Source organism: Anomaloglossus baeobatrachus, unplaced genomic scaffold, assembly GCF_048569485.1.
Source record: "Anomaloglossus baeobatrachus isolate aAnoBae1 unplaced genomic scaffold, aAnoBae1.hap1 Scaffold_406, whole genome shotgun sequence".
NCBI lineage: Eukaryota > Metazoa > Chordata > Amphibia > Anura > Aromobatidae > Anomaloglossus > Anomaloglossus baeobatrachus.
This window is the reverse complement of record NW_027443396.1, coordinates 125,284-197,372: the sequence shown is the minus strand read 5'-3', so window position 1 is coordinate 197,372 and position 72,089 is coordinate 125,284. Positions and strand designations below refer to the sequence as shown.

General features: G+C 47.6%; 3 protein-coding genes across 3 annotated transcripts in view; all 3 read right to left on the bottom strand.

Moving 5' to 3' along the window:
- Positions 1–1,790: 1,790 nt before the first annotated feature.
- On the bottom strand, positions 1,791–8,358 carry LOC142277062 (uncharacterized). The gene is made up of 2 exons (XM_075332618.1): positions 8,322–8,358; positions 1,791–3,945 (listed from the first exon to the last, which is right to left on the bottom strand). Exons 1-2 carry the CDS (start codon positions 8,356–8,358, stop codon positions 2,081–2,083), a joined length of 1,902 nt encoding a protein of 633 aa, XP_075188733.1. The 3' UTR covers positions 1,791–2,080.
- A 28,646-nt stretch (positions 8,359–37,004) lies between these two features.
- Positions 37,005–47,881, bottom strand: LOC142277059 (uncharacterized). The gene is made up of 5 exons (XM_075332615.1): positions 47,725–47,881; positions 47,520–47,643; positions 47,339–47,436; positions 47,052–47,142; positions 37,005–38,657 (listed from the first exon to the last, which is right to left on the bottom strand). The coding sequence occupies exons 1-5, from the start codon at positions 47,746–47,748 to the stop codon at positions 37,441–37,443; spliced, it is 1,554 nt and encodes a 517-aa protein (XP_075188730.1). The 5' UTR covers positions 47,749–47,881; the 3' UTR covers positions 37,005–37,440.
- A 22,207-nt stretch (positions 47,882–70,088) lies between these two features.
- The window catches only part of LOC142277061 (uncharacterized), a 15,169-nt gene continuing 13,168 nt past the window's right edge, over positions 70,089–72,089 (bottom strand). The window contains exon 8 of the mRNA XM_075332617.1: positions 70,089–71,338. Within this exon, the coding sequence (XP_075188732.1) occupies positions 70,218–71,338 (1,121 nt within the window). The 3' untranslated portion in view covers positions 70,089–70,217. The remainder of the gene's footprint in view (positions 71,339–72,089) is intronic.

Genomic DNA, 72,089 nt, shown 5'->3' with positions numbered 1-72,089 from the left:
TATCCCAGTAACAGTGTCAGCAGCAGATCCCCCCCCCCCCATAACAGTGCGTGATGACCACATTTTTTGTGTCAATCTTTTTCCCTATATTCCTCCTTCAAAACCTAGGTGTGTCTTATGGTCCAAAAAATACAATAAGTTTAAAAATAAATAAAATGGTTCTTTTCCCCACAAATCCTTACTTGAGCAATTGTGAAGGAAGGTTGAACTAGATGGACCTAGGTCTTTTTTCAACCTTAGTAACTATGTAATATCGGGTACACGATTACTAAGCCGCCCGATTACTGCTATGACTGGGCGATCATGTGTGTCTATTAGACATTGAATATTCACTGCTCCCCACAACATAATCCCGCCCACCTCTAGGCAATGAAGCCAGCCCCAACCAAGAAGTAGGCGGTATTATTAGCATGGGGAGCAGCGAATATTCATTCTCTTTAATATCGGGTACACATGATTACTAAGCCGCCCGCTTACTGCTATGACTGGAGGATCACGTGTGTCTACTATTAGACATTGAATATTCACTGCTCTCCAAACCCATAATCCCGGCTGTGGGGAGCAGTGAAAATTCTGGCAGTTTACTGAAAGAAAATGTCCGTAGACCTTGAGTGCTAAGACGTTGTAGACAATCCGTTCCAAGCAAAGACTGAAGTTTATTCCGAGATAGCAACAGAGCAGATAAGACAGGTTATGCGGCAGGATGACACACGCAGGTGTCTGGCAGAACAGCAGAATTAGCAACAGATGAAGAGGAAGTGTCCCCCGAAAGGCATGTGGGGGCTCTTATACATGTTAGACAAAGGAAAGCTCATACTGCAGAGAAAGGCGTATACGTTGGAGAACAAAGAATATAATGATACATCATGACATTATTTACGAGCATTGCGGTAAACACTATTGGATTCCTATGGGCCTCCATGATACTTTTCACTAGTTCAGCCATGTCGTCATTGCTGACATTTCTGATCCCTGAAGGCGCCTCTACTTCACATAGTTCTTCACACACTGACAACTCTATTGACAACTTAATTTCTTTATCAATTCAATACACCTGCTATTCATGACTACACATCACCATCTATCAACTGACGCAATTGTATTCTTCTATTTGATTTAACCTTTTTGGACCTTTTCTTATACTTGTTAATTACACTGATGTCATCTCTATCTTCTCTCTGGGGGAAGAACTCTAGCCAGTGCATCTCATTAGCTGCAAAGTTAGTTTGCTCAAGTCTTCCCAAGATGGCTGTTAGATACATGGCTGCTCAGCACATAATGGCTGACTACTCTCTAACACTTACGTCTGCGTGTAACTGGGGGCACATGGCAGTAATGTCATGCGCTTCTCCGCTTACATGGTGAAGTCACTTGCCAGCATCAGAAGAGAACACCGTGCACCGGAAGAGCAGAGGGATGGGGAGTATAATCATTTCTTTTCTTATGTGTGTAGTGTGATCGGGAAATATATACCAGCATGGGCCCAAGATGAGGGCTATATATACAAGAATGGGGACATATATACTAGGACAAGAATCATATATACCAGGATGGGGATCATATATACCAGGATGGGATAAAGATGGGCAACATATATACCAGGATGGATAAACAGTATACACAAGGATGGGAGACATATCAACAGTACCTGAAAGGGGCCCAGGATGGGTGACATCAGTAAAGAATTGGGGGATTTTATCCCAGTAACAGTGTCAGCAGCAGATTCCCCCCCCCCCCCCCCATAACAGTGCATGATGACCACATTTTTTGTGTCAATCCTTTTCCCTATATTTCTCCTTCAAAACCTAGGTGTGTCTTATGGTCCAAAAAATACAATAACTTTAAAAAGAAATAAAATGGTGTTTTTCCTTACAAATTCTTACTTGAGCAATTGTATCTAACCTTTCTTATAAAACCCTTTGAATTATAATACATCATGATGGCTTCTCCTCTGTGACTCATAGGACAACAGGATCTGATTACTCTTAAAAACATTTGGCAAATTCTGAAAGCAAGAATGGCTGGTCCGCTCTGTTGGTTTTCTGATGGTCGGCCAGACTTGATTTACCAGTTAAATATTTCAATTATTCACAACATGAAAAAGGTTCCCTTCCCTGTGCGGCTTCTTCACATGTTTAACAAGACCTGATTTACTAGTAAAACATGAAAATGGCTTCTCCCCTGTGTGAGACCTTTGATGCAAAAAAAGATCTGATTTCTTAATAAAACAATTCCCACATTCTGAACATGAAAATGGCTTCCCCCCTGTGTGAATTTTATGATGTCTAACAAGATGTGATTTACTAGTAAAACATTGCCCACATTCTGAACATGAAAATGGCTTCTCCCCTGTGTGAGATCTTTGATGCATAACAAGATCTGATTTTGAAATAAAACATTTCCCACATTCTGAACATGAAAATGGCTTCTCCCCTGTGTGAAGTTTCTGATGTCTAACAAGGCATGATTTCTGAAAAAAACATTTTCCACATTCTGAACATGAAAATGGCTTCTCCCCTGTGTGAGACCTTTGATGCACAACAAGATCTGATTTTGAAATAAAACATTTCCCACATTCTGAACATGAAAATGGCTTCTCCCCTGTGTGAAGTTTCTGATGTCTAACAAGGCATGATTTCTTAATAAAACAATTCCCACATTCTGAACATGAAAATGGCTTCTCCCCTGTGTGAATTTTATGATGTCTAACAAGATGTGATTTACTAGTAAAACATTGCCCACATTCTGAACATGAAAGTGGCTTATCTCCTGTGTGAGATCGTTGATGCTCAACAAGTTTTGATTTCCGAATAAAACATTTTCCACACTCTGAACATGAAAATGGTTTCTCCCCTGTGTGAAGTTTCTGATGTCTAACAAGGCATGATTTCTGAAAAAAACATTTTCCACATTCTGAACATGAAAATGGCTTCTCCCCTGTGTGAATTTTCTGATGTCTGACAAGGCATGATTTCTGAATAAAACATTTCCCACACTCTGAACATGAAAATGGCTTCTCCCCTGTGTGAGATCTTTGATGCACAACAAGATCTGATTTCTTAATAAAACAATTCCCACATTCTGAACATGAAAATGGCTTCTCCCCTGTGTGAATTTTATGATGTATAACAAGATGTGACATCTGACTAAAACATTTCCCACACTCTGAACATGAAAATGGTTTCTCCCCTGTGTGAATTTTCTGATGTCTGACAAGGCATGATTTCTGAATAAAACATTTCCCACACTCTGAACATGAAAATGGCTTCTCCCCTGTGTGAGATCTTTGATGCACAACAAGATCTGATTTCTTAATAAAACAATTCCCACATTCTGAACATGAAAATGGCTTCTCCCCTGTGTGAATTTTATGATGTATAACAAGATGTGACATCTGACTAAAACATTTCCCACACTCTGAGCATGAAAATGGGTTCTCCCTAGAGTTAATTTTTTGATCGTTAGCAAGGTTTATTCTTGGAATAAAACATTTTTCACATTCTGGGCTTAAAAATGGCTTCTCCCCTGTGTGAGATCTTTGGTGTTTAAAAAGATATGATTTATGAATAAAACATTTCCCACATTCTTGACATGAAAATGGCTTCTTTCCAGTGTGATATTTTTGATGGTCAACAAGATGTGATTTCCTGGCAAAACATTTCCTACATTTTAAACATGAAAATGTCTTCTCCCTTGTAGGAACTGTTTCATCCGTTTCATATTCCACATCCCTTCTGTAACTTTTATTCTGCTTACAATTCTGTGATAAATGGGAATTTTGGGCTTGTTTGAAAAACTCAGATGATAGAGCTTTCCGAGGAAGGACTGGATTTATATCTGGGACAACAGCATGCTCTTCATATGTAACATGTTGGATACTTTCATCATCTGTTATAAATTCTGAAGATATTAGATTTCCATCTGAACTCCCAATACAGTCATCTGCTAAAAATAAACACAAAGTTATTAATTTTTAATGATATTATCTTGAAAGTACATTTATTCTTTTAAACCATAACATCAGAAATAAAATTAGGGAAAAAATTATTCTGAATCTGTTGTCCAATATCAAGATCTAAAGGCCCCTTTACACGCTACGATTTATCTGACGATATGTTCGGGGTCATGGTTTTCATGACGCACTTCTGTCGTCGTTGACGACGTCGTTGCATGTGACACCTACGTGCGACTCCGAACGATCTTAAAAATAGCCAAAATCGTTGACATGACGTTCAGTTTCAAAATATTGTTCGTCGTTTGGAATGCAGCAGACATATTGCTACGTTTGACACCCTGCCAACGGCGAACAACATCCACATGACTGCCTTGGTCAAACAATATCTCGCTGAACGATGTAGCGTCGTATGTGAGATGGGTACATGTGACCGCTACAAAATGACCTATGAGCGATCTCGGCAAATCGTAGCAATGATCTGGGCGTGTCACATCGCTAACGAGATCGCTAGCGATATCGTGTGTAACGCAGCCTGAAGAGTTACATCTTTGCTAATTCGGCTGTCCCATTCCTAGCACCAGTTCTCTGGAATGTACTACAGTAAATAATCTGATTGATTGTCACAATGTGACTGCAGGATAATGAGGGATAGGGGGCTCCTATACTGTCCCTCACACTAGGGGAGCCTAAGCTATTCCTAACCTCTGGATTACCCCTGAAGATGGAGATGCCGGAGTCTCGTGCATTACTAGTCTCCTGACTAGGTCTAATCTGTGATCCCCTAGGGAAGGAAGGGGCAGGATTATGATGGAAATACAGATAAAGACAGATGGGACACATTGCAAACTCACAAAAATAAACAGTGAGAGGCTAAGGAGAAAAGAAAGAGCAGGATGGCAGCAACAAAAATGACAACAAGGGTTAAAACTGTGACGCCCTGGCAAAGCCAGGTTGTCACAGAAAGAGTTAATCCTTCTTGGCAGCCTGATCCCACACCAGTGCAGCAGGACAAATCACCTCCCCCAGTGTAAGAGCAAAACAGAGCAGGGGGAGGGTCTGGAGCAGAGTGTGTGGAGAGAGAGACAGGAGAGGAGCCCGGAGTTGTAGCTCCTGGGCTGATACTGATGCGTGCTCCAAAAGGGCCGGGACAGGCTGGTAGTGAGGAAGCGACTCTGTGACCGGGGCAGGGTAGTGGCCCGCCGGTGTGGAAGGAGATCCTGGATTACTGCAGGGGAGCGGACTCCCCGTTCCCGGCTGAGGAGGAAAGAGAAAGAGAGTGGAGAGAGAGGCACCTGGCTGCAGGGAAAGAACAGGGGCTGCTGCACCGTGTGTGGGACACTAACACCCTCCGTACCGAAGGCTGCGGACTCCGGCAGTTTCTGGTTAATTCCTGACTCTGTGGGAATTTCCTTGCAAAGCGAACTGTGAGTAACAACATCCCCCGGTCCAACCGGACGCACAGCTCTCAGACCGTCTCCATTTCCACCCTGCACCACCTCACCGGGGTCCCGGGACACCAACACCCTACCCGTGGAGGGAAATCACCACCTTGCTGCCCACCACCATCCCCGGGATCCATTAACCGGCAGCGGCGGTGCTCCGTTACCTCACCGCACACCACGGGTGGCGTCACGGACAATCTCCCTTACCCAATCCCCTTCTTACTGTGGAGCCTGGGATCACAGACCGGGTCACGCCACCGTGATACCCACAGAAGTGACCCTGTGGCCCGGATCTGAGTACCCCTTGTCCCCGGGCGACACAACACCACAACAGCTCACAGTAATAATGCACAAAAAACACCCATAAACATGGATCACAACACCTCACCAGATCAGTATTATAGATGCCATTAATGAAATAGTCCAGCCAGCATATACAGAACAGGGGCAAACAATACTTTCTCCTCTACAGCATGTGATCACAGACATTTAACAAGCAGCCCAGCAGAGAATAACTCTTCGGGTATGTGCCCACTAGGCGTTTTTTTCACGCTGCGTTTTTATGTGCGTTTTTGTCTAAAAAAACGCACCCGCGGCTAAAAAAACGCGGCAAAAACGCATGCGTTTTTGCCGCGATTTGGTGCGTTTTTTGCTGCGTTTTTGCTCACTGCGTTTTTAATCAGTGCACAATGCCATTAAAGATTGTTGATGAAAAAAAAAAAAAAAAAAGGTCTGATGTCATTTCCTTTTTCAAAATGTTCATTGTATGCAGGAGAGCAGACAGCTGCAGAACTAGTGTATGCAGGAGAGCAGACAGCAGCTGCAGAACTACAAGTCTCAGCATCCTCCATTCACTAGTGTATGCAGGAGAGCAGACAGCAGCTGCAGAACTACAAGGCTCAGCATCCTCCATCCAGGACTGTATGCAGTTTTTTGCCCAAAAAGAAAAACAAAATGACATGGGCTTCGCCATATTTTTGTATGCTAGCCGGGTACAGCAGGCAGGTGCGGGCTGCCCCCAAACCCCAGCTGCCTATTTGTACCCGGCTGGGAACCAAAAATATAGAGAAGCCCTTTTTTTTTAATTATTTCATGAAATAATTAAAAAAAAAAATGACGTGGGCTTCGCCATATTTTTGTATGCTAGCCGGGTACAGCAGGCAGGTACGGGCTGCCCCCAACCCCCAGCTGCCTATTTGTACCCGGCTGGGAACCAAAAATATAGAGAAGCCCTTTTTTTTTAATTATTTCATGAAATAATTAAAAAAAAAATGACGTGGGCTTCGCCATATTTTTGTATGCTAGCCGGGTACAGCAGGCAGGTACGGGCTGCTCCCAACCCCCAGCTGCCTATTTGTACCCGGCTGGGAACCAAAAATATAGAGAAGCCTTTTTTTTTTAATTATTTCATGAAATAATTAAAAAAAAAAAATGACGTGGGCTTCGCCTAATTTTTGAGTCCAGCCGGGTACAACTAGGCAGCTGGGGATTGGAATCCACAGTGCAGGGTGCCCAAGCTTTCTGGGCACCCCCACTGTGAATTGCAGTCCGCAGCCACCCCAGAAAATGGCGCTTTCATAGAAGCGCCATCTTCTGGCGCTGTATCCAACTCTTCCAGCTGCCCTGGTGACGGGTGGCTAGCTAGGTAATAATGGAGTTAGGGCTAGCTGTATATTATCAGCTGGCCCTAAGCCCGAAATTCATGGTGTCACGCCAATATTAGACATGGCCACCATGAATTTCTAGTAATGATAAAAAAAAAAACACAACTACAGAAAAATATTTTTATTAGAAATAAAACACAACACAATTAGTGACTCCATCTTTATTGAAATAAACCCCCCTCCGCAGTAATCCTGGGTCAGGGTCCCGCGCCGTCCAATCAGGATCCAATATCATCTGATCGGTTTGCTGGAAGGCAAAGCGATCAGATGATGTGTCAGGATCAAGTGCCTGAATCACATCACACATCAGCTGATTGTATAAAAGCCGGTTATACAATCAGCTGATGCATCGGTGCAAAAAAAAAAAATAAATAAATACTCACTTATGTGCTGTGCTGATTACCGGCAGCTCCTGGAGCGATCGATTGGACAGGAGTCTGATCCCGTCCGATCGCTGCAGAAGCTGCCGGTAATCAGCTGATGAAGTCTCCTGACGGCAGGATCAGCTGATAGCCGGCCGGGCGCCCGCGTCACCGCGATCAGCTGATGCGTCAGGTGACTGCATCAGGTGATCCACCGCCAGGTCCTGCAAGCAAGGTCCTGCCCCGGGGAGACTGCACACAGCCAGAGCGGCGGTACCGGGAGGAGCTGGGAGTGGGCATGGCACCGGGACCCTGCAGACAGGTGAGTATATATGACATTTTTTTTTTTTTCTACTGTTCACTTTTGTTTTCGCCGCTGCCTCCACCTCCCGCCCAGACATGGCGCCGGACGGGTTGTGGACGCAGCAGTGACGGTACCGGGAGGATTCCTGCTTCTGTGTTTACCAACAGAAGGAATCCTCTTCCTGTACACGTCACTGTAGTACCCACCCCTTGCGTTTATAGCTGCGTTTTTAGTCATAGAAACGCGGCTATATGCGTTTTTCATTGCGTTTTTAACATCTCATTGAATTCAATGGATGAAAAACGCAGTGAAAAACGCAGAAATAATTGACATGCTGCGTTTTTGTGGTCACCACAAAAACGCAGCTAGAAAAAAACGCTGTGTGCGGACAGCACTTATGAAAACCCATTGACATTGCTGGGGAAGCAATGTCCCTGCGTTTTCAGCACAAAAACGCGGTAAAAAACGCCGCTAAAAACGCGGCAAAAACGCCTAGTGCGCACAAGGCCTTACTAGCCTGCCCAAGCCTGTAGTTTGATGCCTGCGTCTCCCTGCGCTGCTCACAGGCTGCAGAGAAATTAAAATGCAAAGTACCAGAGTCTATCATTTCAACAGATCCGGACGCTGCCATGACAGTTGGCAAAACCTGCAAACATCTCCTTGAAACATTGATCCACAACATAGACAATTTCAAAGAGGTTTTTTTGAAGACGAAAATAAAATAAAGACAGATTCTGAAAATTCAACTGGGTTGTCTGGGACTGTAACGCTGATGGCCTATCCTTAGGCTTTGTAACCAAAGCAGGTAGCAGGGTCTTGCAGCCTGTACAGATAAACATTAGGGTTCAAATTCATCAAGACCGGTGATGTACACTGAAAAATGACATCAGGGACTGGAGTGAGATTTCTGGCATAGGGATGCAGTGGGTGAGCAGACCCCTCTGCAAAAGGGAGCATAGTTAACCCGGAAATGTTATTAATAAAAATGTTTTATTTGTATGTGCATGTGTATAGTGTTAGGGTACCCCTAGTGGCCGGGTGGGACGGCTGTCACCACAGTGGAGAGGAGGAGCCGGCAGAGACAAGGGGAGGAGAGAGCAAGGGTGTGAGGAAAAGATTAGATCAAGGGAGCAGTCGTCTCGGGGACAGGAGCGGAGCAGCAGAGCCGGGGCAGAGTGTGGAGCTGAGTGGGCAGAAAGCAAGAAAGAAAGAAGGGAGCTGGAAATCAGGGAAGCCGGTGAGAAAAGGAGCGAGCGGAACCTCATAGTGTGAAGCAGTCCGGTGTGGGTCCGGACTGTGGGTAGCCAGCAGTGGGAGCCGGGCGAAGTGGAGTAGTCAGGCACATCACCACTGGAGGGGACGCAAGGACAGGCTTCCCCCAGCTAAGAAAGCGTCTCAGCACCTTTATGGCTTTGTTCGGGACTTTGTGAGAAGTAGCATCCGGGGCAGCAGTGTGTGCACGTCGGGCAGAGTGTGTGAGCAGAACAGCAGGGGACACCGGAGAGAAGGAGGTGGACGTAACCTCAGAGCCTATTCTGCCGGTGTGGGTCCGGTGTATGCTTGGCTGAATAGTGGGTGCCCGAAGGAAGTAGAGTACGGAGGGCATATCCCCACCCGAGGTGACGTTTGGTCAGGGTGTCCCCAGCTCCACAGGAATTGTCATCTGCCAGATTTATTGCTGACCGGATTGCTTTGTCTGGACTTTTAACTGTGAAGAATAAAAGAATGTTTGTTCATCGCATTGTACCCTGCCTGAAGAGTGTTTGTGCGCCGGACAACATCTGCACCACGACCACACTCTGCCCCACCAAGTTAGCTCCTGTCCCCATAGTGACGGTGGAACCAGGGGTAAGCCTGATACCGAGGGCCACGACTACAAGGCCGGAGGCACCCCTGGCACCCCGTTACAGGGAACATCGCAGTTTGTTATGAATTAGAGAAGCGATGGCATCACACCCTTCTTCTGGCCAAGCTCTGCCCATTTTGGCAAAGCTGGTTAAAATTGTCGTGAACACACACAGACACACCAGCCTGTCTCCTCTTCAGCTTTAGACTCCTCCAATTGAGACGTTTGGTCACATGACGTGATGTCAAAATGGTCCTTAAGCAGTCCTATAATTGGTATATAAACACTGGGGCCCCTGGGAGAATTGCCCAGTTTGCTCTCCCTTTCCCCTAATGCCAGTCCTGCATGCCAGCCTGTCTTCTGTTCAGTTCTTTTAGACTCCTGCAATTAAGAGACCTTTGGTTACATCATGTCACATGACTTTGAAGCCATCAAAGGTCCTAAAACAATCAACCTCACACTACAACTGATGGGGTCTTTAAGAGAGTGGGGTCTTGAGAATTTGCGCAGTTTGACTCCTCCCAACGCTGGCCCTGACTGTAACTAGGGCTTAATTATGGAGTAGGGCTTATATTTCAAGCATTCTTCAAAAATCCCATTTATGAACCCTCTGCAGGTCTTTGAGTTGCCATCATAACAACATAGAGAAGGCACTAGGAACAAACAGAAGGAAAGACAATACATTTGAAAAAGAAAACAGAGCAGAAAGCCGAAAAATGTAAACACAAAATTAGTGCAGAAAGTACATGAGTAGATATCTCTTACTGGATAGAGCTGGAGGAAACACATCCTGAGGAACATCGGGATCTTCTTCTTTACAGTCCTGTGGGAGAAGAGGACGAGGACATCTCTCTGGTGTTGTCCTCTTACTGGATAGAGCTGGAGGAGACACATACAGGGACTGAATTCATTCCTTACATACAGATAATTATAGGCCGTGTGTATTTAGTGCTGTCTATTACCTGGTGATGTGAGGGGCTGGGGAACCTCCATCATGACGTCCTTGTACAGATCTTTGTGTCCTTCTAAATACTCCCACTCCTCTATGGAGAAATAGACGGTGACGTCCTGACACCTTATAGGAACCTGACACATACAATGATACCGTCACCCCCGATCCCTTCATAGCGTTACTGTATAATGTCCCAGCATTCCCAGCAGTGTCACCTCTCCAGTCAGCAGCTCAATCATCTTGTAGGTGAGTTCTAGGATCTTCTGGTCATTGATGTCCTCATGTATCGGGGGGTGAGGTGGAGGCCCCGTGATTGGGCTCAGGGGTCTTCCCCATCCCTCAGACACAGGGGCCTGACAGCGCTCACTAGAGGTCTTCTTCACTACTGTGTAATCCTGGTTATGGAGAGACACAGTAATAAATCTCACTCCAGACATTTCCAGAGTCCTCACCTCTCCAGTTCTGTCCATCTGTTATTCCCATAGATAAGAATGATGTAATGTGACGTCATCAGAATCTCTCACCTCTCCAGTAAGCCGGAAAAGGATCTCTAGGGTGAGGTGTAATATCCTCTCCGCCATCTTGTCCCTGTCCATATCCATCCTGGACAGGAAATTTTCTGAAAACAGATTAAAACCACTGAAAGAATCCGATATTATAAGGACCAAAATGATAAGGACATGAGCCGATATGTAAAATTAATGGAGATAATAATGGAGGGAAGATGTCATTTGGGAAGGAAAAAAAAAAAATCAACATGAAATGAAATAGCAAAACCGACCCACAAAAGAATTGCACCTAAAATTGTGTCAATGAAAACGTCGGCTCATCAAGCAAAAAACAAGTCCCCACTCAACTTCGATGTCGGAAAATGGAGACACAATCCGATTTTTTCATGTTTTTTTTTTTTTTTTACAAAAGTCTGATTTTTATTCACTACTAGAGATGAGTGAACCTGGAGTTCGGTTTTTGGTACAAACTCAGACTTTTCCAAGATAGTAAAGTTCAGGTTTGGATTTTGGGGAAATAAAACTGAAAAGACCCGCCCTCCCCTGTTAGTGATGTGTTTATGGCTGCATGTGGGCGGAGACCCGAACTGCCAATCAGTGACTTCAAATAAACTTCAGGTCAAGTCCAAGACCAGAACCGATCTTTACAAGTGTTCAGCTGGACCAGCAGAAGCCGAACGTCCACGGGTCCGCTCATCTCTAGGCACCACTGAGATAATAAGAAATGTGGACGTCTGATATTGCCGCAATCACACTGACCTGGAGAATCACGCTGACTGCTCACTTCCAGCACATCGTCAATGGCGTAAAAACAATAAAAAAAATGCAATTTTTTTTTCTTTTTAAATAAATAAATCTTTAAAAAAAATGACGTAGCGCTCCGCGGTATTTTTGATTCTCAGCGCAGATAAAGCAGACAGCTATGGGTTGCCACCCCCATCTGCCTGGCGTTACCTTGGTTGGCAATCAAAATACAGGGAAGCCCATTAATGTTTTCTATTTAAAAAATAGTTAAAAAAAAAATGACGTTGGGTCCCCCCATTTTTGATAGCCAGCTAGGGTAAAGCAGACGGCTGTAGCCTGAAAACCACAGCTGGCAGCTTTACCGTGGTTGGGGATCCAATGTGGAGCTCCCCACAGGCTCTTTTTTTATAATTATTTTATAAATATTAATAATTACACAAAAAAAGTAGGGTCCCCCCCAAATTGGATCACCAGCCAAGGTAAAGCGGACAGCTGTGGTCTGGTATTCTCAGGGTGGGAAGGTCCATAGTTATTGGGCCTTCACAGCCTAACAATAGCAGGCCGCAGGCACCCCAGACGTGGCGCATCCACTAGATGCGCCAATCCTGGCGCTTCACCCCTGCTCATCCCGTGCCCTGGTGCAGTGGCAAACGGGGTAATAAATCGAGTTGATACTAGCTGTAAGGTCACCTGAGATCAAGCCCAGCAGTTTGTGATGTCATGGCATCTATTAGATACCCAACATCATAAACTGTCAGTACTAACAAAAAAAAAAATCGACAAAAGAAATTTATTTGAAAAAAACAGTCCCCAAAACATTCCCTCTTTCACCAATTTATAGTAAGAAAAAAATAAAGGGGTCCCACGACGACTCTGGACCGTCTAGAATATGGGGGTAGACACTCAGGGAACGTATCCCCCATTTTCTAGGAGTGCAGACCCTTCATGTGAGGAGTGTGGGTGCAATGAATCTGCACTCACTCTCCCCGGGTCCACAGCAGCAGAGTCCATGTCGTAATGGTTGCTACCAAAGCTGCAATGCCCTGCTCATGAGGTAAGGGCATGCCTAATCAGGAGAACTATTCTACATTTCCAAATATTGGTATTTGCTGATATTATTGCTATTCCACCTACTATATATTGGGGATAGGATCTTGGAGATGGAATACCCCTTTAAGTCCAGTTATCCAGCTGAATGAATACTTAACAACAGAGCTCGCTATTTAGATGTGTTTTCTTGTGGCATATAATGGACTCTCATGTTTGGTAGTCGTTCAGCAGGGAAACTATAAAAGCAAATCCCTCCATTTGGAAATGTAGTATATAGCTCTCCTGATCAATTATGTTCCTTACCTCATGAGCAGGGCATTTCAGTAATAATAATAATTTATTCATTTATATAGCATTATTAATTCCATAGCGCTGTATGTCTTTGGAGTGTGGAAGGAAACTGGAGTACCCAGAGGAAACCCACGCAAACACGGGGAGAACATACAAACTCCTTGCAGATGGTGTCCTTGGTGAGAATTGAACCCAGGACCTCAGCGCTGCAAGACTGCAGTGCTAACCACTGAGCCACCGTGCCACCCATTTAGCTTACAGATGCATAACCACCACTCACTGTGTCTGAACACAGGAAGCTGAGCTGACAGCCGCTCTGTGCATGCGGCAGCGTCTATTGTGAAGGAGTGGGCCGCAGGGGATCAACGCTGCACAGGTACCGTGGGACACCGGGGAACACCGGTGGGGTTATAGGGGGTGACCTGGCAGGGCCTGGGGAGGAGTTTTCTGTCGCAGGTGTCATGGCACATGCGACAGAAATCAGAGGAGTAGGGTGAATGCGGCCGGCGCGCTGCTGTGCGCGCGGCCATCTTGGATTTCTGGGAGGGCATCAGGGGGGGCACTTTGGCGACACCGGGGGACCGGGTAGGAGATTTATCATGTTTGTTCATGCCAGATGGGAGATAAATAATTTTTTACCGGCGCTGTCATTTACTGTAACGTGATCATCCGTGTACGGGGTATACCTGTGATCACGTGAGCGGGGACCGGAAAAACCGTCCTGAATCAGGATCTCCAGGGTCTCAGCTACCCCCTGAAACCCCGGAGATTTTCTGACGCTGGGGGGGCGTTATTCACTTATTTCTGCCTGCTGTTTATAAACGGCAGATCAGAATAAGGCTACATTAACCAATGACCAATTAATGACCAATCCCTTTTTGCGGTCTGCAAAAAACAGTCTGTTTTTTTCACGGGTGCATCCGTGTGGCATCCGTTTCCGCTCCGTAGACGGTCCGTATGTCATCTGTTTGTCATCCGTGTGCCTTTCGTTTTTTTTGTGTACTGCAAAAAAACTGAAGGAGGGTAAATGCATAAATTTACCCAGGATCCATAGCTTCAACCTACATGAGGCGGTCACATGTTCACTCCAGTGCCATTTTCTACTGCTTTTCACAGCGTAGAGCGCTCTGGTGATTTTCTTGTGCTTGTGCACTTCATATCAGTCTTTTCTGTCATTATAATGGCAGAAAGACACATAATGTCCCACTCTCCTGCATTTTGTAATTTTGCACCCTTTGGTGCCTTTCATGTGGCACTAAGGGGTGCTTAGCTTTGTATTTAGCCAAAAAAAATGAAAAAAAAAATGACGTAGGGTTCCCCCTATTTTTGTAGCCAGCTAGGGTAAAGCAGACGGCTGCAGCCTGCAGACCACAGCTGGCAACCTCACCTTGGCTGGTAATCCAAAACTGAGGGCACCCCACGCTGTTATTTTAAATTAAATAAATAATTAAAAAAAAAAAAACACGTAGGGGTCCCCCCAAAATTGGATCATCAGCCAAGGTAAAGCAGACAGCTGGGGTCTGATATTCTCAGACTAGGGAGGTCCATGGTTATTGGACTCTCCCCAGCCTAAAAATAGCAGGCCGCAGCCGCCCCAGAAGTGGCGCATCCATTAGATGCGCAAATCCTGGTGCTTCGGCCCAGCTCATCCCGCGCCCTGGTGCGGTGGCAAACGGGGTAATATATGGGGTTAATACCAGATGTGTAATGTTACCTGGCATCAAGCCCTGGGGTTGGTGAGGTCAGGCGTCTATCAGATACCCGACATCACCAACCCAGTCAGTAATAAAAAAAAATAGACGACAAACACATTTTTATTTGAAAAAACACTCCCCAAAACATTCCCTCTTTAACCAATTTATTAGAAAGAAAAACAAATCCAGGTCTGGTGTAATCCAAGGGGTTGCCATGACGATCAACACTGTCCCAGTCAACGAAGAGCAGAATGTTCCCCATTGGCTGGGAGAGCAATGCAGTGACCTGAGCTAACATCAATGGGTCAGCCCAGGTCACTGCAGGGCATGACAAGTGCTGCTGTCAGCGAGGTACATTACCTGCGCTGATCTCCTGCACTGCCGACAGCACCTGTCACTGAGTTCAATGACTGCCGCCTTCACAGCCAAGTATCGCGAGAGGCCCGTGACGTCACCGCTAGTCAGTCTCGGGTCGGAAGCGAGAGAAGGTGATGTGACAAGCGGCGGCCATGGAGGACAGTGACAGCGCTGAGGTCGGGACTTCATCACCGCAGGTAAGCCGAGCGGGACCATGTGTGCAGATTGCAGTGTGCAGAGTGTGTGTGTGTGAGTGTGTGTGTACACGTACATGCCGCGTGCAGGAGGGGGCGGAGTGAGCTGAGCGGGGAAGTGTGGGCTTCCTGCACGTAACTAGGATAAACATCGGGTTACTAACCAAAGCGCTTTGCTTGGATACCCGATGTTTATCTTGGTTACCAGCTTCTGGCAGGCTGCCAGCGATGGCTCCTGCACACTGTAGCTGTAAAAAGCCCTGCTTTTTGCTCCTAGAACCGTTCTCGAACGTATCTAGAACTATCGAACTTTAGCAAAAAGCTCGAGTTCTAGTTCGATCTAGAACAGCCCCCAAAATCACTCGAACCGCGAACTGGAGAACCTCGAACCGCGCTCAACTCTACTAGAGACCCAAGGGCCAGCGCCTGCGGGCACAATGGGCTCCTCCGGCACCCATACACCGGGGAGCGGACTACCGCTGGGAAGCCACAGTAGTCAAACAAGAACACTAAGGTGCAGGGAGAGACACAGCAGCTGGCTGTGGGACCCGTCCATCCAGCCGTTTGGTTTACCGGAGACTTTGTGCCTCATTTGCTGAGTGAGTACACCTGTGCCATCCGGCACTGCGCCGCGCTGTCCCTGCAACCCTGCACCTCACCGACCCTGCCTGCCCATCACCTCACCGGGCCCCAGGAACACCAACCCCTACCCACGGAGGGGGAAAACAACATCCCAGCTGCTCCCTACCATCGCTCCCGGGATCCCCGTCACCAGCAGCGGTGGTGCCCATCTTCATCACAACCCGTGGGTGGCGTCACGGACTAAAATCCCTAAACCAAATCACCTCCCCTTTTACTCACGGGCGAGGAGCGCTGCTCGAGTCCCTGGATCCGGCCCACCGCTCGAGCCACCGAGCAACCGCAGCAGCGCCGGACCCGAGCGTTAGCGAGCGCGTCCCCCTCCGCCCGCGACAACTTGGCGTCACGAACAGGATTGAGCCATCTACTTACCAGAAGAAGTGCGCCTTGTGGTCTTCGTCGGCGGCGTCCGGCCGAAAATTTTGAAGCGCCGCCATCTTTGGCGCGAAAATCTCCCGCTCGAGCATCTTCCCCGAGCAGGGAAGGCGCGAAAGCAAAGCCTCGCCCCCAACAAAAGGAAGTGCTGAAGAGTACCAAGGGGGGGCGGGTGAAAGTCTGCCTAATGTAGCCGAGGCTATAAAAGCGGGGATGCCAGGACTCTGCAGACATTTGGTTCCTGGAAGCCTGCCAGCAAACATGTCCGTCCCGTCCGGTGATGCCGACATCCCCGAGCCCACGCTAGGAACAGCGGCGAGGGTGGAGGTATGGACCGCACAGATGTGCTGCCGCCTTCAAACCTAGGTCCGGTACTTGATGGAGCGCTGGGTGGCTGAGATGGAGGAAGTGGCGGCAGCCGTGCGGAAACGCGAGGTGGAGGCAGTGTTGGAGGAGCGGGTAAGCGACCCACACCCCTGTGTCCGAGAAGGACTGGCCGCTGCAGCTGAGGGGCCCGGCCTGCGTCCGCTCACCCTCCTGCCTCCCCCGTTATCCGTATCGGCTGTTGTTGCCCCTCCGCTCAGTCCGCTACCTCTGACACCGGTAGTGGAAGCTAACCCGTCCACCCTAGAGGACTGGCCTGGGGGCGTAGTCCGGGAACGGCCTGTGTCCCTCCCGCTGCCCTGGAAGATTCCGCGGGAGGCGCCCGTCCGCGACAAGGAGCCACCGGTCCCGGAAGTGGCCGCACCTGAAGCCGTCCCGGCTCCGGCAGTCCGCCCGGCTGTGGAAGAACCGGCCGCAGCAGGCCCGAAGGCCCAACCGGTGAGGCCAGCAGTCCCTGAGTCCCGCGCCTCGGCTGAGGCTGCGCCGGGTTGTCACTGCACAACGGCAGTTCAGGCCATGATGTCACCGCAGGACCCCCACAAGAGAGTACCGGTCGTGGCCGGTGTGGGTGCGGTCCAGCGGGGTCCGACCCGAGCGCAGGGGTCTGCCAATGCCCCTTACTGGGACAGGGAACCAAACAAGTTGGGCCGGGAGATTGCCGCCAGGGAGCAGCAGAGGGACGAAGTGATGGGGAGGGTGATCAAAGAAAAGGATGCACTCCGTCATGCCACCTTTCGGGTGCGGGGCCCGGTGTACGAGGGCCAAGTCCAGCAATTTGACCAGCGGAGGGGGTCGGCTTCATCTACGAGCCGGGCCTGGAGGCCGAAGTATTTGTGGTCCGCCGCGATGTCAACTCCCCACGGGTCACCCAGGTCGCGATCTGTTGCCGGGCGACCTGGTAACGTACACCCGACACTGCGGGGAGAGGGGCTGGTTCGCCCTGGATGTAAAGCAGAGGGAGAGCCGCGGAGAGCAGATGTGGCCCCAGCCCCCTCCTCCACCGAGCCATCCGGATCTTGAACCAGAAGAGGTCCTGGATGAGTGCGACCTCAAGTAGTGGCAGCGGCTCACCGTTGCATATAGTTGTCCCCGTTGGAACCCTCAGCAGTTCGAATGAATCAGCGAAAAATCAACCGAGCTTTCACCAGATTATCAACGTAATTATCCCGGCCGTTGCCGGCAATTTGTCCCCAGAGGGACATTATGTGCTTAAAGTTGCATGAGGAACTACTCATGGACAAAAAGAAGAGAGTTCCGGCACACTGTGCGGTTTCCCAGAATAAGGAAGATACAAAATTCAAGTAGTTTTAATCTGTTTTTTCTTTATTGGAAAAAATGTTGTGCTGTACATGAGTAGAAAATCCGCCAGGACGTTTCGGCCCTAGGCCTTCATCAGGTCGGACAATCTGACCATGTCGAGCAAAGATCCGTAATTAAGAGGAAAAAAAGAAGAAGAAGAATCACCAGTCGTCATAAACAAATATGCTCCAGCATGAAATCTAGTCCTGCTGGGAGGTATAGACCTTGGAAAAGTCCTGTGGGGTGATTCAGTAGACTAGAGTGTCCTGCATGGATGTAATCAGGCTAAAGGCCTATTGGTTACTAAGTCTCTGGGTCCGTTACTTCCGGATTGGATAATTAATGTACAAACCACATAATAAGTGCTGCTATTGCCTATGGCAATGGATATATCAGTAAGGAACTGCTAGTCCGCAAGAATGCCAGTTAGGTTAGGGTGCTTATACTGGTGGCAGTAGTATATCTGCAATATAACTTTGTGGATGTATTGAGGCTAAAAGCCTGATTGTTGCTATGGATCCAGATCCGTAAACCACAGGTTAGATTTACACTGACACGGCCACCTTAAAATGTACTGCTGTTACCAATAGCAATAATAAGTCTATAGTGAAACTTCCAGTAAAGGGACACTAGGTAAAGTCAATTGTTTATACTGGTAGCAGTAGCAGATCAGTTGCTGCAGGAGGCTGGATCAAATCCTGTTAGGGATAATGTGTCAAGGAGATAAGGATAACTCCGGTGGGGCTGGCCTCCATGTGCGATGGTGATTGTGCCTATACGGATTTACGGATCTGGATCCATAGCAACAATCAGGCTTTTAGCCTCAATACATCCACAAAGTTATATTGCAGATATACTACTGCCACCAGTATAAGCACCCTAACCTAACTGGCATTCTTGCGGACTAGCAGTTCCTTACTGATATATCCATTGCCATAGGCAATAGCAGCACTTATTATGTGGTTTGTACATTAATTATCCAATCCGGAAGTAACGGACCCAGAGACTTAGTAACCAACAGGCCTTTAGCCTGATTACATCCATGTAGGACACTCTAGTCTACTGAATCACCCCACAGGACTTTTCCAAGGTCTATACCTCCCAGCAGGACTAGATTTCATCCTGGAGCATATTTGTTTATGACGACTGGTGATTCTTCTTCTTTTTTTCCTCTTAATTACGGATCTTTGCTCGACATGGTCAGATTGTCCGACCTGATGAAGGCCTAGGGCCGAAACGTCCTGGCGGATTTTCTACTCATGTACAGCACAACATTTTTTCCAATAAAGAAAAAACAGATTAAAACTACTTGAATTTTGTATCTTCCTTATTCTGGGAAACAGCACAGTGTGCCGGAACTCTCTTCTTTTTGAACATTATATTTGTTTTTTCCAGAGCACCTGCCTAAGGTGATGCTAGGTCTTATCTCTATTTGGACTACTCATGGACAAGGCCGAGAACTTGCAGGCCACCCACGAACTTGTGGGCTTGTAAATAAGTTGAGGGTTGTTTTCCGTCGGTGCCGCCTCCGGGGAGGCAGATTGGAGGAAGGGCCCGCAGCGGAGCAGGCTGGTGCCCGGCCACCACCAGGACCGGTGGCCATCCTCCGGGGGTCAGGGGTTCCCCCAAGGACGTGGGGTCCCCTGAAGTGACATCCGAGTGCGAGTCACCGTACCCGTTCCCGCTCGGGCAGCCTAAACCTGGACTGGGGTCAAGGGGTGCTGCCCGCTTCTTAGGGGAAGCATCAGGGCTAGGTTGCTTGGGTGGGAGAGCGGAAGACATCCGTCTGTCCATCAGTAATAAAAATGTTTATATGTGTAACGTTAAAAGTGACCTAACAAACCAGCTTATGTTGAAAATGTTTTATTGTTTTGATATGTTATTTAACCCCTTTTCTACAGTTTTGAACAAAAATAAACCGGTGATTTATGGGCAGCCCGCGGACGGTCTGCGTTTTACCAAGGGGGAATGTGGCGCCCTGGACTAGCCAGGTCGTCACAGGTAACACACACAAACACCCCCACCCCTAGGACAGTAACATTAGTCACACATAAAGCCCTTGTTGCCTCCCTCCAAGGTCTGATGTCCCCACCAGGTGGGGGCGGAGCCAAGGCGGTTGGCTCCACCCACCGAGGAGTTCACAGGCCTGGAGGCAGGAAAGGCAGTAGATGAGTTTTGGAGGTCAAAGAGTGAGGAGTAAACACTGCGAGTGTCTGGGTTTGTGGCCCAGGCACTGACAGCAAGGTTGGCAGACGGTGGTGGCCATCTGCAGGAGTGGTGGAGCAATGCGGAACCGTAGGACCGGGGTCGGGCGTTGGCCCGCCGGTACCAACCGGGGAGCGAAGTGAAACCAGCACACACAGGCAGGGCCATCGGACCCCGACCAGGCTTGGAGCCGCCGACAACAGTCAAATCCGAATGTGACTGGAACCCCAGGGGTTTCCCAACAGCAAAAGTCCCGATTGAAGGCAACAGTCCACACTGTGAGGGTATACAGCCACCGCCAACGGCTAGAGACCCAAGGGCCAGCGCCTGTGGGCACAACGGGCTCCTCCGGCACCCATACACCGGGGAGCGGACTACCGCTGGGAAGCCACAGTAGTCAAACAAGAACACTAAGAAGCAGGGAGAGACAGCTGTGACGACATGGACTCTCATGGGTTAAAGTTTCTTAAAATTCAGCCAGACAGCATGATAGATTGTTTATAGACAGGGGAGAAGTCCCTCATTGTTTTTACAAGACTCTTGTTGACTCAATGTAATTGTGTTGGCCACTGAAAGCCAGACGTATTGTTCTCCAGACTTTTCCAGTAACCATTGTATTGTAGTTGTGTATTGCTAATGTGATTACCTTAGTAGCCATTGACGAGTCTGTGACTTGCAGACTTCATGTAGATATCTTCAGTCTTTCTATGCAAACCATTTAAATGAACATTATCCATGCAGCTTGAGATTCATCCAATGGGAGAGGCGATCTTGTCCAACCAATCGATGAGGACGCAGTGTATCCAAGTGGAAGGCTGTGGCTATAAAAAGGGACTTCTTTAAGCCACCAGGTTGTTGATGGATGCTGATGGATCCAGTCTAAGCTCTTTGGAGCTGACTGAAGGATCAGGATATCTTATGGCTTCAATCTAGGGACTCCGGTTCCGGTTGGAGACCATATCCACAGCCTAGGGATTTCGACTCCGGCTGCCAGGATTGTATCATCATACAGGACTACCTAAGGAGGACACTCAGGTTGGGACAGTTCAGTCACCTGGAACAGACTTTGCAGACCTCAGCCAGCTTCCTAAATCTGGCGCTATTCCTTTCTCGGTGCGTGCCTGCCAAAAGCGGGGTGCTGCTGGATTGGAGTAAGCGGCCCTGGAACTTCTGAGGCAAGGACATTCTAAATCCCTGGTGAGCCAGCGGAAGGGTGAGACTCTGTTGCCTGTTACATTTGTGTGTTTTGCTGGTTATGTGTTATGTGCCGTTAATTGTTTGGGGATCCAATAAAGTCTAATTATTGTGGTTCCCTCATCCTGTGTTGTCTGAGTAGTGTTGCGCCCATGGTTAAGGAGGCCGGCGTTCAGTTGGGATGAGCCCTGAGCCACGCTGTCTTTCTAAAGGCAGCGGGTTTTAGTGGACGAGAGCACCCACTGAGCCCCGTGTCTCCACAATTGGTGGCAGCAGTGGGATACTACTCAGCCTGGTTTACCCAGGGGAGCTGCAGCGGACTGGTGTTCGTGGACACCGTCCAGGGCTCAACAACCAGGGAGGCACATAAGCATACCCAGCAGGCCATAGGGCAGGCATTCAGGTTTCGGACGCTGCCATGTCCAACCCCACCAGCTCAGCCATGGGACAAGGACCAGAGAGGAGATACGACCGAAGCAGTAAATGGATGCTACAGGATCTGTGCCAGATGCGAAAGATTGAATACGGGAACACTGACACTCGGTCAGACTTGATCCGGAAATTAGTCTGTTGGGATGCCCAGAATGATGCAGAGGATGATGAGGACACTGCCATTGTGGTATCAGAGGAGGTAAACCCTGTATCTCATCCTAGATCCAGTGACAGTCTGGAAACAAACCAAACCCAAGCTGACCGAGTCAAGGAATTGTTTACTGCATTGGTGCCTGAAGCTTCAAGGGAAGAGAGGGCTGGTGTTCTGCAATTTGTGTTTGGATTTCCAATTTCCTTACCCTCAGCACCTACCTCCAGGATAGACCACCACCAAGGGAGTCATCTTCGCTACAGGGATGTACCAGTGTTTAATGATTCCAGCACTGAGATAGATGAACACTTGCAAAACTTTGAGATGCTAATGCGTATGCACCAGGTGCCCACAGATGAGTGGTCCAAATACCTGTGGACAAGCTTGCCGGTCCGGGCCCAGGAGGCTGTCCGATCACTTGGGCCTCAGGACTGCTTGGACTACGGAATTATTAAGGACACTTTGTTGGCCCTTTTTACCATAACACCCGAGAGACATCGCACTAAGTTCCGGACTATGTCTCGCCAGGGTGTCTCGTACGTCGAATTTGGCAGTCAACTCCGACGACAATGTAATCGCTGGCTCGATGGTCGGGCTGCACACTCCACTGCTGCCCTCCGGGATGTGATAGTCCTTGAACAGCTGCTGGAGCAGATGGACCCGGAAATCCGAGAATGGGTAGCTGACAGGAAGCCCGACACCCCAGAGCAAGCAGCGCGATTGGCTGACGAATTTACAGCCAACCGACCACCGATCTGAGGAGGTCCCTCAACCATGGATCCAAGCAACCCCCAGACTCACGTGCTGGACTAACTCATTACCCCACAGAAGCCCCAACAAGACAAAGGTTTACCAACAGGGTGGGTGACTTGTCTAACCCACGGCGCTGTTATACGTGTGGGCGCCTTGGACACATGGCCAAAGAGTGTCTACAAAACCGGGGCCCTATGCCTGGAGCCCGTCTACCAGTCAACATATGCCGAGATGAACCAACGAGACCTGAGGAATGCTACTCCCGAGAAACACCAATAACTGAGGAAGTGGTTTATCCAGTCCACACCAAACGGCAGGCCGGACACCGTACACCAGCCAACCTCCATCCCCACATCCAGACGGTCAAGGTCGGTGATATACAGGCTTAGGGACTTCGAGACTCGGGATCTTCCATCACCCTGGTCAGCCCAGATATTGTTCCCACAGAACATCATTTACCTAGCCGCCAAGTGACCATCACCCTTGCTGGGGGCCAGCGCTCAAACATCCCTCTGGCACGAGTGCAGTTGGACTGGGGAACTGACCAAGGAGAGGTTGAAGTGGGGCTCATGGACGGCCTCCCCACCCCTGTAATTTTTGGAAATGACCTAGGACAAGGACTATCCAGCCAGTTTGTCACCGCCATCACCCGCAGCCAAGCCAAACACCATCCGGGTGCAGGTCTTTCTTCCAGTCCATCAGAGGAGAACCCTCCTCCTCAATCTTCAGCCTCCTCATCAGAGCCAACAAATGTGAGTACATCAGACCCAACTGTGGCCATTGATTGGGGGGAGATAGATCGTAAGGAGTTCAGGGAAGCTCAACTGTCAGACCCCACCCTAGAGCTTATACGTAGTGCGGCCGCCCAACCTGGGGGAGGAAATCAGGGGGAGGTATATAGATGGGAAAAAGGCCTCTTATATCGGGAGAAGCCCGCATCCTGCCCAGAAAAACCCTGGACCCGTGTACATCAGCTTGTGGTACCCCAGCAATACCGACCCCAACTATCGCGTTTAGCTCATGATGTTCCTGCGGCTGGGCACATGGGGACCAAAAAGACTCGGGCCCGCCTGCTGCATAGTTTTTTCTGGCCAAGGGTCACTCAAGAAGTGCAAAAATACAGAGCCTCTTGCCCAGTGTGTCAGCGTATGGGGGGAGCCCCATGCCGTGCCCCACTTCAACCCATGCCCTTGATAGGAGAACCGTTCCAGAGAGTTGCCATTGATATAGTAGGCCCCTTAGCTATCCCCAGTCGCAGTGGAAAAAGATTCATCCTCACCCTGGTAGACTTTTCCACCCGTTACCCAGAAGCCGTTGCCTTAACCTCCATAGATGCAGAGCACGTGGCTCAAGCCCTACTGGACATCTTTAGCCGGGTAGGGTTTCCACAGGAAGTATTGACTGACCAGGGGGCACAGTTCCAAAGTGAACTGATTCACACCCTGTGGGAAAAACATGGAGTCCGCCCCATGTGCACAACCCCCTACCATCCTGAAACAAATGGATTGTGTGAGCGCTTCAACAAAACGCTCAAACAGCTCATTAGCCGATATGTGGAGTCCGAGGGGGGGGACTGGGAGAAAAACTTGCAGCAGCTCCTTTTTGCTTACCGGGAGGTGCCGCAGGACTCCACTGGGTTCTCTCCCTTTGAATTGCTGTACGGCCGAAAAGTACGAGGGCCCCTAGAGCTGGTACGAGAGAGTTGGGAGGGCACGTTCCCCACAGAAGAGGTTCCCATACTGGACTATGTTCAAAAGTTTAGGGAAAGGATGAGGCACCTCATGGCGTTAGCCCACGGGAATTTAGAAGTGGCTCAGGAAAGGCAAAAACGATGTTACAACTGCACTGCCCGGCCCCGAGAATTTGCCTGTGGACAGAAGGTCCTAGTACTAGTACCGGTGCGGAAAAACAAGCTGCAAGCCATGTAGGCGGGTCTATTCACCATTACCAAGAAATGTGGCAATACTGACTACACCGTGGCCCTGGATCGAGCAGGTGTTCGTGAGCGTACCTACCACATCACCAGGCTAAAAGCTTATGAGGAACGAGAAGTCACCAATTTAGCAGTTTGCTGTCCAGAGTTAGATGATCCAGAGTTGGACCAGATCCCAGACCTATTAGTGGACTCCAAAAGGGAAATGGGGGTAAAAGATGTATCACTAGGGGAGCAGCTTTGTCCATCACAGAAGCGACAGATATCAGACATACTCGGAACATATGAAACCCTGTTCACAAGTCAGCCTGGTAGAACCCCCTGGTCCAGCATCATGTCAATACAGGGGCAGCCACCCCACTAAGACAACCCGCCTACCAGGTAACACCTCCTGTGTTGGCAATGATGAAGGCCGAGGTAGATGACATGTAAAATATGGGAGTCATAGTCCCCTCCCATAGCCCATGGGCTGCCAGTGTGGTGTTGGTGCCAAAAAAGGACAAGAGTACTCGTTTCTGTGTGGACTATAGACGGCTCAATGAGGTCACGATTACAGATGCTTACCCCATGCCCCGGGTGGATTAACTACTAGATAGGTTAGGGGGGGCTCGGTTTATATCTACCCTCGATTTGAGCAAGGGATACTGGCAGATCCCACTCACAAAAGACGCTCAAGAGAAATCGGCCTTCATAACCCCTTTTCATAGTATCATAGTATCATAGTTTTTAAGGTTGAAGGGAGACTCTAAGTCCATCTAGTTCAACCCGTAGCCTAACATGTTGATCCAGAGGAAGGCAAAAAAACCCCAATGTGGCAAACAAGTTCCAATGGGGAAAAAATTTCCTTCCTGACTCCACATCCGGCAATCAGACTAGTTCCCTGGATCAATACCCTGTCATAAAATCTAATATACATAACTGGTAATATTACATTTTTCAAGAAAGTCGTCCAGGCTCTGCTTAAATGTTAGTAGTGAATCACTCATTACAACACCATGCGGCAGAGAGTTCCATAGTCTCACTGCTCGTACAGTAAAGAATCCTCGTCTGTGATTATGATTAAACCTTCTTTCCTCAAGACGTAGCGGATGCCCCCGTGTTCCAGTCGCAGGCCTAGGTGTAAAAAGATCTTTGGAAAGGTCTCTGTACTGTCCCCTCATATATTTATACATTGTGATTAGATCCCCCCTAAGCCTTCGTTTTTCCAAACTAAATAACCCCAAGTTTAATAACCTGTCTTGGTATTGCAGCCCACCCATTCCTCTAATAATCTTGGTCGCTCTTCTCTGCACCCTCTCCAGTTCAGCTATGTCCTTCTTATATATCGGTGGCCAGAATTCTACACAGTATTCTAAGTGCGGTCGCACTAGTGACTTGTACAGAGGTAGAACTATATTTTTTTCATGAACACTTATACCTCTTTTAATACATCCCATTATTTTATTAGCCCTGGCAGCAGTTGCCTGACACTGTCCACTAAAGTGAAGTTTACCATCCACCCATACACCCAAGTCTTTTTCTGTGTCTGTTTTACCCAGTGTTCTACAATTAAGTACATAATCATAAATGTTATTTCCTCTACCCAAGTGCATGACCTTACATTTAGCTACATTAAACTTCAATTGCCACTTCTCAGCCCAATCCTCCAATTTACATAAATCTCCCTGTAATATAAAATTATCCTCCTCTGTATTGATTACCCTGCAGAGTTTAGTATCATCTGCAAATATTGAAATTCTACTCTGCATGCCCCCAACAAGGTCATTTATAAATATGTTGAAAAGAAGCGGGCCCAATACTGACCCCTGTGGTACCCCACTATGAACTGAGACCCAGTCCGAGTACGTACCATTAATAACCACCCTTTGTTTCCTATCACTGAGCCAGTTTTTAACCCAGTTACACATATTTTCCCCTATCCCCATTATTCTCATTTTATGTACCAACCTTTTGTGTGGCACTGTATCAAAAGCTTTTGAAAAGTCCATATACACAACATCCACTGCATTTCCCTGGTCCAGGCTTGAACTTACCTCTTCATAGAAGCTGATCAAATTAGTTTGACAGGATCGATCCCTCATAAACCCATGTTGATACTCTGTCATAAGGTTATTTTTCTTGAGATACTCCAGTATAGCATCTCTCAAGAAACCCTCAAGGATTTTACCAACCGTAGAGGTTAAACATACCGGCCTATAATTTCCCGGCTCAGTTTTTGTCCCCTTTTTGAATATTGGCACCACATTTGCTATGCGCCAGTCCTGCGGTACCGACCCTGTTATTAAGGAATCTGAGAAGATTAAAAATAATGGTCTATCACAGAACTCAATTCCTGTAGTACTCTGGGGTGTATGCCATCCGGGCCCGGAGATTTGTCAACCTTAGTGATTTCGAGGCGGCGGCGTACTTCCTGCTGGGTTAAGCAGGTAATATTCAAGGGTGAATTTATGGTATCACTGGTCATGTCATCTGCCATGGCATTTTCTTGTATAAAAACCGTAGAAAAAAAGTCATTCAGCAGGTTGGCTTTACCCTCATCCCCTTCCACCATTTCACCTTTTGGCCTCTTTGAGTTTACCAGCATGCCTTTTGGGATGAAAAATGCCCCAGCCACCTTCCAGAGGATGGTAGACCATTTACTAGAGGGATGTCAGGGGTATGCCCAGGCCTATTTGGATGACATCGCTATCTTCAGCGACACTTGGGAAGAGCATCTTCAGCATGTGTCCCAGGTGCTGCAGAAGGTAGCCAAAGCCCAGCTCACCATCCGACCTGACAAATGCCAAATGGGGATGGCCGAAGTGCTATACCTGGGACATCGGATGGGAAGTGGGTGCATTCGTCCCGAACCTGCAAAAGTAGAAGCCATTATCCAGTGGGCACGCCCGGTCAATCAAAAACAGGTCCGTGTGTTTCTAGGAACCGCAAACTACTATCGAAAGTTTATCCCCAATTACAGTACCATAGCAAAACCACTCACTGACCTGACAACCAAAAGATATGCCCGTAACCTTATCTGGACCCCAGAATGTGAAACTGCGTTCCTCCAATTGAAAGACCGGCTAGCCCAAAGCCCAGTCTTGACTGCTCCTGACTTCCGTCGCAGATTCATTGTCCAAACAGACGCATCGGACACAGGACTAGGAGCTGTACTTAGCCAAGTGGGGGACAACGGTGGGGAACATCCGATAGCGTACCTCTCCCGGAAGCTGTTGGACCGAGAGAGGGCTTACGCCACTATAGAAAAAGAATGCCTGGCCATAGTCTGGGCCCTAAAAAAATTGCAGCCCTACCTCTATGGCAATGAGTTCACAGTCCTCACTGACCACAATCCATTGAGTTGGCTAAATCGCACTGCCGGGGACAACGGACGCTTGCTCAGGTGGAGTCTGGCATTACAATCTTACAATTTTTCCATCTCCCATAAACAGGGCAAGAACCATGGAAATGCGGATGGGCTTTCCCGACAAGAGGAGAAGGATGATCGGAAGCCTATCATGTCTGGCTAATATTAAGAAGGGGGAGGAATGTGACGACATGGACTCTCATGGATTAAAGTTTCTTAAAATTCAGCCAGACAGCATGATAGATTGTTTATAGACAGGGGAGAAGTCCCTCATTGTTTTTAAAAAGACTCTTGTTGACTCAATGTAATTGTGTTGGCCACTGAAAGCCAGACGTATTGTTCTCCACACTTTTCCAGTAACCATTGTATTGTAGTTGTGTATTGCTAATGTGATTACCTTAGTAGCCATTGTCGAGTCTGTGACTTGCAGACTTCATGTAGATATCTTCAGTCTTTCTATGCAGACCATTTAACTGAACATTGTCCATGCAGCTTGAGATTCATCCAATGGGAGAGGCGATCTTGTCCAACCAATCGATGAGGACGCAGTGTATCCAAGTGGAAGGCTGTGGCTATAAAAAGGGACTTCTTTAAGCCACCAGGTTGTTGATGGATGCTGATGGATCCAGTCTAAGCTCTTTGGAGCTGACTAGAGGATCAGGATATCTTATGGCTTCAATCTAGGGACTCCGGTTCCGGTTGGAGACCATATCCACAGCCTAGGGATTTCGACTCCGGCTGCCAGGATTGTATCATCATACAGGACTACCTAAGGAGGACACTCAGGTTGGGACAGTTCAGTCACCTGGAACAGACTTTGCAGACCTCAGCCAGCTTCCTAAATCTGGCGCTATTCCTTTCTCGGTCAGTGCCCGCCAAAAGCGGGGTGCTGCTGGATTGGAATAAGCGGCCCTGGAACCTCTGAGGCAAGGACATTCTAAATCCCTGGTGAGCCAGTGGAAGGGTGAGACTCTGTTGCCTGTTACATTTGTGTGTTTTGCTGGTTATGTGTTATGTGCCGTTAATTGTTTGGGGATCCAATAAAGTCTAATTATTGTGGTTCCCTCATCCTGTGTTGTCTGAGTAGTGTTACGCCCACGGTTAAGGAGGCCGCTGTTCAGTTGGGATGAGCTGAGCCCTGAGCCACGCTGTCTTTCTAAAGGCGGCGTGTTTTAGTGGACGAGAGCACCCACTGAGCCCCGTGTCTCCACAACAGCCACCATCACCTGTCCAGGGAGAGACACAGCAGCCGGCTGTGGGACCCGTCCATCCAGCCGTTTGGTTTACCGGAGACTTTGTGCCTCATTTGCTGAGTGAGTACACCTGTGCCATCCAGCACTGCGCCGCGCTGTACCTGCAACCCTGCACCTCACCGACCCTGCCTGCCCATCACCTCACCGGGCCCCGGGAACACCAACCCCTACCCACGGAGGGGGAAAACAACATCCCAGCTGTTCCCTACCATCGCTCCCGGGATCCCCGTCACCAGCAGCGGTGGTGCCCATCTTCACCACAACCCGTGGGTGGCGTCACGGACTAAAATCCCTAAACCAGGAGTATTTACAGGGGATAAGTGTTAGTGACGCCACCCATGGTTCGCGGTAAGGGGAGTACCGCCGCTGCCGATGGGAGTACCCGGGGAGATGGAGTGGGGCACAAGATGACGTTCCCTCCACGGGTAGGGGAGGCCCCGGGACTCTGGATGGTGGAGGTGCTGGGGAGCGCAGCGCTGGTTGGAACCAGAACAGGACCACGTACTCACTTCCTCTCTGGGGTGAGCCCATCCGGGAGTCCGCTCCCTTTGGTGTTGCGGGTGGTCAGTACCTTGCATCCATGCACTAGTGTTAGATCTTCTGTGTGAACACTCGGCCTGAAGCTTTCAGGGTCCCGCTCCTCACGATTAGGTAAGGAAGCTATGCTCTCGATGGCTGACACTTGGGATTTCAGTGGGCTGCATGGGTTGGAAAGCCCTATCCCCCTCGTTGTATTGATGCCTTCGATCTCTGAAGTCTTGGGGACAGTTCATAGAGATACTATCATCCGCAGGTTAATTATCAGGTTGCTTGAAGCTACTCCCTGATCTAGGGTACCCCGCCGTGCTCTGTACCGGTTCAGTTACTAGGTACTCCGGTGCCAACTGTTCTCCAAAACTAAGTCTGGCTCCTTTCGCTAGTACTCTGCGACCGGGTCTCTGACTCCTCCGGTCCCAGACCACCGTCTACGACCTAGCTCCCAGGGAGCTCCAACTCCCCTCCCTTCTCACTCTCTGAGGAGTACCACTGCTCTCCAGGGAGCTCCTACTCGCAGCACCTCACTCTCAGGGAGCTACCACTCAACTGACTCTCCCCTCCCACTAGTCTGCCTGACCCCTAGGCGGGTGGCCTTATTCCAGCTAGACTACCCACTGGTGTGCCTGACAGGGTGTGGTGTGAGGTATGGTTAGGATTTGAATGCTGATGGAGCAACACCAACAGTCAGGATCCCGGAACCATGGGGGGTTTAGTCCAGCACCAGAAGATAAAAGAGAGTACAGTACCCTTTAACACCCTGACTAGTACAGGGGCGTCACACAGGCATCTGAGACACCCCTATTCACTAATCTGTAAGTGAAAGTAAATACACACCCCAAAAATCCTTTAGCTGAAATAAGACAAAAAAGCACCCTCTTTTACCACTTTATTAACTCCTTAAAACACCCCTCCAGGTTCGACGTAATCCACACCAGGTCCCATGAGTCTTCCAGCACTGCTACATCTGAATCTCACAGAGCCATAGAACATGACTGCTCGCTGTGAGGTTCAGGCTGCGACTAAAGTGAGCCATGCAATCAACGGTGACATCACTCATGTGATGTGCGGTCACAGCTGGAGTGCTCAATCTGACCGGAAATAACCTGAGTGATATCACCGCTGATCACGCGGCTCACTCCAGTTGCTGCATGCAGCTCACAGCGGGCAGTCTTGTTTTATGGCGCTCGTTGTGAACGTCAGATGTAGCAGTGTTGGAAGCAATGTAGGACCTCGTGTGGATTACGTCGAACCCGGAGTGGTGTTCAGTGGTTAATAAAGTGTTAAGAGGGTGCTTTTTTTTCTCTTTCATTTTAGCTAAAGGATTTTTGGGGAGTTTGTGTTTATTTACTTTCACTTACAGATTACTGATGGGGTGTCTCATAGTTGCCTGCCTTCACTAATCTAGCAGTTTATGTTAGCTATGGGCTGATATTAACTCCGTATTACCCCGATTGACACTGCACCAGGGTAATTGGGATGATTTGGCAGTCTGATATTTTTAGGCTGGGGGCAGCCTAATAACCATAGGCCTCCCCAGTCTGAGAATACCAGCCCCCAGCTGTGGAAAATAGAGGGGATTGCATGCAGTTATTATTTATTTTACTGTACGATATAGACCCATCCACCGACGTCTGTGATGAGTTGCAGTCAGACAGCTGTCATTCAGGGTGGGGGCGAATCTGACTGCAACCAATCACAGCGACCAGTGGGCAACGGAAGCAGTGAATATGTATGAGTGGCCTGGGAGAAGAATGAGAGGCTGCAGGAGCAGTGTGACAGCCATGCTGGTGATCGGGGAGTATGAAGGACTTGCTCCTACCCCTTTGCGCCAGATTCTAAAGTCTATGGGGACCAGCATCTGGCCAGATACTGGGGATCAATCCCCCCCATTGACCCTGAGTCAGGGGGGATTGATCTGCCAGTCCTCCGAAACGTAGGGACAACATGCAGAAAGAATTGACATGCTGCATTTTTTTTCTGCAACCAAAACTGCAAGGAAAAAAAGAAGCAACGTGCACACAGCCTTTCTGAATTCTCATAGACTTTGCTGGGGAAGGCAATGCATGCAGTTTTGGGCAACAAACCACCCAAAAATGGAGCAAAAATGCAGTGTGTGCACAGGGTCTAAAGATGGAATTGCTACTAGTCAACTTGCAAGTCCTGTCACAGTGGCAGGTGCGGAATGTGTGGCTATTGAACGACCGCCCTATTCAATTGCATTTCATTGTGAAAATGAAAAAAAAAAAATTTTTACCACAAAAACGTTCTTACACGCTGCAATATCGTTAATGAATTATGGTCGGGGTCACGGTGTTTGTGACGCACATCCGGCAACATTAACGATATCGCAGTGTGTGACAAGTACGAGCGACCTTAAATAGCGACCTTAAATGATCGCAAATGCGGTCAAAATAGTTTGCCGCGGAGAGGTCGTCCTGAAACAAAAAATCATTTTCAGGATCTTAGCAATGTTGTTAGTCGTTCCTGCGGCAGCACACATCGCTATGTGTGACACCGCAGGAACGAGGAACATCTTCTTACCTGCGTCCACCGGCAATGAGGAAGGAAGGAGGTGTTCCGGACGCTTATCTCCGCCCCTCCTCTGCTATTGGACGGCTGCCGTGTGACGTCGCTGTGACGCCGCACAAACCGCCCCCTTAGAAAGGAGGCGGATCGCCAGCCAGAGTGACGTCGCAGGGAAGGTAAGTCCGTGATGGGGTTAAGCGAGGTTGTGCGCCACGGGCAGCGATTTGCCCGTGTCGCACAACTGGCGGGGGCGGGTACGATCGCTTGCGATCTCGCTAGTGAGATCACAGCGTGTAAAGCCCGCTTTAGTCTCTATTTTTTGATTTTCATAAGGACAACAGGATAAAATGGACCTCAAAATAAGTTGGGCAATTTCTCCTGAGTATTTTGATACCCCATATGTGGGAGGAAACCACTGTTTAGATGTACGGTAGGGCTCAGAAGGCAAAAAAAAAATTTCAAACACAAAATTGTCTGGAATAGTTAGCAGAAGCCATGTTGCATTTTAAGAGCCTCTGACGTGCCTAAACAATGGAAACCCCCCACATGTGACGCCACCCCCCCCCCCAAGGAACCTAGGGATATTGTGTACGGTGTGTGGAGCATGTGAAAAAAAATAAAAAGAACTAAACTCTGAGTGTATGTGTGTTTCTGTGAATCTATTTTCTTTGAGTAGAAAAAAAAAAACTAGAAAGAAAAAGAGAAAATAGAAAGGAGATTCAAATTTGGTAACATAAAAAAGAAACATACTAAACCGACGTCAATCAAAAGCAAAAAAAAAAGTTCTGCCCAAAATGGGAGTACGGATGCTGATCTATTACGTGCATCATGGATCGGTGTTCGGCAGCTGCAGGACACACAAACGGATGGGGTGCAAAAAACCACGTGGGATGACAGACAAAAAAAATTATATTCACAGAACCAGGAAGATCAGTAAACAGAGGAATTCTGCAGCAGGCAGCTAGATGGACGACTTAAGCTAGGACCCAGGAAGGACCCAGCGACGGAGGCTCCCACTGCACGGTGAGTTCAGACAGATGAAGACCTTGGATGACCCGGCAGGAGTAAGCAGACAGCGGCGGCAGCAGGCAAGCGGATATACAGTTAGGTCCAGAAATATTTGGACAGTGACACAAGTTTTGTTATTTTAGCTGTTTACAAAAACATGTTCAGAAATACAATTATATTTATAATATGGGCTGAAAGTGCACACTCCCAGCTGCAATATGAGAGTTTTCACATCCAAATCGGAGAAAGGGTTTAGGAATCATAGCTCTGTAATGCATAGCCTCCTCTTTTTCAAGGGACCAAAAGTAATTGGACAAGGGACTCTAAGGGCTGCAATTAACTCTGAAGGCGTCTCCCTCGTTAACCTGTAATCAATGAAGTAGTTAAAAGGTCTGGGGTTGATTACAGGTGTGTGGTTTTGCATTTGGAAGCTGTTGCTGTGACCAGACAACATGCGGTCTAAGGAACTCTCAATTGAGGTGAAGCAGAACATCCTGAGGCTGAAAAAAAAGAAAAAATCCATCAGAGAGATAGCAGACATGCTTGGAGTAGCAAAATCAACAGTCGGGTACATTCTGAGAAAAAATTAATTGACTGGTGAGCTTGGGAACTCAAAAACGCCTGGGCGTCCACGGATGACAACAGTGGTGGATGATCGCCGCATACTTTCTTTGGTGAAGAAGAACCCGTTCACAACATCAACTGAAGTCCAGAACACTCTCAGTGAAGTAGGTGTATCTGTCTCTAAGTCAACAGTAAAGAGAAGACTCCATGAAAGTAAATACAAAGGGTTCACATCTAGATGCAAACCTTTCATCAATTCCAAAAATAGACAGGCCAGAGTTAAATTTGCTGAAAAACACCTCATGAAGCCAGCTCAGTTCTGTAAAAGTATTCTATGGACAGATGAGACCAAGATCAACCTGTACCAGAATGATGGGAAGAAAAAAGTTTGGAGAAGAAAGGGAACGGCACATGATCCAAGGCACACCACATCCCCTGTAAAACATGGTGGAGGCAACGTGATGGCATGGGCATGCATGGCTTTCAATGGCACTGGGTCACTTGTGTTTATTGATGACATAACAGCAGACAAGAGTAGCCGGATGAATTCTGAAGTGTACCGGGATATACTTTCAGCCCAGATTCAGCCAAATGCCGCAAAGTTGATCGGACGGCGCTTCATAGTACAGATGGACAATGACCCCAAGCATACAGCCAAAGCTACCCAGGAGTTCATGAGTGCAAAAAAGTGGAACATTCTGCAATGGCCAAGTCAATCACCAGATCTTAACGCAATTGAGCATGCATTTCACTTACTCAAATCCAGACTTAAGACGGAAAGACCCACAAACAAGCAAGACCTGAAGGCTGTGGCTGTAAAGGCCTGGCAAAGCATTAAGAAGGAGGAAACCCAGCGTTTGGTGATGTCCATGGGTTCCAGACTTAAGGCAGTGATTGCCTCCAAAGGATTCGCAACAAAATATTGAAAATAAAAATATTTTGTTTGGGTTTGGTTTATTTGTCCAATTACTTTTGACCTCCTAAAATGTGGAGTGTTTGTAAAGAAATGTGTACAATTCCTACAATTTCTATCAGATATTTTTGTTCAAACCTTCAAATTAAACGTTACAATCTGCACTTGAATTCTGTTGTAGAGGTTTCATTTCAAATCCAATGTGGTGGCATGCAGAGCCCAACTCGCCAAAATTGTGTCACTGTCCAAATATTTCTGGACCTAACTGTAAGATGGGGACAGGAGAAGCCGAGGTGGGGGGGGGGAAGGGGCAGGGGACAGTAGAAGCCATGGGAATGGGGGACGGGGAGGTCGGAAAGCCGGAGAGATAGGAGAAGAGCGGTACTTACAGGCAGCGCAGCAGAGATCGGGCAGAGGTGTGGAACTACAAGTCCCAGCAGGGCATGGCGCAGACTGGCTGGGGAGGGCTCTCCAGGCAAAAAACAAGCCTTGGGAGAGACATCACCACCAGGGTCAGCCGGCCCCACTGTACGCTGATTGTAGCAATTGCGCGTCATAGCACAATCGCTCCAATCAGTGCTGTGGGGAGGAGGAGGGCGTCGTGTTTGCTGGCCTTCAGCCACTGATCGTTGCACCTGAAACACCGATCATAGCTGGATTCCACTATTTTAGGCATTTAGTTTATGTGAAACAATGCGATTTCTGTGATTGGAGGTTCAGATTTGAACAGCCAATCACAACAATTGTGGATGGCGGGGTGGCGATGCCACCCCACTCCGGGGTTAAGGAATGGTCCCCAGCTGTAAGAAACAGCAGGGGGCATCATTTGAAAGCCTTTGCTATGGCCACAGCAATCAGATGAATTTTAGACAGTAAAGTTACGTCCCTGATAGTTAAATCCCGTAAAAATAGAATCTAATTTTACTGTTCGCGTTCGTGAAGAGGTTAATTATGATCTAAAATAAAAACACTTTGGAGATAAAGGCCTCACTTTTTATCTTCTTATTATACGTAAAAGGAAAAGGGACATTGGGTCATTACTGACGATCAATGGACAAGGATCCTTGAAGGTGTGAGATCTGTATCCCGAGTGGACATTGTAGACTGCCAGAACTATAAATCATCCATAGGGGATACAGGACCCTATGTTCCTCCACAGAGGACAAAGGTGGGAAGTGCTGAGCGGAAGCTGCGGATCTTATACACAGGCTGCGGAGTATAAATACTTATTTGGAGTAAAGTTATTACAATTGTAAAATCCTAATCAGCAGGTTTGGTTGGAGACACCAAGGTTTTATATAAGGGAATATAGAAGAACTGACACTGGACACACGCGGGAAAACTGCGGTAGGACGATTATGGTTTCTTACACATAAATTGATAACATTTAGATGGATTCAGACGACTCCGACAAAACGTGATTAACAAAGTCATTACTACAGGACAGTATGAGAAGGGAGTTAGTCTAAAGGAAACGCCAGAGCCAAAAATGAGAGACTCTGGGCCCTGGGGCTGGAGACTTCGGGCTTCCAGCGTGTCAGTACAAGATGGGGTCTTTGTCCCTGGAGCTTCTCTACTCGGTATAATAAGACTCACTGATCTTATTCATATAAAAAGCATCTGAGTAACATAGAAACTGCCGAAATATGAGGAGCTTGTCTCATCTATAAGTCATTGTATAAAGAGCTATGGAGACAGCGCTATTCTTCTGTATAACATATGTGATGTTGCTGTAGGCCTAATATTTCTGTACATGACGTCTCTGAATAGATAAACCTACACTAGCATTTCGGATTGGGGAAATATGGAAAGGGGCATTTTATTTTTTATTATTATTAATATTATTATTATTAAAGCAAATGGAGAAAAAAAATAAATCAAAAACATTAGTTTAGATAATCAGACTTTATTGAAAAAATGGTTTGGGTGTCAGGTTATTTGGACAATTTAGTAAGAATTTACAATCAAACTCCCCTTAGAACCTATAATCTGTTTATTGGGGAATAGAGAAGGGAGTCAGGTCCCAATGATGGGAAAAAAACTACTAAACTTAACGAAAAGACATTTTATAAAACTCAATCACATCAGATGTTCCCACAAAGAAGGAATGGATGGTAGATGGAGATAGTAATTTGTAATATGAACATGTTTATTATTGTAGTATAGAGAAGTTACAGACATTGTTCAGACATGGAGATTGTGCGCTGAAAGTAACTAATGAATGTATAAATATATAACAATGTGAAATGTTCTGTGCACATGGAATATTGCTTTTTATTAGACATTTAGAAAACAGACGTCTATTACTAACTGTATATATTATAATTCTAATGTAACTTCTAATGTGCTTTGCCTTTCTTCTTTCCTTACTTGCCTTTACTTTGACTGTCTCTTTTGTGTTTATTTGTTTAGTTTGTTAAATCTATATTTTCTCCCCCCTGTGAATTTTTCTTACTGGTCAACAATTTATAAATTAAGTGAAACATTTCTCACCTTCTAGGTATGATAATGCCTTCTTTCTTTGTGAGTTTTAAAAGATGCTATTTGTGTGTAAAATATTTCCGTTATTCTAAACATGTCAAGAATTTCTCCCCTGTGTGAATTCTTTGGTGTTTAGTAAGATTTGATTGAGCTGCAAAAGATTTCCCACATTCTGAACATGAAAAAGGCTTTTCCCCTGTGTGAGTTCTCTGATGTGTAACAAGATGTGATGCTTGGTTAAAACATTTCCCACATTCTGAACATGAATATGGCTTCTGCCCTGTGTGAGATCTCTGATGTGTAACAAAATAGGACTGATGTGCAAAACATTTCCCACATTCTGAACATGAAAAAGGCTTTTCCCCTGTGTGAGTTCTCTGATGTGTAACAAGATTTGATTTTTGGTTAAAACATTTCCCACATTCTGAACATGAAAAAGGCTTTTCCCCTGTGTGAGTTCTCTGATGTATAACAAAATTTGATTTTCGGGTAAAACATTTACCACATTCTGAACATGAAAACGTCTTCTCCCCTGTGTGAGTTTTCTGATGTCTAACAAGATGTGATTTTTGGTTAAAACATTTCCCACATTCTGAACATGAATATGGCTTCTGCCCTGTGTGAGTTCTCTGATGTATAACAAAATTTGATTTGCGGTTAAAACATTTCCCACATTCTGAACATGAAAACGTCTTCTCCCCTGTGTGAGTTTTCTGATGTGTAACAAAATGGGACTGATCTACAAAACATTTCCCACATTCTGTACATGAAAAAGGCTTCTCCTCTGTGTGAGTTCTCTGATGTGTAATAAGATGTGATTTTTGGTTAAAACATTTCCTACATTCTGAAGATGAAAATGGTTTCTCCCCTGTGTGAATTCTCTGATGTATAACAAGACTTGACTTACGTGTAAAATATTGCCCGCATTCTGAACACGAGAAAGGCTTCTCCCCCATGTGAGTTCTCTGGTAACTAACAGACTTTGAAAAAAATCTTTTCTCCCCTGTGTTAATATTTTTGGGGATTTTTCGATACTTTGAAGTTGAAAATTGCTTCTTTCCTGTAATAACACTTCCATTTTTAATGCATTTTTTGTGACAATTATTTTCCTTAATAGTCTGTGATGAATCAGAGGATATGACTTGTTTAATAGACTCAGATGATACATTTTTGCTGTGAAGGGATGATGGTATATCTGCAATAGTGGCTTTCACTTCAGTTATATCTTGCGTGATCTCAAGGTTATCTGATTTTAAAATTGAAGATGTCAGTTGTGCCTCTAATCTCCTGGTACAGTCATCTGCCAAGAATAAAAATTATTTTTAATAATATTTTTAAATTTAAGGATATAATTTATAATTAGCTTGTAACGCCTTTACTGGCGCCCCCGCACAGTCCTGCACCCTTTCCCCAGCGGGAACTCCAGAACACTTACCCTTCTAGACACCCAACGGTGTCTTCAGTGTATACGGTCCCTGCTGCCATCTCCCAGGGCCTGGAAGTGTGCTTAGGGCACTCACACCTATTCTTAAAAGGTCAGTGTGCCCTAACCAGGAAGTGCCTCTCAACCTATGGCTGAGAGGCACTAGGTAGTTAAGGCATCCTTCCCCCTGAAATGGGAGGTGCATGGGCAACATGTTGCTAGTTGTTAGATCCATTTCCTGAGTGTTATGCTGTGTGTGCGAACACATGTCTGTATCCTAGTATCCACTGTGCCCGGCGGACCTGCTGCATCTATCTATACCAGCTGCACCTACCATACCTACTACATCTATTTATACCAGCTGTGCCAGCTGGACCTGCATTATCCTATCCCCAACCCCCTGGGGTCAGCTGTTGCAATAACGGGACTCCCTGGAGTAGCACCAGGCAGGTATCTTCTAGCACAAGCCTATCCTCACCATGAGAGACTCTACAGAAGACAAGGTAGTTGCTTAGTTACGCCCCTCATGGATGAGCCAGTGCTGTGACCCAGTGGGTCCACTCCCGCAAACACTAGCAAGTGTGGCGCCCCTGTGATTAGGCGCTACAGGGGAATACAGCACCTTAACATCAAGGTGCAGTGCCCTTTGGTCACAGGTGAAAGAGAGAGGAAATGCAGAGTCTTATATTAGATTGAGTAACATTGACTCAGCAGCCCCTACCTTCATATTCCTGGGACTGTTTATAGAGTAGGTCCATAGGGGGGTGGAGCCTAGCTGAGCGTGAGACACGACATGATTGACAGGATGACTGAGTGACAGTTAGTCAGTTAACAACAGTCAGTCAGTAAAGAGTGACAAAAAAAGACGAGAGTAAATTGATGACTGAAAGAAGGGCTAGAAATAACATAGACCCGACGTCCTGAGCGCGGGTACCCCAAAAGAAAAGAAAGACACAGGAAAAGGGGTAACCCAGACGGAAAGAGGACGCTTTAGGTCTGGCGAGAGCCAGCTGAAGAGTTCAGGTCGACACAGGTATAACGGAACCGAGGAGGTTTGTCAGGTTTATCCCCAAACCATTGACCATTAATCTGGGATCTTAAATAAGAGGAGTCCCGGTACCCATCAAGAGTCTAACTACTAACCCCAAGCTGAGTTCACGACGCTTTTGCGGGATAGATAAAGAAACCGTGCAGCATCAGACTCCTGGGAAAACCAGTGACTAGACTAACGAGTGGGTTAAAGAGGGAGTCACAGAGCCCTCAGAGCCGGGACCAAGAAAGAGACAAGGAAAGGTTACCTCAGAGAGAGACTCTGTCATTAAATCTCCTCCGAAACTTGTGACCATTGGCCTTCTGGTAACCGAACTGTTTCTGCTGTGAACTGTGCAAAACAAAAAAGCTGCTAGTAAAAAGGACTTGTTTGAACTGATGCGAATTCGGTGTGTCATCTCTCCGCCGTTCGACAGGACCCCGCGACATCAGAGAAGAAGGCAGCCATCACCACTCGGTCGCTTCCCTCCTGGTCAGCGACCCTCCGCCCTGAGGTAAAATAGCTCCACCTGTGGGGAGCTGAGAAATCTTAAGCTGCCGTCACCATCGCCTCAGAGGTCGGACGCGGGCAGCGCTGGTATATCCCGCTTACCAGACACTACAGGTGGCGTCACGTATATCCCCAAAATCATCCCTGTACTCCATACTACAGCTGCAGAGTGAGCGCCCAGGGCACGAAGCCGGGACCGACCACCTGTGATAACCCCAACGAGAGTAAAGTATCCATAGTCCCGGCGCCAGAGTAACCCCCTATCGAAAACCCTGATGGTCGACTGAAAAGTATAAAATAGCTAAACAAATTTCAACTTCTATAAATTGTTATTATTTACTAAAACAAAAAACATTTACAATCTAAGGCTGAGGCCACACAGGGATTACGGCGAGTGCTCGCATGACACTCGGCTCATGCTCGCAGGAGTGTCATGTGACTGTGCTCCAATCAGACCACAGCTGCAGAGGAGAGGGAGGGATTTATCTCCCTATCTCCTCCGTTGCTGGCTAATGCGAGAATCGCACTGCTCTCGTGTTACACTGGTGTAACGCGAGACCAATGCGATGTTTCTCTCACCTCATAGACTTGAATGGGTGCGAGTTAAACGAGATCACATTCCACCCTCAGCATGCTGCGACTATTTTCTTGGTCCGATTAGTGAGGAGAAAACAATCACTCATGGGAGCTGCCACATAGAGTAATATTGGTTCAAGTGGAATGCAATATTTTATCGCATTCCACACGCTCCGTATTACTCGCCATGTGTGCTGACCCTAACAGTAGACCTCAGAGCAGGAACCAGTAGACCATGATGTTCAACCCTCTTTGTTCATTTTGCCTCTCGTATATTGGAATAATAAGCCATTAAATAATATTTTGTAGGGCAAAATTATTGCAAACTGCTTCTCCATCAGTGCAAAAATGGAAGTTTCCACAATTGTTGTAGCTGAAAGACTCTTGATTATAAACAGATATGGCTTCTGTAGAGTCACAATAGTCATTTACACTAAAGCAGAATAGGGTAAATGCTATTTACTGACTATATGTTGTGGTATCACTATTGTTTAAAGAGCATCAAATGCAATGTTTCATCACTTCTAATTCTTTTGCATTCTTGGTGAATTTCAGGGTTATTTTTGTTTTTTGTTTTTAATAAATGGAAAACAAATCAACCCAACATTACAGCTAAGATAAAGTAGAGTATGCCACAGAAAATAAATCTCAGAAACACTGGGATCAGATTCAGCATTACAAAGGTGTTATCATGTAAAGTGACAGATGTCAGATTGGAGAAATGGGGCCTGGATAGGAGCAGAAAACTGGCTGCAGTGGAAAGAAATTAAATAAGAGCGGCTTTGGTACTAACTACTATAGAGGAAACTGTGACTATAGACAATAACACATCTACTAAAATGACCGCCCTCCACCGCGACAGCCTTCACCGTCAGTGATTTAGTAACTAGAGGTGACATCTGGAGTAATTACAGTATGTGGCTCGGGGGCTCTCGGCAATCCAAACTATTGTAGGGGCCAATATCTTCTGTCAGATCAGTTTCTTCAAAAAATATTAGACATTTACTTTCTGCCTCTCGGACTCCACAATGGACGGCTCCAGTACAAGTTCTTATATAATGGACATTTGTAGAATTCAGAGAACATATTTTTCAGGCTCTTGAAAGTAAAAATATCAGAACTTTATGTGTTAATAACTTTCCTTTTTTCCTTTTCTTTCTAATTACATTGTGGAAATCCTGTGGGTGGGCTGCCCGGCCTCCATGTACCCACTGTGGGATAATTCTAACCTCTCTCATATGTTACAGCTATCCTGTGCCCAACTTTGGCTATAAACGCCCCTATCAGCACATTCATCAGAAGGGAGAGAAGGAAGATCCATCAATAAGATGCCGAGATTCTAGGAAGATGGATTCATTGCTCTCAGTGGGAGAAACAATAAGAATCTTGTAGTTATGATACTTATTAATGGAGAACAAAAATAAAATAAATGATTTTACAAAGCAAGCTTTCCAGACTACTGAGGTCTCTTCATCAACTAAAAAATTATTATTTTGTTTCTCCCACTGAGAGCAATCAATCTTTATTCACCTGGAGAACACGGCACCAAACTAAGAATCTAGGAGGTCACCAGCATCACTACCCTCCGCTTTCTCTTAGGGGTCCACCATACAGATTAGATTCTTCTTCCCATGATTTTCTAAGTTGTCTGCGAGCGAGGTGCTGAATTCAAGTGAAGTGCTGAATTTAAGATAAGTGCATAGTTTCAACACAATTACATAGTTTGACACAAGAACATAGTTTGAATTTATCCTTATACGTTTCCCATTGGGTTTCTTTCGTTTTTTTCTCTTTGTTTTTCTACTTTACTGTTGATCCCCATTTGATAGGTGCTCCATGGACAATGCTACCAGGTGTGTATCTTGTCAGATGTATGCATGCCTTGAGCAGCCGTTCGAGGGTGAATATGTCTGCACTCGATGCAAGCATGTTGCGTGTTTGGAAGCCAAGGTAACTGATCTAAATAAGCAGCTTGCAACACTAAGGGGCATTGCAAACCTGGAGAGGAGTTTAGAGCTCACTGAGCTTTCTCTGGCTGGGGCCAGTGATATGGAGGAGGGTGGAGGTGCAGAAGATCAGGACCCAGAGGTAGGTAGCTGGGTAACAGTTAGAAGAAGAGGTAGGGGGAAAAGTGTCAGGGAGCCTAGTCCTGACCTGGCACAACCTGGTAAATATGCCTGTTTGGCTGATATTAGGAATGAAGGGCCTGGACTAGGGTCACTACAGCAGGATGTTGCTCCTAGCAACCAGGAAAACAACTGCTGTAGGAAGGAGGGAAATAGGAGTGCAGCAAAGCCCAGACAGATGTTGGTGGTAGGGGACTCTATAATTAGGCGGACAGACAGGGTCATCTGTCGCCGAGACCGTGAATGCCGAACAGTGTGTTGTCTGCCGGGTGCTCGGGTTCGGCATATTGTGGATCGGATAGACAGATTGCTGGGTGGGGCTGGGGAAAACCCAGCGGTCATGGTGCACATTGGTACTAATGACAAAGTTAGAGGCAGGTGGAAGGTCCTTAAAAATGATTACAGGGAACTAGGAGAGAAGCTGAAGTCCAGGACCTCCAAGGTGGTGTTTTCAGAAATACTACCGGTGCCACGAGCGTCACTAGAAAGACAGCGGGAGCTTAGGGAGATAAATATGTGGCTTAGAAATTGGTGCAGGAAGGAAGGGTTCGGGTTCATGGAGAACTGGGCCGACTTCTCAGTCGGCTACAGGCTCTACGGTAGGGACGGGCTGCACCTCAATGGGGAAGGTGCAGCTGTGCTGGGGGAGAAAATGGTCAGACGGATGGAGGAGCTTTTAAACTAAGATCGGGGGGGAGGGAGGGTAGTGGAGCAAATAAGGGGATAGATAGAGCAGATAGAGACAGGGAGACGGTAGGGGTCAATGAAGGATTAGGGGGGGATGGGACATACAAGGAACGTAGGGAGGCTAGGAGTAATAAAGGTGTTAATAGGATTAAATGTCTACTGGCAAATGCAAGAAGTCTTGCAAACAAAATGAATGAATTGGAGACTCTTATGTCAACCATGGATTATGATGTGGTGGGCATTACGGAAACCTGGCTGGATGAAAGCCATGACTGGGTGACAAACATACAGGGTTATAGTACATTTAGGAAGGACAGGAAAGGCCAAAAAGGTGGTGGGGTGTGTATATTTATCAAATCTAACCTAAAACCTGTGTTGTATGATGACATTGAGGGGAACAGCAACAATGTAGAGTCAGTATGGGTAAATGTACATGGGGAGGGGAATAATGGAAAAATGCTAATTGGAGTTTGCTATAAGCCTCCTAACATACCTGAACAAATAGAGGGTGAAATGCTGGAACAAATTGAAAAGGCAGCTAATAATAATAATCGGGTTCTTATTATGGGGGGATTTCAACTATCCAGACATACAGTGGGACATAGAATCTTCTGGTTCTGCTAAAAGCTGTAAGTTCTTATCTACCATTCAGGACCATTTCCTCTCTCAGATGGTAGATGAACCGACCAGGGGAGATAATTTGCTAGATCTGGTCCTGTCAAATAGACCGGATACAATTTCAAATCTACAGGTCCGGGAGCACTTGGGCACCAGCGATCATAATATGGTAAGCTTCGACATAATATTCAATAGAACATTTCAAAGGGGGAATGCTAAAACCTGGAATTTTAGGAAAGCTGATTTCAACAAATTAAGGGAAGAGCTTAAATGTGTAGATTGGGACAGAGTCATGGTAACTGGGGATACCGAACATAAATGGGGTAAGTTTAAGGATATACTGCTAGAGTCCTGTAAAAAACTTATACCCTCTGGTAATAAAATATCCAGGAATAAAAAGAAACCACTATGGATAAATAAGACTGTACAAAGTATAATAAAACAAAAACAAAGGGCGTTTAACATCTTAAAGGCTGAGAATACAGAAATAGCATTGCAGGAGTATAAAGATATCAATAGGCAATGCAAAAAAGAAATCAAACAAGCAAAACTAGCTACTGAAACAAAAATCGCCAATGACATTAAAATAAATCCCAAAATCTTTTATAAATACATTAATGCCAAAAGGAAAACAAAGGATAGTATCGGACCCTTAAAATATAATAACAAGTTAGTTATAGAGGACAAACAAAAAACTGAGATATTAAATAGGCATTTCTCATCTGTATTCACCAAGGAACTGACTGTACCAGGGATCATTCAACAAGTGAAAAATCAAAGTCCACCACCTGATATAATTAATTTAACACAAGATGAAGTACGCCTACGTCTGAGTAAATTAAACATTGACAAATCCCCAGGGCCAGATGGCATTCATCCACGAATATTGAGGGAATTGAGCTCCGTAATCGACAGACCGCTGTATCTCATCTTTTTAGACTCACTTGTAACAGGGTTGGTGCCTCAGGATTGGAGGATTGCTGATGTGGTACCGATATTTAAGAAAGGTAAGAGGGTAGATCCAGGCAACTACCGTCCAGTAAGCCTGACATCAGTAGTATGCAAAGTTTTTGAGGGCATTTTAAGGGATGACATGCAAAAATATATTGCAGAAAATAATATGATAACTGACAAACAGCATGGATTCATGAAAGATAAGTCGTGTCTAACCAACCTGTTGGGGTTCTATGAGGGGGTAAGTGCAAACCTGGATATTGGTAATGCAGCTGATGTGATTTATTTGGACTTTGCAAAGGCATTTGATACTGTACCACATAATAGCCTTATACTAAAGCTCCAGAAGCAAGGACTAGGGGACACAATATGCAACTGGGTAAGGAATTGGCTAAAAGATAGGAAACAAAGAGTAGTCATAAATGCTACATTCTCTAAATGGGCTATAGTCAGCAGTGGGGTGCCGCAGGGATCTGTGCTAGGACCAATTCTTTTTACTCTCTATATTAATGACCTTGTGGATGGGATTGATAGTACAGTGTCAGTCTTTGCCGATGACACCAAACTATGTAGGATATTAAAAACTGACCTGGATAGTACAATATTACAAAAAGATCTGGATAAGATGTCAGAATGGGCAGATACTTGGCAAATGAGATTTAATGTTGATAAATGTAAAGTAATGCACCTAGGACGGAGTAATCCTATAGCTGCGTATACATTAAATGGAAGTAAACTCGGGACTACAGAACAGGAGAAGGACTTGGGTATTCTCATTACAAATAAGCTGAGCAGCAGCACTCAATGTCAGGCAGCAGCTGCTAAAGCAAACAAGATTCTAGGGTGTATAAAAAGAGAGATTAGATCCCGTGATCCCAACGTATTGTTACCCATCTATAAATCACTTGTAAGGCCACATCTGGAATACGGGATCCAGTTTTGGGCTCCACATTTTAAAAAGGACATTCAGAAGTTAGAGTCAGTTCAAAGGCGGGCAACTAGACTATTACAAGGAATGGAAGGCCTCCCATATGATGACAGGTTGAAAAAGTTAGATATGTTTAGCTTAGAAAAAAGACGTCTCAGAGGAGATCTCATTTATATGTATAAATACATGTGTGGTCAATATAAAGGACTGGCACATAACTTATTTCTTCCGAAAACAATACTAAGGACCAGGGGGCACTCACTGCGAGTGGAAGAAAAGCGATTCCGACACCTAAATAGGAAAGGGTTCTTTACAGTTAGAGCGGTCAGACTGTGGAATGCCCTACCACAAGAGGTAGTAATGGCAGATACTATAACAGCTTTTAAAAAAGGGCTGGATGATTTCCTCAGTACACAAAACATTGTTGGTTATAAATGACTTAGTGACTAAATGTAGAACTGGTGGAGGAAGGTTGAACTGGATGGACCGAGGTCTTTTTTCAACCTAAGTAACTATGTAACTATGTAACTATGTCTGCATATTCTACGTACGCTGTCATTTGGCTTTCTAGATTAGAGATCTGGGCAGCTAAGGGTTAACATCTAATTTCAGAGGATAGGATGGATCCTACCTGTAAGATCTGGCTGATACAGATCCCACTCCAACAGAAGGGTGTCCAATGCCCAAAATAATGGGGTCAGTATTGGGTGGAGGAGCATGTGGTGGTCTAGCAGCAGAATGGTGACCATTTTCTATGGCCGGACTACAACCCTGATAAAGCAGCCACAGCCGGTGACTGAGAAGAATCTGTGACTTCTCTGCATTTAGTGGTCACTACTCACCTGGGCGGTTATCTGTAGAAATCCCCTCTTTACTCTGCTCATCACCCCTCACATATGTCTCTGTAGTATTAATATGGGGCAGATCTTCCCCCTGAAACAAATACTGTAAAAGTCACAGACAGATGGAGAAGTCCCATCTATGATCAGCTCTAATCCTGCCATCTCCACCGCTCTCATTACACAAGTATAACACATATAATACTGGAGGATATAACAAGACTGAGCACAAGACCTTCACAGCCGTCTACACATCATAGGAGATTTCATGGCACCTTCTCTCCATCTACCTGATGATCCTGAGGAACATCGGGATCTTCTTGTTTACAGTCCTGTGGGAGAAGAGGACGGGGACATCTCTCTGGTGTTGTCCTCTTACTGGATAGACCTGGAGGAGACACATACAGGGATTGAATTCATTCCTTACATACAGATAATTATAGGCCGTGTGTATTTAGTCCTGTCTATTACCTGGTGATGTGAGGGGCTGGGGAACCTCCATCATGACGTCCTTGTACAGATCTTTGTGTCCTTCTAAATACTCCCACTCCTCCATGGAGAAATAGACAGTGACGTCCTGACACCTTATAGGAACCTGACACATACAATGATACAGTCACCCCCGATCCCTTCATAGCGTTACTGTATAATGTCCCAGCATTCCCAGCAGTGTCACCTCTCCAGTCAGCAGCTCAATCATCTTGTAGGTGAGTTCTAGGATCTTCTGGTCATTGATGTCCTCATGTATCGGGGGGTGAGGTGGAGGCCCTGTGATTGGGCTCAGGGGTCTTCCCCATCCCTCAGACACAGGGGCCTGACAGCGCTCACTAGAGGTCTTCTTCACTACTGTGTAATCCTGGTTATGGAGAGACACAGTAATAAATCTCACTCCAGACATTTCCAGAGTCCTCACCTCTCCAGTTCTGTCCATCTGTTATTCCCATAGATAAGAATGATGTAATGTGACGTCATCAGAATCTCTCACCTCTCCAGTAAGCCGGAAGAGGATCTCTAGGGTGAGGTGTAATATCCTCTCCGCCATCTTGTCCCTGTCCATATCCATCCTTCACGGGGCAATCAGGAGAATTCTCTTCTATAGAAGATCTCCACTGAGAGGATCCGATATTGTAGGGACCTGAATGGGGAGAAGATGACGATATAACATCATAGAGAATCCGCTGTAATAATACAATTACTGGAGATAATAAGGGGAACATATAACGAGAACATTCTGGGGGAACATTATACTGTGTGGGGGGCAGAAAAGGGCCGGGGACTGAGGGCAGACGGGTTTCCTCACTTCCGGCCTCTCATAGTTGGGGCGTTTGTATCTATCAGAGGAAAAGGAACAAAATCCTCACGATTCATAGAAATCAGCGAGAGAAAAACTCCAAGAAAGTCTCAGAGCTGAAGGGGTTAATGCCCCCTGCCCCAGTAATGGGGAATCTCCACACACCTCCACCTGCAGAGCCGCACACTGGATATATAATACCCTGCACCTACCTCCACCTGCAGAGCCGCACACTAGATATATAATACCCTGCACCTACCTCCACCTGCAGAGCCGCACACTAGATATATAATACCCTGCACCTACCTCCTCCTGCAGAGCCGCACACTAGATATATAATACCCTGCACCTACCTCCACCTGCAGAGCCGCACACTAGATATATAATACCCTGCACCTACCTCCACCTGCAGAGCCGCACACTAGATGTATAATACCCTGCAACTACCTCCACCTGCAGAGCCGCACACTAGATATATAATACCCTGCACCTACCTCCACCTGCAGAGCCGCACACTAGATATATAATACCCTGCACCTACCTCCACCTGCAGAGCCGCACACTAGATATATAATACCCTGCACCTACCTCCACCTGCAGAGCCGCACACTAGATGTATAATAACCTGCACCTACCTCCACCTGCAGAGCCGCACACTAGATATATAATAACCTGCACCTACCTCCTCCTGCAGAGCCGCACACTAGATATATAATACCCTGCACCTACCTCCACCTGCAGAGCCGCACACTAGATATATAATACCCTGCACCTACCTCCACCTGCAGAGCCGCACACTAGATATATAATACCCTGCACCTACCTCCACCTGCAGAGCCGCACACTAGATATATAATACCCTGCACCTACCTCCTCCTGCAGAGCCGCACACTAGATATATAATACCCTGCACCTAACTCCACCTGCAGAGCCGCACACTAGATATATAATACCCTGCACCTACCTCCACCTGCAGAGCCGCACACTAGATATATAATACCCTGCACCTACCTCCACCTGCAGAGCCGCACACTAGATATATAATACCCTTTACCTACCTCCTCCTGCAGAGCCGCACACTAGATATATAATACCCTGCACCTACCTCCACCTGCAGAGCCGCACACTAGATATATAATAACCTGCACCTGCCTCCACCTGCAGAGCCGCACACTAGATATATAATACCCTGCACCTACCTCCTCCTGCAGAGCCGCACACTAGATATATAATACCCTGCACCTACCTCCACCTGCAGAGCCGCACACTAGATATATAATACCCTGCACCTACCTCCACCTGCAGAGCCGCACACTAGATGTATAATAACCTGCACCTACCTCCACCTGCAGAGCCGCACACTAGATATATAATAACCTGCACCTACCTCCTCCTGCAGAGCCGCACACTAGATATATAATACCCTGCACCTACCTCCACCTGCAGAGCCGCACACTAGATATATAATACCCTGCACCTACCTCCACCTGCAGAGCCGCACACTAGATATATAATACCCTGCACCTACCTCCACCTGCAGAGCCGCACACTAGATATATAATAACCTGCACCTGCCTCCACCTGCAGAGCCGCACACTAGATATATAATACCCTGCACCTACCTCCTCCTGCAGAGCCGCACACTAGATATATAATAACCTGCACCTACCTCCACCTGCAGAGCCGCACACTAGATATATAATACCCTGCACCTACCTCCACCTGCAGAGCCGCACACTAGATATATAATACCCTGCACCTACCTCCACCTGCAGAGCCGCACACTAGATATATAATACCCTGCACCTACCTCCACCTGCAGAGCCGCACACTAGATATATAATACCCTGCACCTACCTCCACCTGCAGAGCCGCACACTAGATATATAATACCCTGCACCTACCTCCACCTGCAGAGCCGCACACTAGATATATAATACCCTGCACCTACCTCCACCTGCAGAGCCGCACACTGGATATATAATAACCTGCACCTACCTCCACCTGCAGAGCCGCACACTAGATATATAATACCCTGCACCTACCTCCACCTGCAGAGCCGCACACAGATATATAATACCCTGCACCTACCTCCACCTGCAGAGCCGCACACTAGATATATAATACCCTGCACCTACCTCCACCTGCAGAGCCGCACACTAGATATATAATACCCTGCACCTACCTCCACCTGCAGAGCCGCACACTAGATATATAATACCCTGCACCTACCTCCACCTGCAGAGCCGCACACTAGATATATAATACCCTGCACCTACCTCCACCTGCAGAGCCGCACACTAGATATATAATACCCTGCACCTACCTCCACCTGCAGAGCCGCACACTAGATATATAATAACCTGCACCTACCTCCACCTGCAGAGCCGCACACTAGATATATAATACCCTGCACCTACCTCCACCTGCAGAGCCGCACACTAGATATATAATACCCTGCACCTACCTCCTCCTGCAGAGCCGCACACTGGATATATAATACCCTGCACCTACCTCCACCTGCAGAGCCGCACACTAGATATATAATACCCTGCACCTACCTCCACCTGCAGAGCCGCACACTAGATATATAATACCCTGCACCTACCTCCACCTGCAGAGCCGCACACTAGATATAATACCCTGCACCTACCTCCACCTGCAGAGCCGCACACTAGATATATAATACCCTGCACCTACCTCCACCTGCAGAGCCGCACACTAGATATATAATACCCTGCACCTACCTCCACCTGCAGAGCCGCACACTAGATATATAATACCCTGCACCTACCTCCTCCTGCAGAGCCGCACACTAGATATATAATACCCTGCACCTACCTCCTCCTGCAGAGCCGCACACTAGATATATAATACCCTGCACCTACCTCCACCTGCAGAGCCGCACACTAGATATATAATACCCTGCACCTACCTCCACCTGCAGAGCCGCACACTAGACATATAATACCCTGCACCTACCTCCACCTGCAGAGCCGCACACTAGATATATAATACCCTGCACCTACCTCCTCCTGCAGAGCCGCACACTAGATATATAATACCCTGCACCTACCTCCACCTGCAGAGCCGCACACTAGATATATAATACCCTGCACCTACCTCCACCTGCAGAGCCGCACACTAGATATATAATACCCTGCACCTACCTCCACCTGCAGAGCCGCACACTAGATATATAATACCCTGCACCTACCTCCACCTGCAGAGCCGCACACTAGATATATAATACCCTGCACCTACCTCCACCTGCAGAGCCGCACACTAGATATATAATACCCTGCACCTACCTCCACCTGCAGAGCCGCACACTAGATATATAATACCCTGCACCTACCTCCACCTGCAGAGCCGCACACTAGATATATAATACCCTGCACCTACCTCCACCTGCAGAGCCGCACACTAGATATATGGCTGCTCTGTGCTTACAGGACCTGTGATGATGTCACATGGAGGGGAGGAGTCAGGGGTCACATGATCAGCTCCTCAGTGTATTAGTGATGGAAAATCTAGTTCATTTAGTGCAGTATTTCTCTCCACCCTGTCCTATGAGCTGACAGGAAATGCATCATGTGACCTGTGAACTATATGAGCTGCTGAACTAAATGTTGTACTGAGAATGAATCAGGACAGCCTAGTTCAGTCTGATGCATCTCACTGAGCCCAGCAGCGCCCCCTGTGGTAGTGTAGAGTACTGGCTCATAATGAATGTGTATGAGGGAGCCCAGCAGCGCCCCCTGTGGTAGTGTAGAGTACTGACCCATAATGAATGTGTATGAGGGAGCCCAGCAGCGCCCCCTGTGGTAGTGTAGAGTACTGACCCATAATGAATGTGTATGAGGGAGCCCAGCAGCGCCCCCTGTGGTAGTGTAGAGTACTGACTCATAATGAATGTGTATGAGGGAGTCCAGCAGCGCCCCCTGTGGTAGTGTAGAGTACTGACCCATAATGAATGTGTATAAGGGAGCCCAGCAGCGCCCCCTGTGGTAGTGTAGAGTACTGACCCATAATGAATGTGTATGAGGGAGCCCAGCAGCGCCACCTGTGGTAGTGTAGAGTACTGACCCATAATGAATGTGTATGAGGGAGCCCAGCAGCGCCCCCTGTGGTAGTGTAGAGTACTGACCCATAATGAATGTGTATGAGGGAGCCCAGCAGCGCCCCCTGTGGTAGTGTAGAGTACTGACCCATAATGAATGTGTATGAGGGAGCCCAGCAGTGCCCCCTGTGGTAGTGTAGAGTACTGACTCATAATGAATGTGTATAAGGGAGCTCAGCAGCGCCCCCTGTGGTAGTGTAGAGTACTGACCCATAATGAATGTGTATGAGGGAGCCCAGCAGCGCCCCCTGTGGTAGTGTAGAGTACTGACCCATAATGAATGTGTATGAGGGAGCCCAGCAGCGCCCCCTGTGGTAGTGTAGAGTACTGACCCATAATGAATGTGTATGAGGGAGCCCAGCAGTGCCCCCTGTGGTAGTGTAGAGTACTGACTCATAATGAATGTGTATGAGGAGCCCAGCAGCGCCCCCTGTGGTAGTGTAGAGTACTGACTCATAATGAATGTGTATAAGGGAGCCCAGCAGCGCCCCCTGTGGTAGTGTAGAGTACTGACCCATAATGAATGTGTATGAGGGAGCCCAGCAGCGCCCCCTGTGGTAGTGTAGAGTACTGACCCATAATGAATGTGTATGAGGGAGCCCAGCAGCGCCCCCTGTGGTAGTGTAGAGTACTGACCCATAATGAATGTGTATGAAGGAGCCCAGCAGCGCCCTCTGTGGTAGTGTAGAGTACTGACCCATAATGAATGTGTATGAGGGAGCCCAGCAGCGCCCCCTGTGGTAGTGTAGAGTACTGACTCATAATGAATGTGTATGAGGGAGTCCAGCAGCGCCCCCTGTGGTAGTGTAGAGTACTGACCCATAATGAATGTGTATGAGGAGCCCAGCAGCGCCCCCTGTGGTAGTGTAGAGTACTGACTCATAATGAATGTGTATAAGGGAGCCCAGCAGCGCCCCCTGTGGTAGTGTAGAGTACTGACCCATAATGAATGTGTATGAGGGAGCCCAGCAGCGCCCCCTGTGGTAGTGTAGAGTACTGACCCATAATGAATGTGTATGAGGGAGCCCAGCAGCGCCCCCTGTGGTAGTGTAGAGTACTGACCCATAATGAATGTGTATGAAGGAGCCCAGCAGCGCCCTCTGTGGTAGTGTAGAGTACTGACCCATAATGAATGTGTATGAGGGAGCCCAGCAGCGCCCCCTGTGGTAGTGTAGAGTACTGACTCATAATGAATGTGTATGAGGGAGTCCAGCAGCGCCCCCTGTGGTAGTGTAGAGTACTGACCCATAATGAATGTGTATGAGGGAGCCCAGCAGCGCCCCCTGTGGTAGTGTAGAGTACTGACCCATAATGAATGTGTATGAGGGAGCTGAGAAGCAGGTCAGCAGCCACCATTTTGAGAACAGAACAGGAGCCAGTGGTAAAGATTTTAGCAAGACTGATCTTCTAGACTACAGGAGGCCGATCCTCTACAGGAGGCTGCTCCTCTACAGGAGGGTGATCCTCTACAGGAGGCTGATCCTTTCACACAGACAGGTGAGGGGCATGAACCACACACAGAAACTCTCTCTCTCTTTCTCTCATACACACATATGAGCTGTGTCTGTCTGCTGTGCAATTTCAGTTATTAATATTATTATTACTATTATATGTGTATTTGATGTGTGGTATAGTGTTACTACCTTCTTTTCCAGCATCAGGGGCTATAAAGAGCCAGTGTGAGAGCAGGAGCCTCCTGGAGCTGTAGAGGAATCACTCTCTGTCACTTGCTGTTTAGGTCATAATGAAGTAATCTCTGTCAGGATGGTGACTACATGAACTAGTTCACTCTGCAGATTAGTTCATTTTGAACTACTCATTCACGAACTACCCATCACTAATGTGTGGGGTCAGGAGGGGTTTACAGTGTGGATGTAGCAGAGCCGTGTGTGTACGAGGTGTACGGAGCGGAGCCGTGTGTGTACGAGGTGTTCGGAGCAGAGCCGTGTGTGTACGAGGTGTACGGAGCAGAGCCGTGTGTGTACGAGGTGTACGGAGCAGAGCCGTATGTGTACGAGGTGTACGGAGCAGAGCCGTGTGTGTACGAGGCGTACGGAGCAGAGCCGTGTGTGTACGAGGTGTACGGAGCAGAGCCATGTGTGTACGAGGTGTTCGGAGCAGAGCCGTGTGTGTACGAGGTGTTCGGAGCAGAGCCGTGTGTGTACGAGTGTGCGCCCCTGAGGCTTCCGTCGCCACAGGACATTGCACCCCATCCAGCATTCTGAGTGAGGAAAGGAGTGAACACCGGTCCCCTGGTAAATCTACTCAACACCCATTGTTAGGTACATACTGGGACCAGGGACAGTGGCAGTAACCCTCCCATGCTGCATGCTGGGAGGGGCCGTAAGACCCATCCCTGCTCCTATAGGGTACAGCTTAGCAACTGGGGAGGTGGGAGGAGCCACCAGAGAGCAGACAAGGAAAGGAAGGTCAGAGTTTCAGTTTACCTCAGAGAGTGAGAGAGTGAGGAGACAGCATGTAGCTGTGAAAGAGAAAGGAGCTCTGTGAGCTCAGAGTGTCCGCACAGAGAAAGCAACAGAAGTCTGAGAGAGAGGGAGGAAGGAGGAGGAGGTCTGCAGGAGGCAGGCAAGGAGGAGAAGAAGAAGGAAAGGCTCTAGTCAGTCAGGAGCTGAGGAAAGAAAGAGACGCTTCCTGGTGAAGATCCTGGGACTCAGAGGGTCCAGGTGACACCAAGCAGAGAGAAGATTCCAGGGCCACGGATAGCTGGTGAGCTGTGGTGGCCTGTTCCACAGGAACATCGGTGGAGGGATCAAGCTGCAACAGGGGATGGTCCCTAGAAACCGGAGGAGTGCAAAATCATCTCCAAACAGTAAAAACCGAGGCCCAGGGAAAGTTGTAAACTCCCCGGGCCACAGCCCACAGCAGAACCTCTAGAACGGGGACAATCATCCGACAGGTGACCCCCCAGCCTGGAGGCTGTAGTGGAGGCCGAGCAGGTTCATCCTAAAAGAGCTAGGCTTAGGAAGACAGCTGAAGACAGAGACACCTTAGAGAGAAGGGTAACGGTTTTTACTCCAGGAATCGCCCAGAAACGGCGGAGGTCCCTGACAGTGGGTTCCAGTCGTCTGAGGGCACCAGTGAGCTCCTACCAGGACGTGTGAGTAAAGAACTTGAAACTGCATCCTTGGTGTTGCCTCTGTTATTCCGTCTGCATAGACTTCCACTACACCATAGACTCTCACGAGCTCCAACTGTGCCCCGGGGCATTGCTCCACCAGTGGGGAGCAGTACCATCATTGCTGCCATATCATCACCCCGGAGGCCTTACACAGCAGCGGCGGCTTAATAGCCGCATACCACAGGTGGCGTTACGAACACAAACTTTATTCAAACCCCAAGTCACCAGCCATATTTTATCTGACACCCACCAGGGCCACGGAGCCGGGCCCCGCCACCACTGACGACCCCCGGACTAGTCCGGCCCGGCACCAGGTGTCCCATAGCCCTGGGGTGGGCGAGTCACGAGGTGTACGGAGCGGAGCCGAGCCGCGTGTGTACGAGGTATACAGAGCAGAGCCATGTGTGTACAAGGTGTACGGAGCGGAGCCGTGTGTGTACGAGGTGTACGGAGCGGAGCAGTGTGTGTACGAGGTGTACAGAGCGGAGCCGTGTGTGTTCGAGGTGTACGGAGCGGAGCCGTGTGTGTACGAGGTGCGCAACATGTACGAAGCGGAGGCTTGGGTGTACGACGTGATGGGAGCGTAGCCGTGTGTGTACAAGGTGTACAGAGCGGAGCCGTGTGTGTACGAGGTGTACGGAACGGAGCCGTGTGTGTACGAGGTGTACGGAACAAAGCCGTGTGTGTACGAGGTGTACGGAGCGGAGCCGTGTGTGTACGAGGTGTACGGAGCGGAGCCGTGTGTGTACGAGGTGTACGGAGCGGAGCTGTGTGTGTACGAGGTGTACGGAGCGGAGCCGTGTGTGTACGAGGTGTACGGAGCGGAGCCGTGTGTGTACGAGGTGTACAGAGCAGAGCCGTGTGTGGAAGACGTGTAATTCTTAGAGATATAAATATGTGTCGCCCCTGAGGCTTCAGGCGCCACAGGGTACTGCACCTCCATTCATTAGGGTGTAGTACTTATCCTGGGTCCAGGAGAGGTCGGTACCGGTTTCCACTCACACATACATACAGTTACAGTGGATTGTCCACCGGGTCACAGTAAGGGGTCACTACAGCGGTTGAGTTTACAGGATGTCACCGCACCAGGGGATCTCCGATCCACTGGAACCAGGGACTCAGGGTCAGGTAGAAGCAACCACCAGGGGGAGGCAGGAGCACACAGTGGGAAGAGGAGGTTGACCTAGTGAGAGTAGTGAACCAGTCGGTGGCAGCGTCTGGGGGCAACAGCTCGGAACACACAACACAGCTACAGACACGGAGCAGAGCGGACGTGCCGCGAGGCAGCTCTGTGAGCCAAGGTGTTCAACACAATCGCTGGGGAGAAGCTGGTGGCTGCTTCCACAGGACCAGAGCTGTCGGGGTACAGAACCCTAGGGCAGGCATACTTTACGTTGTCTACCAACTCTGCAAGGGTCGCGGGGAACGGCTAGAACAGTCACCGGACCTGTTCCACCGAGTCTCCAGCCAAATAGCATATAGGATCTGGGGCTGAGGTCCTCAACCGGCCGCACATCAGAACCACGCTATCAGCATACAGAATGGGACACTTTACTGACATCGAGATCCCCAAGTGCTTCATGCCACGGGGGTCCGTTACTTAGCGCATCAAAGCAGGAAGGGCCCATAGGCTGACACACCGGACTTGACCTTTCACAGATCCGGGATCGGCTGGAGCCCATCGTGGCAGAGATTGGTACTCTAGGGCAGCGCCTGAATGACCTGTGAGTAAAAGACCTGGAACAGCAGCCCCTGCCTCTGCCTCTCATTTGCCGTCGCCCAGCGCTGCGGCGCTAAAGGGGACTACCACCCCCCGTCCGTCCTCCACCATCCTCCCCGGGGTAATCCCGCTCCGCCTTCGGGGAGCGACACCATCCCGGATGCGACCTTCACCATCAACCCCGGAGAACAGCACCCACAGCGGCGGCCCTCCCTGGCCGCGTACCACAGGTGGCATCACAATCATAAAAGACTTTCTTAACCGTCACTGCCACCCCCATCCTCCATCCTTCCTCCTGTCCACCGCCTTCCCTTCCTCCTGGACGTCCCCAGATGCCGAAAGACTGCAGAAACGAAACCAAAGGGGAAAGGAGAGATGACTAAGACAGAGAGTCTGCCCTGGAGCTCCAAGGAGGTGGTTGCACATTGACATGTGCTGAGGAGTATTCAAGATGGCAGAACCAGGCCGCCAAGGGGGCACACCGGTGCACCTATGCATGTGGACACCGGAGGACCTGGAGGCGGAGGTGCTGACCCAGCAGATGAGGCAACAGCAGCTGGACACCATCAAGGAATGGGAGGCTTCCATGATGGGCTCGGTGGCGGTGATGCAAGCCTACGCTCGACCAAGACCACAGCACCTGGAGGAAAAGCAATGCGGAGGGGTGACAACTGACCTGGTTGCCCCTGCCGAGTACAACACCGTCCAGAAGCCACCAACCTGTCTACCTGCTCCAGCCCTTGATCGGGAGATCTGTGACCCAAACCCGGGAACCGGCCGCCGACAACCAGGCAGCTGAGTACTCTGTCGCCAACACCAAGGTAGCCAAAGACCCTACTGCTTCCAACCCAGCAGCCAACGCCCAGGCTGATGCCGACCAGGCAGCTGAGGACCCACTAGCCGATATTCCGGTAACCGAAGACCCTGCTGCTTCTCATTTTCAGAAAATAAATACAAAATGTATTGCTTGGAAATTCGGAGACATGTTGTCAGTAGTTTATAGAATAAAAGAACAATTTACATTTTACTCAAACAAATACCTATAAATAGAAAAATTTGAAAAACGGACAATTTTGCAGTGGTCTCTTAATTTTTTGCCAGAGCTGTATATATTATATACTGTATGTGTATATATGTGTATATATACACACATACGTACATATATATATCTCCCCTCCTGGGATGTGTGTCCAAGCCTCTCATGTAGCCTCTCTTGTGATCTGTATGTCCCAGCCCCTCCTGGGATGTGTGTGCCCCAGCCCCCCCCGGGATGTGTATGCCCCAGCCCCCCCTGACATGTACATGCCCCAGCCCCTCCTGTGAGTACATGCCCCAGCCCCTCCTGTGAGTACATGCCCCAGCCCCTCCTGTGAGTACATGCCCCAGCCCCTTCTATGATGTACATGCCCCAGCCCCTCCTGTGATGTACATGCCCCAGCCTCTCCTGTGATGTACATGCCCCAGCCTCTCCTGTGATGTACATGCCCCAGCCTCTCCTGGCATGTGTATGCCCCAGCTCCTCCTGTGATGTACATGCCCCAGCCTCTTCTGTAGCCTCTCCTGTGATGTGTATGCCCTAGCGTCTCCTGTGATGTGTATGCCCCAGCCCCTCCTGTGATGTACATGCCCCAGCCCCACCTGTGATGTGTATGCCCCAGTGTCTCCTGTGATGTGTATGTCCCAGCCCTTCCTGTGATGTGTATACCCCAGCGTCTCCTGTGATGTGTATGGCCCAGCCCCTCCTGTGATGTAAATGCCCCAGCCCCTCCTGTGATGTACAGTATATGCTCCAGCCCCTCCTGTGATGTGTATGCCCCAGCGTCTCCTGTGATGTGTATGCCCCAGCCCCTCCTATGATGTCTATACCCCAGCGTCTCCTGTGATGTGTATGCCCCCAGCATCTCCAGACCGAGACAAACTTGGAAAAGCTGCTGTGAGAAACAGGATGATCAATATCACCTAACATCACAGCCGCACCAAAGAGAAGCGGCTCCAGCCACCACAGTAGAGGTGAGCTAATTAATTGTTTCACCAAATATAGCCGGATAGTTTTCAAGTTGATAATTTTGTCTGGCCCCCGATGGTTGGTAGAAAATTCCAAATGGCCTCCGCCAGTAAAAAGGTTCCCCACCCCTGGTTTAGATACTCAGACTTTACAAGGTACGGTTAAAATCCAGGATATAGATTTTCATAATTGTTCAATATATTATTTAACACCAGAAATATTATCAAAGATGGATTACAAAACCGACCGAGTTTCCTAAGTGTCTAATTATGTTAGAGGACCCCTATGATAATATTTATCTTTATATACCGCCAACATATTCCATAGCAGTTTTCACCACTTTATATCAGCAACACTGTCCCCATTGGGGCTCACAATCTAAATTCCCTATCTGTATGTCTTTAGAGTGTGGGAGGAAACACACGCAACCACGGGGAGAACATACAAACTCCTTACAGATGTTGTCCTAGGTGTCATTATCTGCAAGGAGTTTGTCACCACTGAGCCACCGTGCCACCCTGTATCATATGTCAGTAGTATGCTGTATAGAGAACCTATCATTAGGATTTTAAATTTAGCATGGATTATAATTTTAAAAACTTGATCACAGCAGATGTTCTCACAAAGAAGGAATGGATCGTAGATGGAAATAGTAATTTGTAATATGAACATGTTTATTATTGTAGTATAGAGAAGTTACAGACATTGTTCAGACATGGAGATTGTGCGCTGAAAGTAAGGCGGGCTTTGCACACTACGGCATCGCAGGTGCGATGTCGGTGGGGTCAAATCGAAAGTGACACACATCCGGCGTCGCAGTCGATATCGTAGTGTGCAAATCCTTTTTGATACGATTAACGAGCGCAAAATCGTCGTGATCGTATCATCGGTGTAATGTCTGGGAAATCCATAATTACGTTGCAGCGACAGGTACGATGTTGTTCCTCGTTCCTGTGGCAGCACACTTCACTGTGTATGAAGCCGCATGAGCGAGAAACATCACCTTACCTGCGTCCCGGCTGCAATGAGAAGGAAGGAGGTGGGCGGGATGTTTACATCCCGCTCATCTTCGCCCCTCCGCTCCTATTGGTCGCCTGCCGTGTGACATCACTGTGACGCCGCACGACCCGCCCCCTTAGGAAGGAGGCGGGTCGCCGGCCAGAGCAACGTCGCAGGGCAGGTAAGTGCATGTGAAGCCGGCGTAGCGATAATGACATTATCGCTACGCCAGCAATCACAAGATATCGCTGCTGCGACGGGGGCGGGGACTATCGCGCTCGACATCGCAGCAGCGTGCAAAGTACCCCTAACTGTAATGAATGGCAGATCACTGAGATTGGAAGGAAGAAGAAGGAGGAATATTGGGTATTTTGGGGGAGGGTTGCAATACTCTTATCCATATAGTGAATATATAAATATACAGTAGAACCTTGGATTAAAGGGGGCTTTACACACTATGATATCGTTAAAGAATTATCGTCGGGGTCACTGTGTTTGTGACGTACATCCAGCGTCGTTAACGAGATCGCAGCGTGTAACACTTAAGAGCGATCTTAAACGATCGCAAAAGAGGGCAAAATCGTTTGCCGTGGAAAGGTCGTCCTGAAATAAAAAATCGTTTTATTCTTATTAGCGATGTTGTTTGTCGTTCCTGCGGCAGCACACATCGCTATGTGCGACACCGCAGGAGCGACAAACATCTCCTTCCTGCCTCCACCGGCAATGCGGAATGAAGGAGGTGGGCGGGATGTTTACGTCCCGCTCATCTCCGCCCCTCCGCTTCTATTGGATGGCTGCCGTGTGACGTCGCTGTGACGCCGCACGACCCGCCCCCTTAGAAAAACATATCGGAGGTACGACGGGGGCGGGTGCTATCGCGCTCGACATCGCCAGCAAAAGCGTGTAAAGCCCGCTTAAGAGTAACTTGGTTTGAGAGCATTTTGCAAGACAAGCAAAGCTTTTTAAAAATTTGTAACTTTGTTTAAGAACAATGATTTGCAGTTAGAGCAAATACTCCCTGTGCACACTTCCGGTTCCGTCCTTTCACCACGCTCTGACCTGCTCTGGAGGTAACTTTCTGTATATATACAGTATATCATTGTCCAGTACAGTATATACTATACAGCATGTCTATCAATTTGCAAAACTGCCAACCTGCAAAAGCCAAAAGGTGGAAGTACAGGAAAAAATATTGGAGTCAACAAGTCGGCTCATCACAAGGTCTACCAGTTCTGGCGCGACAAACACGTTAGTGGAGGTGGTTCATATGTTTCGTAATAGTCAGATCACAGACGTTCATGCAAGTACCGTGCAACGCACATTACACAAGTCTGGAATGGTTGCCCAAAAAAAGGTGAAGAAGCCTGTACTTCAAAATCATCGTAAGAAGTGTTACCTTGAGTATGAAAGTGGACAGTAGAAAATTGGAAACTGGTGATTTCGATTGTGTAAACTCACATTAGGCTTCAAAGAGCTTGGATTGTGGCCTCTCCACTCTTCCTCCAGACTCTGGGACCTTGATTTCCAAATGAAATGCAAAATTTACTTTCATCTGAAAACAACACCTTGGACCACTGAGCAACAGTCCAGCTCTTTTTCTCCTTGGCCCAGGTAAGACACTTCTGGCATTGTCTATTGGTCATGAGTAGGGCTGATTGGATCCGGATTGTAAAACTCCGGATCCGAGCGGGTTCAAAGATTTCCGGATGCCGGATCCGGAATTCCAGGTGCGCAATCCGGAACTAGGGAAAATAATTGAAAAATAAAAGAAAAACATAAATAAAACAGCGTTTCATAGTTACCGAGACTCGGTGTCATGGCGGCACACTGCTTCCGGGTTCACTTCCTGTACTGTGCATCTATACACACAGCTTTCCGTGTTTTCCCCGCCCACCAGCCATCCTCTCGTCTGTGATTGGTTGCAGGCAGACCGCGCCCCCAGCCTGTGAAAGTATCTGCCTGCCGTGCTGTAATAGCGGCTGTCAATGTCTGCACAGCCTGCGGTCATGCTCTATGGCTGGCTGGCTATGTAGCAGAGCTGAAGCATCAGGAGACCTCGTGTGGATTATGCCAGAGCTGCAGGGTGTTGGGGTTAATAGAGTGGTGAAGGAGGGTGTGTGTTTTGTTTTTTATTCCAAATAAATGATTTTTCTGTGTCTGTGTTTATTTACTTTTCCTTTCGCCACCACAGCACCCACGAGAGAGGGATCCGCCCCCTTCAGGACAGGAAACCTACAGATAAAAAGAGGGGCGGTCCCCCTCCCTCATCAGTTGGTTTCCTGTCCTGAAAGGATCGGAACCTACCATACCTGGGTCTAGGAGTCCGTGCGGTGTCTAAGGGAACGGCGGAGCTCAGGATTCCAGAAGCACGGTCGGTGGAGCTCCCCTCGTGGACTCCATCCTCCGGTGCACCCCGTCCTCTTTCCCTCGGCTAGGCCTTGTCCTCCGGGGAAATGACGCCTGCAGGACCGCGCCGGTGAGTAGGCTGGTTGTGGTATAACGGTGGCTCTCCCTGTGCTGCGTGGTTTCCAGCTCCTTCCGGGTTGCGGAGCATGTGCAGGGGGCGTGTCCGAGAACTGCCACGTCAGCTCACGCGCGAATTCCTGCAGGGACCCGGAAGTAAACGGACACTTCTGGGGGAACGGATGGCTTGGAGCTCGTGGATTCCTCCTGACAGTGCAACGTGTCTGGGACCTGCGGTAATCAACTGGCCGGTGAGTTGCTGCGTGCGGTGAGTCTGGCGCTTCCCCTGCACCACGTGCTTACAGTAACGTGTACGCGCGCGGGGGGGGCGTGTCCGGGACTTGCTGCGTCATCGCTCGTTGCCACAGCGTGACTGGAGCTGCAGGAGTGGTTGGGGAGCGACAGCTTAAGAAGCGGACTTCCTTTCTATTAGAAGCTTCTACAAATCAAGTGATGGGAAGTCCCCGCGCCTCCCCATCCCGGGACACTTCTCCGTCCAGGGATGCTGGACGTAAAGACTCAAGTGACACCAGGAGTTCCACGGGTCGTAAAAGGACAGAGGACTCTGCATCCTCCAAGGACCGGACAAATCGTTCGTCCCCTCCTCCAAAGCCGGTATCCGTTCCATTTTCCTGGTATGGGTGAGTGAACTTCGTGAATGTTGCCCTATACTGATGTTCCCTTCCGGTTCTGTTCCAGGGCCCTAAGAAAAGCACCGCTAAAGCTAATAATAAGGAGTGCTTACTGTGTGCCTGTCCCCTCCCAAAGGACTATATGCAGAAACTTTGTAGGTCCTGTATCCAAGCTATTCGGGGGGAGGCTTCAGCTTCTACCAACCCCCCTCTGGATCTCAGGGAACTGATACGTACAGAAATTCAGGCTTCTCTTCAATCCCTGCACGGGTCTAAGAAAACCAAGAAATCTCACCGCCAGCATGATTCCCCCCCGTCTTCTGACTCAGCTGACAGCCAGAGTGATGCTTCTTCAGCCTCTACCTCATCCTCTTCTGACGAGGCTGGAAAGGCGTGTTTCTCATTGGATGGGATGGACACATTAGTAAAGGCTGTTCGATCAACCATGGGGATTGCAGAAGAAAAAATCCCCAAATCTGCTGATCATACCTTGTTTGCTGGCCTCACTCAGAAGAAAAGGAAATCCTTTCCTGTGAATGAGGCCCTAAAAACCCTTGTTCGCAAGGAATGGCAGAAACAGGATCATCGTGGTTTTCTCCCGTCTTCTTCAAAACGGAGATACCCCTTTGATGATGCAGACTTGTCCCAATGGTGCAAGGTACCAAAGGTGGATGTAGCAGTAGCAAAATCCTCCAAAAAATCAGCACTACCTTTCGAGGATATGGGATTTCTACGAGACCCTCTAGACCGTAAAGCAGACGCCTTCCTGCGTAAAACCTGGGAAGCCTCTGCAGGGGCGCTGAAACCAGCTATTTCCGCAACATGTACAGCCAGGTCGCTTTTAGTCTGGTTAGATACCCTAGACAAGCAGCTTAAGTCAGGTACCTCCAGGGATAAGATTGTTTCCTCGCTACCCTTACTCAAAGACGCAGCTAATTACCTGGCAGATGCTTCTGCTGACTCTGTCCGCCTGGCGGCCCGAGCGGCAGGGTCTTCTAATGCAGCCCGGAGAGCCCTCTGGTTAAAATCGTGGAAAGGGGACACATCCTCAAAATCGAGACTGTGTGCACTTCCCTGTGAGGGTGAGTTCCTCTTTGGTCCACAGCTGGATGACATACACACCAAGGCGGGTGATAGTAAAAAGGGGTTCCCTAATGCATTTGCTCCTCCTTCTAGGCTCCCATATCGCAAACGTCGTTTCCAGCCCACACGACCTGATCGCAGGGATAGATCGGACAACCCCGCCTCTGGGTCCAAGGGGGCCCTGTTCGGAAACCCTTCTTTCCGTAGGAAGTTCCCTAAACAATGATGGGGGGGTTCAGGTGGGAGGCAGACTCAGGTTTTTTTGCAACCCATTGGAAATCCATCACTTCCAGCTCCTTTATATTGGATTTGATTTCTCATGGTCTCCGGCTAGAATTCACTTCCCTCCCTCCTCAATTCTATTGTATTACACCCACTAGGAGGTCGGAGGTTCAACATAGCGCACTGGTGTCAGCAGTCCTCACTCTGGTGGAAAAACGGGTTCTTATGCCAGTCCCTATTCATGAGAGGGGCCGTGGGTTTTACTCCCCTCTTTTCTTAGTACCAAAGCCTGATGGGTCGTTTCGGACCATAATTAATTTGCGAAAGCTTAATCTCTTTCTAAAATACCGAAGGTTTAAAATGGAATCCCTCCTGACCACCATAAAATTGCTCTACCCTAATTGCTACATGGCGGTCCTTGATCTTAAAGATGCATATTACCACATCCCGGTTCACGCACATTATCAGCAGTACTTCCGGGTAGCACTCTCTATGCACAACTCTGTTCACCATTTCCAATTCACGGCCATGCCCTTCGGCGTTTCACTCGCCCCTCGGATTTTCACTAAAGTAATGGCAGAGGTCACTGCTCACCTTCGCGAACGACAGACTTTCGTAATCCCTTATCTAGATGACCTACTGGTTGTGGGTAGCACGGTGGCACAATGTTCTTGCCGTCTCCAGAATGCTATGTCAACTCTGGGTCGTCTAGGGTGGCTTTTAAATCTCCAAAAATCTAGACTCACGCCCTCAACTTTTCAGTCTTTCCTAGGCATGCTTCTGGATTCTCATCAACAGCGTTGTTTTCTCCCAGTGGACAAAATAGCGAAAATCCAGAGGATTGTACGACACGCACAGAATCACAGCTCTCTCTCTCTCCGTTCTGCAATGTCTCTGTTGGGGTCCCTGACCTCCTGTATCCCTGCTGTCCAATGGGCCCAACTTCACTCCAGACAGCTTCAGTGGGAGGTCCTGGCGGCTGCACGATCCCATCCGGGGTACCTCGATCGTCCTCTGAAATTAACGGACACTGCACGTGCGTCCCTGACTTGGTGGCTTCGGGAGGAGAACTTAACCAAGGGGAAGGAATGGCATGTGCACCCCACCAATGTCCTCACGACGGACGCCAGTCTCTGGGGGTGGGGGGCTCACCTGGGGGACTCTATGACCCAGGGTCTTTGGTCCCGGCAAGAATCCACCGAGTCCTCCAACAGGAAAGAACTCATGACGGTATCTCAGGCACTGATGTCGTTTCTTCACCTCCTCAGGGGGACACATGTACGGCTTTGTACGGACAATCAGACGGTGGTTGCATACATCAACCACCAAGGGGGAACGAGGTCGTCTTCCCTCATGTCCACGGCGGTTCAACTATTGGAACTTGCCGAGACTCATCTATTATCCCTCTCTGCAGTACATATCCGAGGGGTGGACAATGTCAAGGCGGATTTTCTCAGCCGTCACACTCTCTATCAGGGAGAATGGGTCTTGCATCGGGAAGTGTTTATTCAAATCGTACAGTACTGGGGACTCCCGGTTATAGATTTGTTTGCTACCAGAGACAACAGGCAGTTGAAACTGTTTGGGTCCCTGAACAGGGCGGATCAACCAACGGTACTGGATGCCCTTCAGGTTCCCTGGCAGTACAGCCTTGCTTATGCCTTTCCTCCCATAATTCTTCTCCCAACGGTCCTTCGGAAAATCAGGGAAGATCAGGCTCGCATTCTCCTTATCGCTCCCTTCTGGCCCAGACGTCCCTGGTTCTCCCTCCTGAGACAGATGTCCGTGACGGACCCCTGGGTTCTCCCATCCAGACCAGATCTCCTGTCACAGGGGCCTTTCCTGCATCCACGCGTCAAGGGACTCCACTTGACGGCATGGAATTTGAAAGGGCGTTACTAGACTCCCGGGGGTTTTCCGGTCGCCTGGTGGATACCTTGCTGCAGAGTCGAAAACCAGTGACTACCCGTCAGTATGGTCGGGTATGGCAGAGGTTCCTTGTCTCCTTCCCTGATGCCGCACCTTCGGTGGTCCCGATTTCTTCTATTCTGGAGTTTCTCCAGTCTGGGCGAGATCTGGGTCTGTCAGTCAGTACCCTTAAAGTCCATGTGTCGGCTCTGGGCGCCCTTTATAATTCTAATATAGCTGGGGATAAGTGGGTCATGCGGTTCATCAAGGCCTGTGACCGTGGTCAGCCGCTTCGTCTTCCCTGCCCACCCCCCTGGGATCTCACTCTAGTTCTGGATTCCCTAACCCGTCCACCCTTTGAACCACTCGCCTCGGCGTCTGACAAATTGCTGTCCTTTAAAACATGCCTTTTAGTTGCACTCACTTCGGCCCGTCTTGTTAGCGATCTTCAGGCTCTTTCTGTAGATCCTCTTTTTCTTAGGGTCTTCCCGGATCATATTGTTCTAAGAACAGACCCGGCTTATTTGCCTAAAGTAGCCTCACAGTTTCACCGGAATGCAGAAATAATCCTTCCTTCCTTCTTTCCTGCCCCTTCCACACCGGAGGAATGCCGGTTTCACACACTAGACGTAAGGGACACTATTCTAGCATATATCTCAAGGACAGCCCCTTGGCGACAGGATAGGGCTTTGTTTATTGCCTTTCAGGGTTCCAGACGTGGTCGTCAGGTGACGAAGCAGTCCTTGGCCCGATGGATGCGGGATGCCATTTCTGTTGCATATGAGTTGAAACATGAGCCCCTTCCGTCTCCTGTACAGGCTCACTCTACTAGGGCGATGGCTTCTTCTTGGGCTGCCATGGCGAATGTCTCCATTGACAATATTTGTAAGGCTGCCACCTGGTCCTCTCCTTCTACTTTTTACAAACACTACCGACTGGACCTTTCTTCCTCCTCTGACCTTTCTTTTGGGAGATCGGTTCTTCAGCTGGTGGTCCCCCCCTAAGTGTGTTATCTCTCCAAGTCTCTCGTGGGTGCTGTCGTGGCGAAAGGAAAAGACTATATTACTTACGGTAATGGGATTTTCCAGAGTCCACGACAGCACCCTTTACACCCCTACCCTTTTGGTTTCTTTACCCTTTGGGTTTGGTGGTTATACTTTTTTCTTGTCTTGTTACTAATTTGTGGCGGTTCCTCTCCATTCTCTGAAACCAACTGATGAGGGAGGGGGACCGCCCCTCTTTTTATCTGTAGGTTTCCTGTCCTGAAGGGGGCGGATCCCTCTCTCGTGGGTGCTGTCGTGGACTCTGGAAAATCCCATTACCGTAAGTAATATAGTCTTTCACTTCTAGATTAGTGATGCAGGTGCCTGTGCCATCACAAGCCTAGGGTTTAGTAGCAGCTGTGCGCTGTTATTAACCCCTCATTATCCCGATTGCCACCGCATCAGGGCATTTGGGAAGAGCCAGTATTACACCGGTATAGTCACATCGAATAGATGTGGCAATACCAGGCGGATGCGGGCTGACAATACCAGCCCCAAGCCGGCTTTATGATAGTTGGGTATCAAAATTAGGGGGAGAACCGCACGTCTTTTTTTTTTAATTTAAATTAAAAAAAAAAGTCGCATGCGGTTTCTTTTAGGTTGGAGTCACACTTGCGAGGGACTCCCGAGGGTCTGACATCGCAGCACAGCCGCACACACTTCTGACAGGAGAGTGCATGTGTTTCTAGGTACATGCACACTCATGTTCAGAGCGCAGCAGGTTGTGCCGGCTGATGTCATGTCAGACTTGTACGCGTTTGACGTTTAATAGAGAGAAAAGAAGTGCCAAAAACCAAAACCAATCCGGGGTCCAGGGCGCGGCGTCGGGACGGTCCTCCGCGGCCTCCCCCCGTCGCGCTCTCCCCGTAAGCGTTTTAAGTGCTTCGAAAATTTAACTAACTTCTGATCTGTTTATTAAACCAGCTAGCTTGGTTAGAATCTTGGTCCATTTTATATAAGGAATCACATGGTCTCCTTTTTTGTTCGTTTTTAAATGTTTTTAAAATTTGTCTATGGTTGTTGTGATACCATTTGGTGTTGTGTGACACAAATGTGCTTTTTATGTTCCTTGATATACAATAAAAAATGTTTTGATTAATTATGTATATGGTGATCCCTCAGTTTTTTGGCACTTCTTTTCACTCTATTAAACATTAGCTTTCAGTGCCAGGTGTGATCCCAGGATTTGGTGCCCTCCTACTTCTTGAGTAGACTTGTACGCGTTTGACAGCGCATCACTGGCACAGCCGCACACATGCATGTGTTTGTGAAACACATGCACGTTCACCATACCGACCCGCAGACACTTGCACTGCTTTCCCCGCCCACCGGGCGTCCTGCCGCCTGTGATTGGTTGCAGTCAGCTGACACGCTGACACTCGTTATGGGGGCGCATCTAACTGCAACCAAATACACGCGCCAGTGGGCGGGCAAAAAAATTAATATTGAATTGTCGGCTCCGGAAGGGAAAAGTGTGACCCAGAAAGAGTTTGCTGCCATGACACAGACTCGGGTGAGTATATCGCGCTCGCTCCTGCCCCCTATCCCTACCACCACCGGTTTTAATCTCAGGATTCTGGTCCCCATAGACTTATTTGGGAACCGAAATCTGGAGCGGATCTGAATTTTTTTTTCAATTCGGCAGGGATCCGCTGATTCCGGATTTTGGCGGATTCGATCAGCCATAGTCATGAGTGGCTTGACACAAGGAATCCGCAGTTGTAGCCCATGTCCTGAGTATGTCTATGTGTGGTGGCACTGACTGATTAATATGCTTGGATACAGTACTCTGTGAACAGCCAGCTTCAGTAGCAATGACCTTTTGTGCCTTACCCTCCTTATGGAGTGTGTCAATGACTGCCTTCCGGACATCTGTCAAGTCAGTAGTCTTTCCCATGATTTCCCTACTGAACCAGATTAAGGAATCATTTTGAATGCTTAGGAAGCCTTTGCAGGTGTTTTGTGATAATTATTCTAATTTTCTGAGATAATGACTTGTGGTTTCATTGGCTGTAAGCCATAATCAACAATATTAACAGAAATACACAATTGAAATATATCAACGTGTTTGTAATGACTATATAAATGTTTCACTTTTTGTATTGAATTACTGAAATAAATTAACTTTTTGATGATATTCTAAGTTATTGAGATGCACCTGTATATTGCATCTCCCTGTGTGAATTTTTCTTAATGCTCAACAAATTATAATTTTAAAGTAAAACATTTCTAAAACTTCTAGGTATGATAATGGCTTCCACCTGTGTAATTTATGGGATATTCAAAAAGATTGCATTTTTAATGTAATATAGAAATATATATCCAAAAAACTCCAGCGGACAAATTCCAAGACACAGATTATGTTCTTAAAATATTCTTGCAAAGCAAATTTTATTAGATAATTCCATTAAAAATAGATCCACACATGGAGCAAAAAAATGGAATGTCGGATAAGGTAGTAGTCTCAGACTACGCGTTTCGGCGCATGTGCGACATCTACATGGTCCCTTATTATTAATGTAAAATATTTCCCACATTCTATCATGAAAAAGACTTCTCTGTGTGAGTTCTCTGGTGTCCAACAAGATGTGATTTTTGGATAAAACATTTCCCACATTCAGAACAGGAATATGGCTTCTCCCTTGTGTGAGTTCTTTGATGTGCAACAAGATCTGATTTCCATGCATAACATTTCCCACATTCTACACATGAAAATGGCTTCTCCCCTGTGTGATTTCTCTGGTGTCCAACAAGATGTGATTTTTGGATAAAACATTTCCCACATTCAGAACAGGAATATGGCTTCTCCTGTGTGTGAGTTCTCTGATGTGTAACAAGAATTAATTTCTGTGTAAAATATTTCCCACATTCTAAACATGAAAAAGGCTTCTGCCCTGTGTGAGTTCTCTGGTGTATAATAAGATGTGCTTTCCGTGCATAACATTTCCCACATTCTGAACATGAAAATGGCTTCTCCCCCGTGTGAGTTTTCTGATGTGTAACAAGAATTGATTTCTGTGTAAAATATTTTCCACATTCTGAACATGAAAATGACTTATCCCCTGTGTGAGTTCTCTGATGTGCAACAAAATGTTGTTTATGTGCAAAACATTTCCCACATTCTGAACATGAAAAAGGCTTCTCTCCTGTGTGAGTTCTCTGATGTATAACAAGAAGTGATTTTTGTATAAAACATTTCCCACATTCTGAACATGAAAATGGCTTCTCCCCTGTGTGAGTTTTTTGATGTCTAACAAAATGAGATTTATATGAAAAACATTTCCCACATTCTGAACATGAAAATGGCTTCTCCCCCGTGTGAGTTCTCTGGTAACTAAAAGACTCTGAAGAAAATCTTTTCTCCCCTGTGTGAATTTTTTTAAGTATTTTTTCAGATTCTAAAGTAGAAGATGATGTTTTTACTGTAAGAGCATTTTTATTTTGAATGCTTGTTTTGTGACTTTTATTTTTCTTAATAGTCTGTGATACATCAGAAGTTAGGACCTGTTCAAAAGAATGAGAGGATATATCTTTGCTTTGAATAGATGATGCTATATCTGGAGCAATGGCATTCACTTCAGTGACATCTTGTGTGATATCAAGGTGATTTGATTTAAAAACTGAAGATGTCAGTTGTGCCACTGATCTACTGGTACAGTCATCTGCCAAGAATAAAAATAATTTTTAATAATATATATAGAAATGAAAGGATACGATTTATGAAATAACTAAAGAAATTGCAAGTTATGTAGTAATCTATAATTAGAATATTTACTGAAACAAAAAATGTTCATAATCTAACAGTAGACCTCAGAGCAGGAACCAGTAGACCATGATGTTCAACCCTCTTTGCTAATTTTGCATCCCAAATATTTGAATAATAATCCAAACAATGTTTTCTGGCCAAAATTATACCAAAAACCTTTTACTCGATCAGTGGAAAAATGGAGGGTTTCCACATTAGTTCTAGCTGAAAAACTCTTGAAAAGCAATATGGCTCCATAATTCAATAAAAAAAATCCCAAAACCAAATGTCCTCAATTCTTCTCAGCGTTACAGTGGCCCAAAAACTGTTACTATCCATGTTTGGCATTGCCACAGGGAAGAAGCCACAAACATTTACGGTGTGTGTGTTTCCTGGAGACCAAGCTGGGTGCTATGTATTGGGCAGTATAATGGCGTATTTGTAATTTTCCCTCTAAAACATCCACTCTTTGCTAATTTCCAGAGACTGCCTCTGGAGTCAAAAATAGTCATTTAGGCTAAAGCAGAATACGGTAAATGCTATTTATTGACTATATCAGAAATTCCAAATAATTCAAATGACCCAAATTCTCATGAAACATTAAATTCTTTATTATTTTATTAGACAAACACACAAGAAAAATATTAAAAAGATGGATAATGATATAA

Bases quoted from the DNA above. Each gene is read 5' to 3' on its own strand.
- LOC142277062 (XM_075332618.1), bottom strand. From the start codon at position 8,358: ATGGCAGCGTCCGGATCTGTTGAAATGATAGACTCTG. The intron at 3,946-8,321 runs GTACTTTGCATT...GTTTATTTTTAG, and splicing joins TGTTGAAATGATAGACTCTG to CAGATGACTGTATTGGGAGT.
- LOC142277059 (XM_075332615.1), bottom strand. From the start codon at position 47,748: ATGATTGAGCTGCTGACTGGAGAG. The intron at 47,644-47,724 runs GTGACACTGCTG...TGTATGTGTCAG, and splicing joins TTGAGCTGCTGACTGGAGAG to GTTCCTATAAGGTGTCAGGA. The intron at 38,658-47,051 runs GTGAGTAGTGAC...TATTCTTGGCAG, and splicing joins TTCTACAGATAACCGCCCAG to ATGACTGTACCAGGAGATTA.